The 60948-nt window shown below is 52.4% G+C and overlaps 1 protein-coding gene across 1 annotated transcript; it reads right to left on the reverse strand.

Annotated features, from left to right (window-relative positions):
• Nucleotides 1-38614: 38614 nt before the first annotated feature.
• On the reverse strand, nt 38615-60468 carry LOC142365218 (protein maelstrom homolog). Its single transcript, XM_075445853.1, has 12 exons — nt 60385-60468; nt 50973-51059; nt 48720-48822; nt 46582-46737; nt 46003-46044; nt 45004-45131; nt 44090-44144; nt 42188-42329; nt 40894-40956; nt 39886-40018; nt 39543-39621; nt 38615-38730 (listed from the first exon to the last, which is right to left on the reverse strand). The coding sequence occupies exons 1-12, from the start codon at nt 60466-60468 to the stop codon at nt 38615-38617; spliced, it is 1188 nt and encodes a 395-aa protein (XP_075301968.1).
• Between the last annotated feature and the right edge of the window lie 480 nt (nt 60469-60948).

Genomic DNA, 60948 nt, shown 5'->3' on the forward strand with positions numbered 1-60948 from the left:
AGTCTTTTTTCCTCTGTTTTAAGCACCATACATTCAGGTAGCAGCCCCAGACTCCTCCAAGGCAGCTACCCGAGATGATTTTTCTCTTTTGGAGGACACTTTCTCCTCTGGAATCCACCTGAGACTCCTCCCAGGCATCTCCTGGAGTCTTTTGTCCTCTGTTTTAAACACCACAGATCAGGGGTAGCAGCCCCAGACTCCTCCAAGGCAGCTACCCGAGATTTTTTTTCTATTTTGGAGGACACTTCCCAATCTGGGATCCATTCTATACTCCTCCCAGGTATCTCCTGGAGTATTTTACCCCCTCTTTTAGAGACAGAATGTCCCGGGTAGCAACTCCAGACTCCTCCAGGGCAGCTACCCGAGATGATTTTTCTCTTTTGGCGGACACTTTCTCCTCCACCATGCACCTGAGACTCCTCCAGTGATTTTTCTCTTTTGAAGGGCACTTTCTCCTCTGGAATCCACCCGAGACTCCTCCAAGGCATCTCCTAGAGTCTTTTGTCCTCTGTTTTAAGCACCATACATTCAGGCAGCAGCCCCAGACTCCTTCAGGGCAGCTACCTGAGATTATTTATTTCTTTTGGAGGACACTTTATCCTCCAGCATGCACCTGATACTCCTCCAGTGATTTTTCTCTTTTGAAGGACACTTTCTCCTCCGGAATCCTCCCGAGACTCCTTCCAGGCATCTCCTAGCGTCTATTGTCCTCTGTTTTAAGCACCATACATTCAGGCAGCAGCCCCAGACTCCTCCAGGGCAGCTACCCGAAATGATTTTTCTCTTTTGGAGGACACTTTATCCCCCGGGATCCGCCTAAGGCTCCTCTAAGGCATCTCCTAGAGTCTTTTTTCCTCCGTTTTAAGCACCACAGACCCAGGTACCTGCCCCAGACTCCTCCAAGGCAGCTACCCGACATGATTTTTCTCTTTTGGAAGACAGTTTCTCCTCCAGCACCCACCTGAGACTCATCCCAGGTATCTCCCAGAGTGCTTTTCCTCCAGTTTTAGAGACAGAATATCGCGCGTAGCAACCCCAGACTCCTCCAGGGCAGCTACCCGAGATGATTTTTCTCTTTTGGAGGACAGTTTATCCCCCGGGATCCAACCAAGGCTCCTCCAAGGCATCTCCTAGAGTCTTTTTTCCTCCGTTTTAAGCACCACAGACCCAGGTAGCTGCCCCAGACTCCTCCAGGGGAGCTACCCGAAATGATTTTTCTCTTTTGGAGGACAGTTTATCCCCCAGGATCCACCCAAGGCTCCTCCAAGGCAGCTCCTAGAGTCTTTTTTCCTCTGTTTTAAGCACCATACATTCAGGCAGCAGCCCCAGACTCCTCCAAGAAGGCTACCCGAGATGATGTTTCTCTTTTGGAGGACACTTTCTCATCCAGCACCCACCTGAGACTCATCCCAGGTATCTCCCAGAGTGCTTTTGCTCCAGTTTTAGAGACAGAATATCACGCGTAGCAACCCCAGACTCCTCCACGGCAGCTACCCGAGATCATTTTTCTCTTTTGGATGACAGTTTATCCCAGGGATCCACCCAAGGCTCCTCCAAGGCGTCTCCTAGAGTCTTTTTTCCTCTGTTTTAAGCACCACAGACCCAGGTAGCTGCCCCAGACTCCTCCAAGGCAGCTACCCGAGATGATTTTTCCCTTTTGGAGAACAGTTTCTCCTCTGGAATCCACCCGAGACTTCTCCCAGGCATCTGCTAGAGTCTCTTGTCCTCTGTTTGAAGCACCATACATCCAGGCAGCAGACCCAGACTCCTCCAAGGCAGCTACCCGAGATGATTTTTCTCTTTTGGAGGACACTTTCTCCTCCACCATGCACCTGAGAATCCTCCTAGGCATCTCCTAGAGTCTTTTGTCCTCTGTTTTAGAGACACAATATCCCGGGTAGTAGCCCTAGACTCCTCCAAGGCAGCTACCCGAGATGATTTTTCTCTTTTGGAGAACAGTTTCTCCTCTGGAATCCACCTGAGACTTCTCCCAGGCATCTCCTAGAGTCTTTTGTCCTCTGTTTGAAGCACCATACATCCAGGCAGCAGCCCCAGAATCCTCCAAGGCAGCTACCCGAGATGATTTTTCTCTTTTGGAGGACACTTTCTCCTCTGGAATCCACCTGAGACTCCTCCCAGGCATCTCCTAGAGTCTTTTGTCCTCTGTTTTAAAAACCACAGATCAGGGGTAGCAGCCCCAGACTCCTCCAAGCCAGCTACCCGAGATTTTTTTTCTATTTTGGAGGACACTTCCCAATCTGGGATCCATTCTATACTCCTCCCAGGTATCTCCTGGAGTATTTTACCCCCTCTTTTAGAGACAGAATGTCCCGGGTAGCAACTCCAGACTCCTCCAGGGCAGCTACCCGAGATGATTTTTCTCTTTTGGAGGACACTTTCTCCTCCACCATGCACCTGAGACTCCTCCAGTGATTTTTCTCTTTTGAAGGGCACTTTCTCCTCTGGAATCCACCCGAGACTCCTCCAAGGCATCTCCTAGAGTCTTTTGTCCTCTGTTTTAAGCACCATACATTCAGGCAGCAGCCCCAGACTCCTTCAGGGCAGCTACCTGAGATTATTTATTTCTTTTGGAGGACACTTTATCCTCCAGCATGCACCTGATACTCCTCCAGTGATTTTTCTCTTTTGAAGGACACTTTCTCCTCCGGAATCCTCCCGAGACTCCTTCCAGGCATCTCCTAGCGTCTATTGTCCTCTGTTTTAAGCACCATACATTCAGGCAGCAGCCCCAGACTCCTCCAGGGCAGCTACCCGAAATGATTTTTCTCTTTTGGAGGACACTTTATCCCCCGGGATCCGCCTAAGGCTCCTCTAAGGCATCTCCTAGAGTCTTTTTTCCTCCGTTTTAAGCACCACAGACCCAGGTAGCTGCCCCAGACTCCTCCAAGGCAGCTACCCGACATGATTTTTCTCTTTTGGAAGACAGTTTCTCCTCCAGCACCCACCTGAGACTCATCCCAGGTATCTCCCAGAGTGCTTTTCCTCCAGTTTTAGAGACAGAATATCGCGCGTAGCAACCCCAGACTCCTCCAGGGCAGCTACCCGAGATGATTTTTCTCTTTTGGAGGACAGTTTATCCCCCGGGATCCACCCAAGGCTCCTCCAAGGCAGCTCCTAGAGTCTTTTTTCCTCCGTTTTAAGCACCACAGACCCAGGTAGCAGTCCCCGACTCCTCCAAGGCAGCTACCCGAGATGATTTTTCTCTTTTGGAGAACAGTTTCTCCTCTGGAATCCACCCGAGACTTCTCCCAGGCATCTCCTAGAGTCTTTTGTCCTCTGTTTGAAGCACCATAGTTCCTTGTCGCAACCCCAGACTCCTCCAGGGCAGCTACCCGAGATGATTTTTCTCTTTTGGAAGACATTTTCTCCTCCAGCATCCACCTGAGACTCCTCCCAGGTATCTTCCAGAGTGCTTTTCCTCCAGTTTTAGAGACAGAATATCGCAGGTAGCAGCCCCAGACTCCTCCAGGGCAGCTACCCGACATGATTTTTCTCTTTTACAGGACACTTCCTCCTCCGGGATCCATCCTAGACTCCTCCCAGGTATCTCCTGGAGTATTTTAGACCCCTGTTTTAGAGACAGAATGTCCCAGGTAGCAGCTCCATTCTCCTCCAGGGCAGCTACCCGAGATGATTTTTCTCTTTTAGAGCACACTTCCTAATCCGGGATCCATCCTATACTCCTTCCAGGTATCTCCTGGAGCATTTTACCTATCTAGGAGTCTAGGCATCTCCTAGAGTCTTTTGTCCTCTGTCTTAGAGACTGAATGTCCCGGGTAGCAGCCCCAGACTCCTCCATGGAAGCTACCCGAGATGATTTTTCTCTTTTGGAGGACACTTTCTCCTCCACCATGCACCTGAGACTCCTCCCAGGCATCTCCTAGAGTCTTTTTCCCTCTGTTTTAAGCACCATACATCCAGGCGGCAGCCCCAGACTCCTCTAAGGCAGCTACCCGAGATGATTTTTCTCTTTTGGAGGACACTTTCTCCTCTGGAATCCTCCTGAGACTCCTCCCAGGCATCTCCTAGAGTCTTTTGTCCTCTGTTCTAAACATCACAGGTCCCGGGTAGCAGCCCCAGACTCCTCCAAGGCAGCTACCCGACATGATTTTTCTCTTTTAGAGCACAATTCCTAATCTGGGATCCATCCTATACTGCTGCCAGGTATCTCGTGGAGCATTTTACCCCGCTTTAGAGACAGAATGTCTCGGGCATCAATTTCAGACTCCTCCAATGCAGCTACTCGAGAAGATTTTTCTCTTTTGGAGGACACTTTCTCCTCCACCATGAACCTGAGACTCCTCCCAGGCATCTCCTAGAGTCTTTTGTCCTCTATTTTAGAGACACTTTCTCCTTCAGCATGCACCTGATAATCCTCCAGTGATTTTTCTCTTTTGAGACTTTCTCCTCTGGAATCCTCCCGAGACTCCTTCCAGGCAGAGAGATGTCTCTGTACGAAAAGCACAGGCTACTCGTCTGTATAACAGACCCACAGAGGCAGGGCAAGGTGCGGGGCTCCTGCCCGCACGCAGGTGAGGCCCTCTTTGCAGAGCACAGGCAGAAGGGCGAGACAAGGCAAGGCTGCCAGGAGGCTGCCAGGTACCAGAGCCCCCCTCTCGCAGCTCGGCAGAGGCACCCTGCGGCCAGTCTGACCTGCAGACTCAACTGCATTCATCGGGCAGATGATCAGGCACTGATGATCAGGCCCTTGTCCCCGCGACATCAAGCACCATCCAGGGGAAAAGCAGAGCCTGGGGCCCTGGCAGGATTCTCCACAGGAATCAAGGCTCAGCTAGGACCAAACACGTCCTGCTGCTTAGCACCGTCGGGCTGGTGGCACAGTCAGGGCTTTGGCTCCTAGGACCATAGGACCCTGCCTTGAGGAGCACAAGCAACAAGGACTGCTGGCCCAGGGACAGGGCCTCCTGGACTGAGCGGGCAAGAGAGCCTCTGCTCGCAGGCTGGCTGAACGCGTGAGGAAGGCCTGCAGCCACACGCACCAGCACAGGCTGCTCAGACTCTGCAGGCAGGCTGCGGGGCGCAGCGAGGAGGCGTCCAGGAGACAGCAGCACAGAGCCACAGCACCTCACACACCACGGCTGAAACCAGAATGACCGGGCACCCCCCTCCGCCAGGTGCTGCGTTCTTACCCACACACAGGGAAAAACTCAGCAAGGATGCAAAGGTCAAGGGCACGCTAAGTCATACCAATACCCCTTTAGGAGTAAACCAGTGTGCCGGTCGTACACACGACAGGCACTGGAAGAAAAACTGCCCACATTTATTGGATCGAGGAAAAGGAACGGAGGCAGCTGCCGAGGTATTGGCAGAGATAGGCTTAGACTGAAGGGGACCGGAGGATGCTGTCAAAGTCTCCCCAGCCCATCCTCTGGTTCCCATCAAGCTGGGCAACAAAACGACCGATTTCTTTTTTTTTTTTTTTCTTTTTCATAGACAGCGCAGCAACTCCCACAGTACTTACTGACTGTAAGGGACCTACAAGTAAAATTAAAACTTGTGTAATTGGTGTCACCGGGAAAAGGTCATTTTTAGAACCGATGGGCTGTACTACTAGAAATACTACGGTAACTCATTCACTTCTCAATACGCCAGAGTGTCCCTTGCCACTGCTGGGGCGAGATTGGTTATGTAAACTAAGCGCTGCTCAGCTCCATGTTCCTCCAGAAAAGGCACGGAAAGCTCAGACACGCTTGCTGACTAAGAAGAGTAACGGAGAAGAAGATATTCCAGAAGAACGATCGGATGCTGTCATTCCTTTAGCATGGGCTGCAGGAACACCAGCACAAACAAAAAACGTACAACCCGCAAAAAACATAAATCAAATGGAAATCAGGAGCTCAGCCGGTAAGGAAAAAAACCAGCGTCTCATCAAATTGGAAGCCCGAAAAGGGTTAGAACCCGTAATAAACTCCCTCTTGGAGCACGGACAATTAAGAGACTGTCAGTCAGAATTTAACACTCCAGTTTTACCTGCAAAGAAACCTCACTACCATGAACAACGGTTGGTACAAGATTTAAGAGAAGTTCATGTGAGAACTGCAGACGTGCACCCTGTGCTTCCAAATCCATACACCCTCCTTGTGTCAGTCCCTGACAGTAATGCTTATTTCACAGTTCTAGACTTAAAAGCGCCTTTCTTTTGCGTTCCAGTGGATGAACGGAGTGGGCTCATCTCTGCTTTCGGACAGGAAAGCCCGACCACCGGATGAAAGACTCAACTGTGTTGGACTGTATTGCCGCAAGGATTCAAAAAAACCCCAACCTTATTTGTTAAGGTACTGGGAGAAGAATTAGCGCCATGGCAAGGTAATAACGGACACGTAATGTTGTTGCAATATGTGGATGGTCTGTTAATTGGTTTAAGTAATCGTAGTGAACGTTTAGAAGCTACAATTAGTCTGTTGAATTTGGGATGGCTTGCAGGACATGGCGTCTCCGAAAAGAAAGAAATGGAGCGCAGAGCGGAAGGAGATGATTTGGAGAATGGCTGTGCCCACAACAAAGAACCAGCCGAGAGGATTCCTGGGTATGGCTGGATGGTGTCAGCTGGGGATTCCTGCTTTTGGACTGATCGCTAAACCACTGCACGCTGCCATCAAGGGGCCGGAAGGACCACAGGAGAGGCAACAACTGGCTTTAGGAGTCCCAAGTCAAACGTTAGGAAGCTGGAAGAGACCTGTGGGGTATTTACCACTGTGTTTGTAGCCCACGCTCTGATCTCTCTCCTACGAAACAAAGGACACCGCTGGATTTCTCCTAGCAGACTGCCCAAATACCAGGCTGTTCTGCTGGAGCAGGATGATGTCACCCTTTCGTGCCTGCCGCCTGAAATCCGGAGACTTTGCTGGTGATCTCACAACGAAATGAGCTACCAACAACAATCCAGCAAGTCTACTCCAGACGACCAAATTGCCAGGATACTCACAGAATCACAGAATGTTCGGGGTCGGAAGGGACCTCTGTGGGTCATCTAGTCCAGCCCCCCTGCCGAAGCAGGGTCACCTACAGCAGGCTGCACAGGACCTTGTCCAGGCGGGTCTTGAATATCTCCAGGAAAGGAGACTCTTTCTCCTTCTTTACTTCTCTTTTTTCTCTTTTTACTCCTCTTTCTGATTTTCCTTTAGAGTTATACACAGAGGGAAGTAGTTGCATATCTGGAGGAAAGTGATGTGCTGCATACGCAGTAGTAACCAGAGACCACGGTACAACACCTCAGCCCAAAAAGCGGAATTGATTGCTTACTGCAAAAAGAACAAGCATTTTTCACACATTCCAGATACGCTTTTGGAGTTGCCCATGCTCATGGGGCAATTTGGAAAAAAGAGGACTTCTAAGCACAACAATCCACAAGTCGAAAAGAAAACAATAGGAGAAAGTGTAAAACGAGCAATAACGCCCAGGCACTACCGGCAAATAGATTCTTCACAGTTACCCAGATGTAACCAGCATAAATATTTGTTAGTCCTGGTAAATACTTTCTATGGCTGGCCTGAACCTTTCCCCTGTTGCACCAATACGCAAGAGAGGTAATTAAAGTAACGTTAAAAGCAACAGTCCCCACATTTGGTACTCCAGAAGGAATATCTTACAAGGGACGGAAAACCATATCCTACTCATGCACTCACAACAAAAGAGGAGAGGAAACAGTTAAACAGTGTATAATCTCTCTTGTGCAGATTTTAGCTTCGGCTACATAGGTCCTTCAATCAGAGGACACCGCTGCCCTTGAATACCCCTGTCCAGTCTTTTCTCGTCTACATTTCACCTTGGAAAGAAAGTTACACCGCAGTAAAAGCGGACAGAGTGGACTCCTGGATCCATTACACACTTTCATTAATAACTATAATCATTGTTTCCATCCTGTTTGGATGTCTGAAGAGTTTAATCACTACACAAATAGCTCAGTCTTACGTATAGGTTGCACAAAATCAGGGTCAGACCTGTGGAAACATAGCATTTCAATAAGGCTCAAAGGGGCGAAACGTCACACTGAGGAACGAGCAGAGCAATTCAAATGGGAAACGATGATTGAAATGAACCAGACCATTGCTATACACACTCTGTGTGCATGCTGCCATACTGCACACCACGTAAACAAACCCCAGGCTTGGGGAAAGCAGGTCCACACCTGCAAACCTTGCTGCTGGCCCCCTCACGGGGAACAAAGGTTCCTCGCTTGCTTTCCCCGAGTGCAAGATGCCACCACAAGCACCAGACAGGACACTGTCTTCACCACGGCAGCAAGGGGAAACCCTCCTCCCTGGCAAGTGAATTCACCTTGGGAAGGCAGAGAGCAAGGAACCAAGGAGACTGCCCTTCAGGAACGCAATAAGCCTTGGACGCAAGAGGCTGATCTAACAATAGAGATGAATTTTTGCCTTCAGAATACTCTTTCTTTGCAACTTGAGTCTCTTACCATCAAGCCTGAAAGTCATCCAAGAACGGGACCCTGCGGCGTATCGCTGAGAAGTGACTTGGTGACCAGTCTGCTCGATTCTCCTCATCTCAGCTGCAAGCTCGTCAGAAGATGCTGCAAGAGACAAGCAGCACCATGACGTTACGATACAGAAGAAAACCCAAGCAGCGAGACTCATTGCCCGGCTGCCAGACACCAGAGCGCAGTGAGTTCTGCGAACGGGTACTCAGCAGTGCGCAAGCCAACGCGCTTTAGACGAGACCCTACCAGACTTTCACCAGCATCAGGGCAGGGCGGCCTCTCCGAAAGCCAGTCCCCTCCTCCTCCCACCAGCAGCAGGCGTGCAACAGCAACAGGCACCCACACCACCAGCACAGGCGCATTGGTGACGCTGCTGCCAGAAGAACACTCCACACCGCCTTTCCAGTCCAGCTCTGCACAGCGGGGCAGTGCCAGAACGAAGTCTGCTCGGGCAGCCGCTGCTTGGCCCGGCTGCGATGGCCACGGCCACGGCTATTGCCCAAGCCAGGACCCTGCTCCCCACGCCCACCACCGCTTGGCTGGAGCTCCCCAACCACGGAGCCCTCGGCTGGGTTCTGCCCCCCAGACCCCTCAGCTCTCGGTTAGGAACCTTCTGACCTGCCCCTGCGTCAGCACCAAGGCCATGCCCAGCTCTGCCTTTCCTCACCCGAGGGCCTGGGGCAGACACGCACGGCCACGACACGGCTGTCACGATCGCTGCCGGGTGCAAACAGGCGGCACCTCGGGCCCCAGACTCCGGCTCCCGCGCTCAGCCGCGGAACCGCGGGCACCCCGGGCTCCGAGCGCCCGGCAGACGCCCCGGCTCCCCGGCCCGCAGCGCGCCCGCAGCCGGGGCAGGGCCGGGCTGCCCGCCGCCCGCTCCCCGCACGGAAGGGGCTTCCCCCCGCCTCGCCTCCGCCCCCGCCGCCCTCCCCGACACCGCCCGCTTCTCCGCCGGGCACCGCCGCTCCGCGCCGCTCCGCGCCGCTCCGCCCCGCCCCGCCCCCAGCTCCGCCCCCAGCGCCCCGCGCCGGCCGCTGCCTCCCACGCGCCCGCTCGCCCCGCGCCGGCCGTTGCCGCCCGCAGCTTCCCGAAGCCGCGAGCGCACCCGGCCCCGGGGAGAGCGGAGCGGGGGGGAGCGGGGGGAGCCCCGGGTAAAGGGGGCGCCGACAGCCCCGGCCAGAGGCGAGAGCGGCCCGGCAGAGCCTCCCGCCAGGCAGCGCCGGCCCGCAGCTCCGGCAGGAGCGGGCACCGCGGGCAGAGAGCGGCGCCCGGGGCAGAGCCCGGCCCCGGGACCGGCCCGGGGGCAAAGCCGGGCCGCGCGAGGCAGCACAGGCGAGCCCGGCCCGGCCCCGGCGGACCCTCGGCCCGGCCCCAGCGGCCCCTCGGCCCGGCCCCGGCTCCACCCGAAGCCCCGCCGGGGCCAAGCCCCAGCCCCGCGCTGCTGACCTGCTCCGGCCGCTCCCGGGGAGGGCTCGCCGAGGCGGCTCCGTCCTCCCGCAGCCCCGGGCACGGCCTCCAGGCCGGCTCTCCCGGCACGGGACGGGACGGGCCGGGCCGAGCCTGCCCGGGCCCTGCCTCGCCGCTGCGCGGGCAGCTTCCCCCGAGGGGCTCCGCCGCGTCCCCGTCGCCTTGGCGACCGCCCCAGCCTCTCTCTCCTGCGGCACCGCGCCGCCCCATTGGCCGGCAGCCTCGAGGCCTCTGGGCGCAGCCAATGGCGAGCGCCCTGCCACCATTGCTAGGCCAAAGGGCCCACAGGCCCACCTGGGCCCTGGCCCTCCTGCCCGGCCCGGCCCCTCGCCAGCACCGGGCCAGGCCCGGCCCAGCCGCCCGGCGCTGCCCGGCCCCACACAGCCCCGACGCGGGGGGAGAGGGAGGGCTCGGGGCTGTGGGGAGGGCTGAGCCCCCACACAGCTCGGCGCAGGAGTGGCCAGGCCCGGCCGGTGCCAGGTTCGCTTCCCCCTTGGCTTTTCCCCCCAGAGGAGCCTCTTCCCAGCAACCGGACGGGCACACGAGCCCGGCAGAACACACGGCCGGGGCCTGGCAGAGGGCACCACGTCCACAGAGACCTCCTCGCCCCTGACCGGGGACTCAGCCAGGCCCTGTGACGCTCTGCCACATCGGTCTCAACAACGTCCGTGTTGGCTCCCTGGAGCAAAACCACCAAGGAATAAACTGGGAACAAACTGGGTAAAACTCCCTGCTGGCGTGTGCCCACATCTGCTCTTCCCTTGCTGTCCACACACAGCTTTGGTGCAGCACAGGCAAAGCATCCACCAGTACCCCCAAGTCCTTCTCGGCAGGGCTGCTCTCAATCCCCTCACCCCCCCAGCCGGTATTGATAGCAGGGGTTGCCCCGACCCAGGAGCAGGACATTGCACTTCACCTTGTTGAACCTCACGAGGTTTACAAAGGCCCATTTCTCGGGCTTGTCCAGGTCTCTCTGGATGGCATCCCGCCCTTCTGGCGTGTCTTCTGCACCACTCAGCTTGGGGTTGTCTGCAAGCTTGCTGAGGGTGCGCTTGATCTCGCTAAGTCATTGATCAAAAGATTAAACAGCACCTGCCCCAGTACAGACCCCTGAGGGACATCACTTGTCACCAGCGTCCACCTGGACATTGAGCCATTGACCACTACCCTCTGGCCGCCACCTTCCAAGCCACCGCATAGTCCACCCATCCAATCCATGTTCCTCCAATTTAGAGAGAAGGATGTTGTGAGGGAATGTGTCAAAGACTTTACAGAAGTCCAGACAGATGACATCCATAGCTCTTCCCTTGTCGCTGATCTAGCCATGCCATCATAGAAAGCCACTATGTTGGCCAGACGGGACTTGCCCTTGTCTCCCATAACATCCTCACAGGGGAAGGAAGGGTGGGCTAGATCAGTGGTCAGTGAGGTGGACTGAGAACTGGCTGAATGGCAGAGCTCAGCACGTTGTCCTCAGCGGCGCTGGGTCTAGTTGGAGGCCGGTAACCAGTGGTGTTCCCCAGGGGTCAGTACTCAGCCCAGTCTTGTTTAACTTCTTCATCAATGACCTGCATGAAGAGTTAGAATGTACCCTCAGCAAGTTTGCTGACGACACAAAACTGGGAGGAGTGGTAGATGTCATTGCTGAGCAGCTCTCCATCACCTTTGAAAGACATCCTCTGCGATGCAACGACGCGAGGCAAAGTCATCTCCTGCGGTGCAAGGACGCAAAGAGATCCCCCGCGGTGCAAGGACACAAAGACCTCCTCTGTGGTGCAACAGCGCAGTGCCAAGAAAACCCAGACCACTGTTTCAGGTCAGGAAGAGAAGGCAGAAGGGAGCCGTGAAAGGGCCTTTACCATCTGAAAGATGCTGCCAAGAAACAGCGAATCAGTTCCTCCCTGTGCACCGTATTGTGGACACGGAGGAGTGAGCTTGAAACGAACCAAAGGAAATGCAGCTGAGGTGTTACGGAAGGAGAATGCAGAGGCAGTTGGAAAGACATCTACGCTATCATGAGTTCGAAGGAGAGAAGAGGGAACTACGGTTTGTACCTCATCGTGCAAGGATCAGAGAGCTTTAAATGACATTATTGGTTGGCAGAGCGAAAAGAAACCAAGGGATGTGCTTCTTCACACCTCATGCAGCTGAGCTGCGGAACGGACTGCAGGTGTTGTAGGGGCCAACGGCAGGCGCACATCCTGTCCGTGTAAAAGGCTGGACTGAATCCCGCCTAGCGTGAGTTACAGAATCACTGAAGTCACGAGCTGCCGAGCCCTTCACTTCCCACGCTAATTAAATCCGGCTTGCCTGGCCGGCACATGTGAAAACCTCTCTGAAAGTTGCCCAGAAATGGGCTTGTGACACAAGAGGTTCTTCTCTGGAAGACTTGTGGGCAGCACCCGGAGGCTGAGCTTACCCTGAACTGAGCCCTGCTGCTCTGCTGGGGGACCCCAGGGGCTCCCCGACATTTTCAGACAAATTCAGAAGCACAAGCCGCTTGGAAACAAAGCCCCCAAGATGCCTCAGCCATTTCATATTGGATTTTCAGGAGAAGCTTTCCCAAGCGGGAGAGGGTGCCATTCGGAGCAAATACACCAGTGCGCAATGGAAGCTGCAGAAGATAGAAAGGAGACGGTGGTGACCTCGGGATGGCGTGGAGGAGTAAGCACGTCGTGTCAGTGCACCTCTACGGAATCGTGACACAGGACAAGAAAACTGTCATCTCTGGAAAAGGACAATCTGGTGTGGCTGCACGGGTCAGGCTGACAGTTCTCATGCAAGAACAGGCAATACCTTTCACACACAGTGGATATCGCTTCTCTCGGGCTTCCCTGAGTTTCTCACTGGAGAAAGCGCTTGGCCTTCTTTACGAAAACAAACCAAAGACCTTGTTCAAGAACAGATTAACATTTTCTCCACTGCTTCTTCAGGATTGTCGCCTTTCAGTTTCCACTGTCAGTAAGCACGTTTACAAGCTACAGGGGAGGCCGATGGCTACAACAGAGCTTTATTCTGAGCCTTTGTAAGCACCTAATTTGAAGGGATCTCAGCCAAGCACTTTGTCTCAGCAGTGTGAACTGCTACAGCTCTGTCTCCTCCCGTGCACAACTCCACAAGCCAGCAACCGGCCAACGTCAGGCCAGGAATCCTTGGCCTTACAAGTTCTGTCCCAATGGAGAGACCGGTTTGGCTCCACCTTGGAGAAAGACACAGTGAATCCATCAATTCACTGGAGGTCACAGGGAGGCCAGAAGGGAGAGGACAGAGGTTTATACACATCGGAGGCGGTAAATAAAGAGCTGTATTATTTCTGTGCTCGCAGAATAGGGCAATAACTCCACAGTCCACAGCTGTGAGGAGCTGAGCAAGACATACGGGTAGGGTATCAACTGGCTTTGCTGTGAACCCCGAGAAAGAGAGGGGGAGAGAGAGAGAGCGCAAGCAGCTCTCCTAGCAGGGCACAGAGCAGTTGAAAGAGGGGTGTTATGGTCAGCTGGATGAAACAAGCGGGCAAGGCAGCCTGTCCTTTTTGGGGACTAACAGGAACAAAGCGAAGCCTTTTGCTGGAGGCAGGACAGAGCAGAAGCCCTTGGCCAAGGCCTGGGGGGTTCTCTGGCAACAGAAAAGCAAGAGGCTGCTCTCAGGGGGCTGTGGGTAAACTAGCAACAGAGCAAAAAAAAGATCGAAACCGAAATACCAAGAAGACCGAATACCTAACCCCAAAGGGTGACTGACAGCACGCGTCACAGACCATGCAAAGAGCAAAGAAGAAAGAAAAGGAAAAAAATAAAACAAAAACAAACACAAAGACGAAGGAGCATAAACCCTAGAGACTTTTTCTTACACTCATAGTTTTGAGGTGAAAGTCAGCGCTCGCCAGCCATTCTCAAGGTGGCTGTTGTCCACCTACAATCAGACTGATTTCACACCTCTAGCAGCAACACAAACTCCGGACTCACAAAACGCCATCGAGAAATCTGTCAGATGTCCATGTAAGCACGGGGCTCTTCTTCCTGTATGCAGAATGTAGGCTGTCTACAGAGCAGAGAGATGTCTCTGTACGTAGAGCACACGCTGCTCGTCTGTACAACAGACCCACAGAGGCAGGGCAAGGTGCGGGGCTCCTGCCCGCACGCAGGCGAGGCCCTCTTTGCAGAGCACAGGCAGAAGGGCGAGACAAGGCAAGGCTGCCAGGAGGCTGCCAGGTACCAGAGCCCCCCTCTCGCAGCTCGGCAGAGGCACCCTGCGGCCAGTCTGACCTGCAGTCTCAACTGCATTCATCGGGCAGATGATCAGGCACTGATGATCAGGCCCTCGTCCCCACGACATCAAGCACCATGCAGCGGAAAAGCAGAGCCTGGGGCCCTGGCAGGATTCTCCACAGGAATCAAGGCTCAGCTAGGACCAAACACGTCCTGCTGCTTAGCACCGTCGGGCTGGGGGCACAGTCAGGGCTTTGGCTCCTAGGACCATAGGACCCTGCCTTGAGGAGCACAAGCAACAAGGACTGCTGGCCCAGGGACAGGGCCTCCTTGACTGAGCGGGCAAGAGAGCCTCTGCTCGCAGGCTGGCTGAACGCGTGAGGAAGGCCTGCAGCCACACGCACCAGCACAGGCTGCTCAGACTCTGCAGGCAGGCTGCGGGGCGCAGCGAGGAGGCGTCCAGGAGACAGCAGCACAGAGCCACAGCACCTCACACACCACGGCTGAAACCAGAATGACCGGGCACCCCCCTCCGCCAGGTGCTGCGTTCTTACCCACACACAGGGAAAAACTCAGCAAGGATGCAAAGGTCAAGGGCACGCTAAGTCATACCAATACCCCTTTAGGAGTAAACCAGTGTGCCGGTCGTACACACGACAGGCACTGGAAGAAAAACTGCCCACATTTATTGGATCAAGGAAAAGGAACGGAGGCAGCTGCCGAGGTATTGGCAGAGATAGGCTTAGACTGAAGGGGACCGGAGGATGCTGTCAAAGTCTCCCCAGCCCATCCTCTGGTTCCAATCAAGCTGGGCAACAAAACGACCGATTTCTTTTTTTTTTTTTTTCCTTTTCATAGACAGCGCAGCAACTCCCACAGTACTTACTGACTGTAAGGGACCTACAAGTAAAATTAAAACTTGTGTAATTGGTGTCACCGGGAAAAGGTCATTTTTAGAACCGATGGGCTGTACTACTAGAAATACTACGGTAACTCATTCACTTCTCAATACGCCAGAGTGTCCCTTGCCACTGCTGGGGCGAGATTGGTTATGTAAACTAAACGCTGCTCAGCTCCATGTTCCTCCAGAAAAGGCACGGAAAGCTCAGACACGCTTGCTGACTAAGAAGAGTAACGGAGAAGAAGATATTCCAGAAGAACGATCGGATGCTGTCATTCCTTTAGCATGGGCTGCAGGAACACCAGCACAAACAAAAAACGTACAACCCGCAAAAAACATAAATCAAATGGAAATCAGGAGCTCAGCCGGTAAGGAAAAAAACCAGCGTCTCATCAAATTGGAAGCCCGAAAAGGGTTAGAACCCGTAATAAACTCCCTCTTGGAGCACGGACAATTAAGAGACTGTCAGTCAGAATTTAACACTCCAGTTTTACCTGCAAAGAAACCTCACTACCATGAACAACTGGACTGGAGGGGTTAATCACGAAATTTTTGGAATATGGACTTTTGGCAGAATGCGAGTCAGAATATCACACTCCTATATTACTGTTAAGGAAATCTGGAGGAAAAGAATATCGACTAGTCCAGGATTTAAGAGCTATAACTCCGATAGTTCAAGATATACAACCAGTAGCAGCCAATCCCTATACTTTACTGCCATCTCTGAAAGAGGAACATAACTGCTTTACTGTACTAGATTTAAAGGATGCCTTCTTTGCTTTTGAATGGGAGAGCCCTGCTACAGGACGAAAGACGCAACTGGCACGGACTGTACTTCCACAGGGATTCAAAAATAGCCCCACAATATTTGGGAATCAGTTGGCAAAAGAATTAGAAATATGGAAGAAACAGAACCAGGAGAAGGGAACACTGTTGCAATACGTGGATGATATTCTGATAGCAGCAGAAAGCAAGGAAAAATGTTTTGAAATTACTGTCAGTTTATTGAATTTTCTGGGCCAAGGCGGGTACAGAGTTTCCAGAAATAAGGCCCAGACAGGAAAAGAAGCAGTGATTTATTTGGGATTTGAAATATCCCAAGGGCAAAGACAATTAGGCAGTGAGAGAAAAGAAGCCATTTGTCGCAATCAAGTGGGAAAATTGAAAGAATGAATCAAACAGCAAAAAGACAAACAAGTAAGATTTGTCAAGAAGTATCTTTAAAATGGCCACAAGCTTTACCATTAGCACTCCTGAGAATCAGAAGCCAACCAAGCTCTAAAGGTAGTGTAACTCCATACAAAATCTTGTATGGCAGACCTGATCAAACTCCTCGAATCCCGGGGGATATGGGAACAGCAGGGGAAACTGATTTAAAAATGTATTTGATTTCTTTAAGAAAAACCCTCGAAGCACTCCGAAAATACGTTGTGCTGACCAGGTCGCTTGCTTTGGACACGCCTGTGCATCAATATCCACCAGGTGATTTCGTGTGCATAAGGACTTGGAGCTCTGAACCACTGCAGGAGAAGTGGAAGGGACCTTCCCAGGGACTGTTAACAACTGACACTGCGGTCACAGTAGGAGTGGAACTGTGGATACACCACACTCGAGAGAAGAAGGCACCTTCGTGGAGAATCATCAATAGAGGTCCAGAGACTGCAAAACTGATCCTAAAATATGTCTAAAAAGAGTGGTTGTCACTGTTGAATATGGGGGAAATGGATCTTGATTTGGAAACTGATGATGATGGGAACATTGTCTAAAAAATCAGCAGTGAAAACAAGGAGTGCTGATCCGCTGTCAACAGAAGTGGAGCAATTGATACAGCTCCCAAGGGGAACTCCTGACGAACGGATTGATAAAAGAATTCGCTCATTTGCAGAACGTAACCCAAATAACTGCATGCCTTCCAATCCCCAGAGCAGGAGGGGAATCGGTTCCATGGGGAATTCTGACAACAAATCTGAGCAGCGAAACATCCAACAATAACGGTACTCATTGTGAGCAACTTCCCGTTGTTGAGTGGCAGGAACAAACAGATTATGTTAGAAAGCAATGGAAAGCCCCCGGGAGTAGAGCAAATTGTGAGAAGTGACTGAATTATGTTTTTGTCCAAATAGTCTTCCCCAGTGGAGCTTGGTGTGCTTGTGATGAGCCGGTTAAGAAAAACGTTAGTGGAATAATCATGGCATGGAAATGCAGGAAGTCTAACCAAACTAAACAAGAGATGGCTCTGTGGGATTCAGTATGGTCAATGGCCATTTCACCTCAATTTCAGTACATGGCCAATGCCCCCTGGTGTTTTACCTGGGATGGGATGATTTTTGCCCTGGTGGCACTGTAAAAAGATATATAGTTGTAGTACAGTTAGTGAAGCAGTCCAAAGCGTTCCACCTCTGGCAGCTGCATTAAAATAGGGATGCTGGTGTAGAGGACTTAAAAATAATTTACAATTGACTGATACGTATAAGCCCAAAAGAGGAACAATATTCAGTTGTAGAAAATCTACAATTCCAAGCCCGGGACATTTAGTTTGGGCAATGAGTGATGGAACCTGGTCCACTCATCTACCCGTGGATGGGAAGGTAAAACAAATTACTTTGGGAATGCCGACATCGTGTCCCATTTGGAAAAAGACTCCCTTTAAGGGAAACTCTGAGAATCTGAAATTATTACGAGTAAAGAGATCAGAAGTTAATGAAGATGAAAATTGCAATGAACCATCAACAGGGGTAAGAATTGGATGGTATTTGGAATCCTTATTGACTCCCTTATCAATTTATAGCAATAGGCCCTGGGTATACAAACTAATTGGTCAGGCAGAAAAATTAGCAAACGTGACAAGGAAAGGATTCAAACAGTTAAACCTGCAGTTACAAGCAACTTCAGGAATGACCTTGCAAAACAGAATGGCCTCAGACATGCTCCTGTTAAAGGACCATGGGGTATGCGGATAGCTAAAAGACAGGGTAGACCACTGCTGTATACATATCCCCAGCGTTACTCACGATGTTGAACACGACTTAAATTTATTAGAACAGCTAGAAAAAGAAACTCAGGAGATCCAACCATAAACACGAACAGCGCTGCTGTGTTCCTGGTACAGCCCGACCCACCTGGGCAGTAGGACGGAGGGTCTATTCTCTAGGTCACCATTAATGCCAACCAAAGTAAGTCACTGTGTTTTTGTCAAGGGAACCGATGGAGTGGGACACAGCTGCAGCAGGCACGCGAGGAATCCACTCACACAGCAACTCCCTGCAACATATGCAAGATGCCACCACAAGCACCAGACAGGACACTGTCTTCACCACGGCAGCAAGGGGAAACCCTCCTCCCTGGCAAGTGAATTCACCTTGGGAAGGCAGAGAGCAAGGAACCAAGGAGACTGCCCTTCAGGAACACAATAAGCCTTGGTCGGAACAGGCTGATCTAACAATAGAGATGAATTTTTGCCTTCAGAATACTCTTTCTTTGCAACTTGAGTCTCTTACCATCAAGCCTGAAAGTCATCCAAGAACGGGACCCTGCGGCGTATCGCTGAGAAGTGACTTGGTGACCAGTCTGCTCGATTCTCCTCATCTCAGCTGCAAGCTCGTCAGAAGATGCTGCAAGAGACAAGCAGCACCATGACGTTACGATACAGAAGAAAACCCAAGCAGCGAGACTCATTGCCCGGCTGCCAGACACCAGAGCGCAGCGAGTTCTGCGAACGGGTACTCAGCAGTGCGCAAGCCAACGCGCTTTAGACGAGACCCTACCAGACTTTCACCAGCATCAGGGCAGGGCGGCCTCTCCGAAAGCCAGTCCCCTCCTCCTCCCACCAGCAGCCGGTGTGCAACAGCAACAGGCACCCACACCACCAGCACAGGCGCATTGGTGACGCTGCTGCCAGAAGAACACTCCACACCGCCTTTCCAGTCCAGCTCTGCACAGCGGGGCAGTGCCAGAACGAAGTCTGCTCGGGCAGCCGCTGCTTGGCCCGGCTGCGATGGCCACGGCCACGGCTATTGCCCAAGCCAGGACCCTGCTCCCCACGCCCACCACCGCTTGGCTGGAGCTCCCCAACCACGGAGCCCTCGGCTGGGTTCTGCCCCCCAGACCCCTCAGCTCTCGGTTAGGAACCTTCTGACCTGCCCCTGCGTCAGCACCAAGGCCATGCCCAGCTCTGCCTTTCCTCACCCGAGGGCCTGGGGCAGACACGCACGGCCACGACACGGCTGTCACGATCGCTGCCGGGTGCAAACAGGCGGCACCTCGGGCCCCAGACTCCGGCTCCCGCGCTCAGCCGCGGAACCGCGGGCACCCCGGGCTCCGAGCGCCCGGCAGACGCCCCGGCTCCCCGGCCCGCAGCGCGCCCGCAGCCGGGGCAGGGCCGGGCTGCCCGCCGCCCGCTCCCCGCACGGAAGCGGCTTCCCCCCGCCCCTCGCCGGCGCCTCGGCCCCCGCCGCCCCCCCCCGACACCGCCGGCTTCTCCGCCGGGCACCGCCGCTCCGCGCCGCTCCGCGCCGCACCGCCCCGCCCCGCCCCCAGCTCCGCCCCCAGCGCCGCGCGCCGGCCGTTGCCTCACACGCGCCCGCTCGCCCCGCGCCGGCCGTTGCTGCCCGCAGCTTCCCGAAGCCGCGCGCGCATCCGGCCCCGGGGAGAGCGGAGCGGGGGGGAACGGGGGGAGCCCCGGGTAAAGGGGGCGCCGACAGCCCCGGCCAGAGGCGAGAGCGGCCCGGCAGAGCCTCCCGCCAGGCAGCGCCGGCCCGCAGCTCCGGCAGGAGCGGGCACCGCAGGCAGAGAGCGGCGCCCGGGGAAGAGCCCGGCCCCGGGACCGGCCCGGGGGCAAAGCCGGGCCGCGCAGGAAAGCACAGGCGAGCCCGGCCTGGCCCCGACGGCCCCTCGGCCCGGCCCCGGCGGCCCCTCGGCCCGGCCCCGGCTCCACCCGAAGCCCCGCCGGGGCCAAGCCCCAGCCCCGCGCTGCTGACCTGCTCCGGCCGCTCCCGGGGAGGGCTCGCCGAGGCGGCTCCGTCCTCCCGCAGCCCCGGGCACGGCCTCCAGGCCGGCTCTCCCGGCACGGGCCGGGCCGGGCCGAGCCTGCCCGGGCCCTGCCTCGCCGCTGCGCGGGCAGCTTCCCCCGAGGGGCTCCGCCGCGTCCCCCGTCGCCTTGGCGACCGCCCCAGCCTCTCTCTCCTGCGGCACCGCGCCGCCCCATTGGCCGGCAGCCTCGAGGCCTCTGGGCGCAGCCAATGGCGGGCGCCCTGCCACCATTGCTAGGCCAAAGGGCCCACAGGCCCACCTGGGCCCTGGCCCTCCTGCCCGGCCCGGCCCCTCGCCAGCACCGGGCCAGCCCGGCCCAGCCGCCCGGCGCTGCCCGGCCCCACACAGCCCCGACGCGGGGGGAGAGGGAGGGCTCGGGGCTGCGGGGAGGGCTGAGCCCCCGCACAGCTCGGCGCAGGAGTGGCCAGGCCCGGCCGGTGCCAGGTTCGCTTCCCCCTTGGCTTTTCCCCCCAGAGGAGCCTCTTCCCAGCAACCGGACGGGCACACGAGCCCGGCAGAACACACGGCCGGGGCCTGGCAGAGGGCACCACGTCCACAGAGACCTCCTTGCCCCTGACCGGGTATGGGCCAAACCCTGTGACGCTCTGCCACATCGGTCTCAACAACGTCCGTGTTGGCTCCCTGGAGCAAAACCACCAAGGAATAAACTGGGAACAAACTGGGTAAAACTCCCTGCTGGCGTGTGCCCACATCTGCTCTTCCCTTGCTGTCCACACACAGCTTTGGTGCAGCACAGGCAAAGCATCCACCAGTACCCCCAAGTCCTTCTCGGCAGGGCTGCTCTCAGTCCCCTCACCCCCCCAGCCGGTATTGATAGCAGGGGTTGCCCCGACCCAGGAGCAGGACATTGCACTTCACCTTGTTGAACCTCACGAGGTTTACAAAGGCCCATTTCTCGGGCTTGTCCAGGTCTCTCTGGATGGCATCCCGCCCTTCTGGCGTGTCTTCTGCACCACTCAGCTTGGGGTTGTCTGCAAGCTTGCTGAGGGTGCGCTTGATCTCGCTAAGTCATTGATCAAAAGATTAAACAGCACCTGCCCCAGTACAGACCCCTGAGGGACATCACTTGTCACCAGCGTCCACCTGGACATTGAGCCATTGACCACTACCCTCTGGCCGCCACCTTCCAAGCCACCGCATAGTCCACCCATCCAATCCATGTTCCTCCAATTTAGAGAGAAGGATGTTGTGAGGGAATGTGTCAAAGACTTTACAGAAGTCCAGACAGATGACATCCATAGCTCTTCCCTTGTCGCTGATCTAGCCACACCACCATAGAAAGCCACTATGTTGGCCAGACAGGACTTGCCCTTGTCTCCCATAACATCCTCACAGGGGAAGGAAGGGTGGGCTAGATCAGTGGTCAGTGTGGTGGACTGAGAACTGGCTGAATGGCAGAGCTCAGCACGTTGTCCTTAGCGGCGCTGGGTCTAGTTGGAGGCCGGTAACCAGTGGTGTTCCCCAGGGGTCAGTACTCAGCCCAGTCTTGTTTAACTTCTTCATCAATGACCTGCATGAAGAGTTAGAATGTACCCTCAGCAAGTTTGCTGACGACACAAAACTGGGAGGAGTGGTAGATGTCATTGCTGAGCAGCTCTCCATCACCTTTGAAAGACATCCTCTGCGATGCAACGACGCGAGGCAAAGTCATCTCCTGCGGTGCAAGGACGCAAAGAGATCCCTCGCAGTGCAAGGACACAAAGACCTCCTCTGTGGTGCAACAGTGCAGCGCCAAGAAAACCCAGACCACTGTTTCAGGTCAGGAAGAGAAGGCAGAAGGGAGCTGTGAAAGGGCCTTTACCCATCTGAAAGATGCTGCCAAGAAACAGCGAATCAGTTCCTCCCTGTGCACCGTATTGTGGACACGGAGGAGTGAGCTTGAAACGAACCAAAGGAAATGCAGCTGAGGTGTTACGGAAGGAGAATGCAGAGGCAGTTGGAAAGACATCTACGCTATCATGAGTTCGAAGGAGAGAAGAGGGAACTACGGTTTGTACCTCATCGTGCAAGGATCAGAGAGCTTTAAATGACATTATTGGTTGGCAGAGCGAAAAGAAACCAAGGGATGTGCTTCTTCACACCTCATGCAGCTGAGCTGCGGAACGGACTGCAGGTGTTGTAGGGGCCAACGGCAGGCGCACATCCTGTCCGTGTAAAAGGCTGGACTGAATCCCGCCTAGCGTGAGTTACAGAATCACTGAAGTCACGAGCTGCCGAGCCCTTCACTTCCCACGCTAATTAAATCCGGCTTGCCTGGCCGGCACATGTGAAAACCTCTCTGAAAGTTGCCCAGAAATGGGCTTGTGACACAAGAGGTTCTTCTCTGGAAGACTTGTGGGCAGCACCCGGAGGCTGAGCTTACCCTGAACTGAGCCCTGCTGCTCTGCTGGGGGACCCCAGGGGCTCCCCGACATTTTCAGACAAATTCAGAAGCACAAGCCGCTTGGAAACAAAGCCCCCAAGATGCCTCAGCCATTTCATATTGGATTTTCAGGAGAAGCTTTCCCAAGCGGGAGAGGGTGCCATTCGGAGCAAATACACCAGTGCGCAATGGAAGCTGCAGAAGATAGAAAGGAGACGGTGGTGACCTCGGGATGGCGTGGAGGAGTAAGCACGTCGTGTCAGTGCACCTCTACGGAATCGTGACACAGGACAAGAAAACTGTCATCTCTGGAAAAGGACAATCTGGTGTGGCTGCACGGGTCAGGCTGACAGTTCTCATGCAAGAACAGGCAATACCTTTCACACACAGTGGATATCGCTTCTCTCGGGCTTCCCTGAGTTTCCCACTGGAGAAAGCGCTTGGCCTTCTTTACGAAAACAAACCAAAGACCTTGTTCAAGAACAGATTAACATTTTCTCCACTGCTTCTTCAGGATTGTCGCCTTTCAGTTTCCACTGTCAGTAAGCACGTTTACAAGCTACAGGGGAGGCCGATGGCTACAACGGAGCTTTATTCTGAGCCTTTGTAAGCACCTAATTTGAAGGGATCTCAGCCAAGCACTTTGTCTCAGCAGTGTGAACTGCTACAGCTCTGTCTCCTCCCGTGCACAACTCCACAAGCCAGCAACCGGCCAACATCAGGCCAGGAATCCTTGGCCTTACAAGTTCTGTCCCAATGGAGAGACCGGTTTGGCTCCACCTTGGAGAAAGACACAGTGAATCCATCAATTCACTGGAGGTCACAGGGAGGCCAGAAGGGAGAGGACAGAGGTTTATACACATCGGAGGCGGTAAATAAAGAGCTGTATTATTTCTGTGCTCGCAGAATAGGGCAATAACTCCACAGTCCACAGCTGTGAGGAGCTGAGCAAGACATACGGGTAGGGTATCAACTGGCTTTGCTGTGAACCCCGAGAAAGAGAGGGGGAGAGAGAGAGAGCGCAAGCAGCTCTCCTAGCAGGGCACAGAGCAGTTGAAAGAGGGGTGTTATGGTCAGCTGGATGAAACAAGCGGGCAAGGCAGCCTGTCCTTTTTGGGGACTAACAGGAACAAAGCGAAGCCTTTTGCTGGAGGCAGGACAGAGCAGAAGCCCTTGGCCAAGGCCTGGGGGGTTCTCTGGCAACAGAAAAGCAAGAGGCTGCTCTCAGGGGGCTGTGGGTAAACTAGCAACAGAGCAAAAAAAAGATCGAAACCGAAATACCAAGAAGACCGAATACCTAACCCCAAAGGGTGACTGACAGCACGCGTCACAGACCATGCAAAGAGCAAAGAAGAAAGAAAAGGAAAAAAATAAAACAAAAACAAACACAAAGACGAAGGAGCATAAACCCTAGAGACTTTTTCTTACACTCATAGTTTTGAGGTGAAAGTCAGCGCTCGCCAGCCATTCTCAAGGTGGCTGTTGTCCACCTACAATCAGACCGATTTCACACCTCTAGCAGCAACACAAACTCCGGACTCACGAAACGCCATCGAGAAATCTGTCAGATGTCCATGTAAGCACGGGGCTCTTCTGCCTGTATGCAGAATGTAGGCTGTCTACAGAGCAGAGAGATGTCTCTGTACGTAGAGCACACGCTGCTCGTCTGTACAACAGACCCACAGAGGCAGGGCAAGGTGCGGGGCTCCTGCCCGCACGCAGGCGAGGCCCTCTTTGCAGAGCACAGGCAGAAGGGCGAGACAAGGCAAGGCTGCCAGGAGGCTGCCAGGTACCAGAGCCCCCCTCTCGCAGCTCGGCAGAGGCACCCTGCGGCCAGTCTGACCTGCAGACTCAACTGCATTCATCGGGCAGATGATCAGGCACTGATGATCAGGCCCTCGTCCCCACGACATCAAGCACCATGCAGGGGAAAAGCAGAGCCTGGGGCCCTGGCAGGATTCTCCACAGGAATCAAGGCTCAGCTAGGACCAAACACGTCCTGCTGCTTAGCACCGTCGGGCTGGGGGCACAGTCAGGGCTTTGGCTCCTAGGACCATAGGACCCTGCCTTGAGGAGCACAAGCAACAAGGACTGCTGGCCCAGGGACAGGGCCTCCTGGACTGAGCGGGCCAGAGAGCCTCTGCTCGCAGGCTGGCTGAACGCGTGAGGAAGGCCTGCAGCCACACGCACCAGCACAGGCTGCTCAGACTCTGCAGGCAGGCTGCGGGGCGCAGCGAGGAGGCGTCCAGGAGACAGCAGCACAGAGCCACAGCACCTCACACACCACGGCTGAAACCAGAATGACCGGGCACCCCCCTCCGCCAGGTGCTGCGTTCTTACCCACACACAGGGAAAAACTCAGCAAGGATGCAAAGGTCAAGGGCACGCTAAGTCATACCAATACCCCTTTAGGAGTAAACCAGTGTGCCGGTCGTACACACGACAGGCACTGGAAGAAAAACTGCCCACATTTATTGGATCAAGGAAAAGGAACGGAGGCAGCTGCCGAGGTATTGGCAGAGATAGGCTTAGACTGAAGGGGACCGGAGGATGCTGTCAAAGTCTCCCCAGCCCATCCTCTGGTTCCAATCAAGCTGGGCAACAAAACGACCGATTTCTTTTTTTTTTTTCTTCTTTTTCATAGACAGCGCAGCAACTCCCACAGTACTTACTGACTGTAAGGGACCTACAAGTAAAATTAAAACTTGTGTAATTGGTGTCACCGGGAAAAGGTCATTTTTAGAACCGATGGGCTGTACTACTAGAAATACTACGGTAACTCATTCACTTCTCAATATGCCAGAGTGTCCCTTGCCACTGGTGGGGCGAGATTGGTTATGTAAACTAAACGCTGCTCAGCTCCATGTTCCTCCAGAAAAGGCACGGAAAGCTCAGACACGCTTGCTGACTAAGAAGAGTAACGGAGAAGAAGATATTCCAGAAGAACGATCGGATGCTGTCATTCCTTTAGCGTGGGCTGCAGGAACACCAGCACAAACAAAAAACATACAACCCGCAAAAAACATAAATCAAATGGAAATCAGGAGCTCAGCCGGTAAGGAAAAAAACCAGCGTCTCATCAAATTGGAAGCCCGAAAAGGGTTAGAACCCGTAATAAACTCCCTCTTGGAGCACGGACAATTAAGAGACTGTCAGTCAGAATTTAACACTCCAGTTTTACCTGCAAAGAAACCTCACTACCATGAACAACTGGACTGGAGGGGTTAATCACGAAATTTTTGGAATATGGACTTTTGGCAGAATGCGAGTCAGAATACAACACTCCTATATTACTGTTAAGGAAATCTGGAGGAAAAGAATATCGACTAGTCCAGGATTTAAGAGCTATAGCTCCGATAGTTCAAGATATACAACCAGTAGCAGCCAATCCCTATACTTTACTGCCATCTCTGAAAGAGGAACATAACTGCTTTACTGTACTAGATTTAAAGGATGCCTTCTTTGCTTTTGAATGGGAGAGCCCTGCTACAGGACGAAAGACGCAACTGGCACGGACTGTACTTCCACAAGGATTCAAAAATAGCCCCACAATATTTGGGAATCAGTTGGCAAAAGAATTAGAAATATGGAAGAAACGGAACCAGGAGAAGGGAACACTGTTGCAATACGTGGATGATATTCTGATAGCAGCAGAAAGCAAGGAAAAATGTTTTGAAATTACTGTCAGTTTATTGAATTTTCTGGGCCAAGGCGGGTACAGAGTTTCCAGAAATAAGGCCCAGACAGGAAAAGAAGCAGTGATTTATTTGGGATTTGAAATATCCCAAGGGCAAAGACAATTAGGCAGTGAGAGAAAAGAAGCCATTTGTCGCAATCAAGTGGGAAAATTGAAAGAATGAACCAAACAGCAAAAAGACAAACAAGTAAGATTTGTCAAGAAGTATCTTTAAAATGGCCACAAGCTTTACCATTAGCACTCCTGAGAATCAGAAGCCAACCAAGCTCTAAAGGTAGTGTAACTCCATACAAAATCTTGTATGGCAGACCTGATCAAACTCCTCGAATCCCGGGGGATATGGGAACAGCAGGGGAAACTGATTTAAAAATGTATTTGATTTCTTTAAGAAAAACCCTCGAAGCACTCCGAAAATACGTTGTGCTGACCAGGTCGCTTGCTTTGGACACGCCTGTGCATCAATATCCACCAGGTGATTTCGTGTGCATAAGGACTTGGAGCTCTGAACCACTGCAGGAGAAGTGGAAGGGACCTTCCCAGGGACTGTTAACAACTGACACTGCGGTCACAGTAGGAGTGGAACTGTGGATACACCACACTCAAGAGAAGAAGGCACCTTCGTGGAGAATCATCAATAGAGGTCCAGAGACTGCAAAACTGATCCTAAAATATGTCTAAAAAGAGTGGTTGTCACTGTTGAATATGGGGGAAATGGATCTTGATTTGGAAACTGATGATGATGGGAACATTGTCTAAAATATCAGCAGTGAAAACAAGGAGTGCTGATCCGCTGTCAACAGAAGTGGAGCAATTGATACAGCTCCCAAGGGGAACTCCTGACGAACGGATTGATAAAAGAATTCGCTCATTTGCAGAACGTAACCCAAATAACTGCATGCCTTCCAATCCCCAGAGCAGGAGGGGAATCGGTTCCATGGGGAATTCTGACAACAAATCTGAGCAGCGAAACATCCAACAATAACGGTACTCATTGTGAGCAACTTCCCGTTGTTGAGTGGCAGGAACAAACAGATTATGTTAGAAAGCAATGGAAAGCCCCCGGGAGTAGAGCAAATTGTGAGAAGTGACTGAATTATGTTTTTGTCCAAATAGTCTTCCCCAGTGGAGCTTGGTGTGCTTATGATGAGCCGGTTAAGAAAAACGTTAGTGGAATAATCATGGCATGGAAATGCAGGAAGTCTAACCAAACTAAACAAGAGATGGCTCTGTGGGATTCAGTATGGTCAATGGCCATTTCACCTCAATTTCAGTACATGGCCAATGCCCCCTGGTGTTTTACCTGGGATGGGATGATTTTTGCCCTGGTGGCACTGTAAAAAGATATATAGTTGTAGTACAGTTAGTGAAGCAGTCCAAAGCGTTCCACCTCTGGCAGCTGCATTAAAATAGGGATGCTGGTGTAGAGGACTTAAAAATAATTTACAATTGACTGATACGTATAAGCCCAAAAGAGGAACAATATTCAGTTGTAGAAAATCTACAATTCCAAGCCCGGGACATTTAGTTTGGGCAATGAGTGATGGAACCTGGTCCACTCATCTACCCGTGGATGGGAAGGTAAAACAAATTACTTTGGGAATGCCGACATCGTGTCCCATTTGGAAAAAGACTCCCTTTAAGGGAAACTCTGAGAATCTGAAATTATTACGAGTAAAGAGATCAGAAGTTAATGAAGATGAAAATTGCAATGAACCATCAACAGGGGTAAGAATTGGATGGTATTTGGAATCCTTATTGACTCCCTTATCAATTTATAGCAATAGGCCCTGGGTATACAAACTAATTGGTCAGGCAGAAAAATTAGCAAACGTGACAAGGAAAGGATTCAAACAGTTAAACCTGCAGTTACAAGCAACTTCAGGAATGACCTTGCAAAACAGAATGGCCTCAGACATGCTCCTGTTAAAGGACCATGGGGTATGCGGATAGCTAAAAGACAGGGTAGACCACTGCTGTATACATATCCCCAGCGTTACTCACGATGTTGAACACGACTTAAATTTATTAGAACAGCTAGAAAAAGAAACTCAGGAGATCCAACCATAAACACGAACAGCGCTGCTGTGTTCCTGGTACAGCCCGACCCACCTGGGCAGTAGGACGGAGGGTCTATTCTCTAGGTCACCATTAATGCCAACCAAAGTAAGTCACTGTGTTTTTGTCAAGGGAACCGATGGAGTGGGACACAGCTGCAGCAGGCACGCGAGGAATCCACTCACACAGCAACTCCCTGCAACATATGCAAGATGCCACCACAAGCACCAGACAGGACACTGTCTTCACCACGGCAGCAAGGGGAAACCCTCCTCCCTGGCAAGTGAATTCACCTTGGGAAGGCAGAGAGCAAGGAACCAAGGAGACTGCCCTTCAGGAACACAATAAGCCTTGGTCGGAACAGGCTGATCTAACAATAGAGATGAATTTTTGCCTTCAGAATACTCTTTCTTTGCAACTTGAGTCTCTTACCATCAAGCCTGAAAGTCATCCAAGAACGGGACCCTGCGGCGTATCGCTGAGAAGTGACTTGGTGACCAGTCTGCTCGATTCTCCTCATCTCAGCTGCAAGCTCGTCAGAAGATGCTGCAAGAGACAAGCAGCACCATGACGTTACGATACAGAAGAAAACCCAAGCAGCGAGACTCATTGCCCGGCTGCCAGACACCAGAGCGCAGCGAGTTCTGCGAACGGGTACTCAGCAGTGCGCAAGCCAACGCGCTTTAGACGAGACCCTACCAGACTTTCACCAGCATCAGGGCAGGGCGGCCTCTCCGAAAGCCAGTCCCCTCCTCCTCCCACCAGCAGCCGGTGTGCAACAGCAACAGGCACCCACACCACCAGCACAGGCGCATTGGTGACGCTGCTGCCAGAAGAACACTCCACACCGCCTTTCCAGTCCAGCTCTGCACAGCGGGGCAGTGCCAGAACGAAGTCTGCTCGGGCAGCCGCTGCTTGGCCCGGCTGCGATGGCCACGGCCACGGCTATTGCCCAAGCCAGGACCCTGCTCCCCACGCCCACCACCGCTTGGCTGGAGCTCCCCAACCACGGAGCCCTCGGCTGGGTTCTGCCCCCCAGACCCCTCAGCTCTCGGTTAGGAACCTTCTGACCTGCCCCTGCGTCAGCACCAAGGCCATGCCCAGCTCTGCCTTTCCTCACCCGAGGGCCTGGGGCAGACACGCACGGCCACGACACGGCTGTCACGATCGCTGCCGGGTGCAAACAGGCGGCACCTCGGGCCCCAGACTCCGGCTCCCGCGCTCAGCCGCGGAACCGCGGGCACCCCGGGCTCCGAGCGCCCGGCAGACGCCCCGGCTCCCCGGCCCGCAGCGCGCCCGCAGCCGGGGCAGGGCCGGGCTGCCCGCCGCCCGCTCCCCGCACGGAAGGGGCTTCCCCCCGCCCCTCGCCGGCGCCTCGGCCCCCGCCGCCCCCCCCCGACACCGCCCGCTTCTCCGCCGGGCACCGCCGCTCCGCCCCGCTCCGCCCCGCCCCGCCCCCAGCTCCGCCCCCAGCGCCGCGCGCCGGCCGTTGCCTCGCACGCGCCCGCTCGCCCCGCGCCGGCCGTTGCTGCCCGCAGCTTCCCGAAGCCGCGCGCGCATCCGGCCCCGGGGAGAGCGGAGCGGGGGGGAACGGGGGGAGCCCCGGGTAAAGGGGGCGCCGACAGCCCCGGCCAGAGGCGAGAGCGGCCCGGCAGAGCCTCCCGCCAGGCAGCGCCGGCCCGCAGCTCCGGCAGGAGCGGGCACCGCAGGCAGAGAGCGGCGCCCGGGGAAGAGCCCGGCCCCGGGACCGGCCCGGGGTAAAGCCGGGCCGCGCAGGAAAGCACAGGCGAGCCCGGCCTGGCCCCGACGGCCCCTCGGCCCGGCCCCGGCTCCACCCGAAGCCCCGCCGGGGCCAAGCCCCAGCCCCGCGCTGCTGACCTGCTCCGGCCGCTCCCGGGGAGGGCTCGCCGAGGCGGCTCCGTCCTCCCGCAGCCCCGGGCACGGCCTCCAGGCCGGCTCTCCCGGCACGGGACGGGACGGGCTGAGCCTGCCCGGGCCCTGCCTCGCCGCTGCGCGGGCAGCTTCCCCCGAGGGGCTCCGCCGCGTCCCCGTCGCCTTGGCGACCGCCCCAGCCTCTCTCTCCTGCGGCACCGCGCCGCCCCATTGGCCGGCAGCCTCGAGGCCTCTGGGCGCAGCCAATGGCGGGCGCCCTGCCACCATTGCTAGGCCAAAGGGCCCACAGGCCCAGCTGGGCCCTGGCCCTCCTGCCCGGCCCGGCCCCTCGCCAGCACCGGGCCAGCCCGGCCCAGCCGCCCGGCGCTGCCCGGCCCCACACAGCCCCGACGCGGGGGGAGAGGGAGGGCTCGGGGCTGCGGGGAGGGCTGAGCCCCCGCACAGCTCGGCGCAGGAGTGGCCAGGCCCGGCCGGTGCCAGGTTCGCTTCCCCCTTGGCTTTTCCCCCCAGAGGAGCCTCTTCCCAGCAACCGGACGGGCACACGAGCCCGGCAGAACACACGGCCGGGGCCTGGCAGAGGGCACCACGTCCACAGAGACCTCCTTGCCCCTGACCGGGTATGGGCCAAACCCTGTGACGCTCGGCCACATCGGTCTCAACAACGTCCGTGTTGGCTCCCTGGAGCAAAACCACCAAGGAATAAACTGGGAACAAACTGGGTAAAACTCCCTGCTGGCGTGTGCCCACATCTGCTCTTCCCTTGCTGTCCACACACAGCTTTGGTGCAGCACAGGCAAAGCATCCACCAGTACCCCCAAGTCCTTCTCGGCAGGGCTGCTCTCAGTCCCCTCACCCCCCCAGCCGGTATTGATAGCAGGGGTTGCCCCGACCCAGGAGCAGGACATTGCACTTCACCTTGTTGAACCTCACGAGGTTTACAAAGGCCCATTTCTCGGGCTTGTCCAGGTCTCTCTGGATGGCATCCCGCCCTTCTGGCGTGTCTTCTGCACCACTCAGCTTGGGGTTGTCTGCAAGCTTGCTGAGGGTGCGCTTGATCTCGCTAAGTCATTGATGAAAAGATTAAACAGCACCTGCCCCAGTACAGACCCCTGAGGGACATCACTTGTCACCAGCGTCCACCTGGACATTGAGCCATTGACCACTACCCTCTGGCCGCCACCTTCCAAGCCACCGCATAGTCCACCCATCCAATCCATGTTCCTCCAATTTAGAGAGAAGGATGTTGTGAGGGAATGTGTCAAAGACTTTACAGAAGTCCAGACAGATGACATCCATAGCTCTTCCCTTGTCGCTGATCTAGCCACACCACCATAGAAAGCCACTATGTTGGCCAGACAGGACTTGCCCTTGTCTCCCATAACATCCTCACAGGGGAAGGAAGGGTGGGCTAGATCAGTGGTCAGTGTGGTGGACTGAGAACTGGCTGAATGGCAGAGCTCAGCACGTTGTCCTTAGCGGCGCTGGGTCTAGTTGGAGGCCGGTAACCAGTGGTGTTCCCCAGGGGTCAGTACTCAGCCCAGTCTTGTTTAACTTCTTCATCAATGACCTGCATGAAGAGTTAGAATGTACCCTCAGCAAGTTTGCTGACGACACAAAACTGGGAGGAGTGGTAGATGTCATTGCTGAGCAGCTCTCCATCACCTTTGAAAGACATCCTCTGCGATGCAACGACGCGAGGCAAAGTCATCTCCTGCGGTGCAAGGACGCAAAGAGATCCCTCGCAGTGCAAGGACACAAAGACCTCCTCTGTGGTGCAACAGTGCAGCGCCAAGAAAACCCAGACCACTGTTTCAGGTCAGGAAGAGAAGGCAGAAGGGAGCTGTGAAAGGGCCTTTACCCATCTGAAAGATGCTGCCAAGAAACAGCGAATCAGTTCCTCCCTGTGCACCGTATTGTGGACACGGAGGAGTGAGCTTGAAACGAACCAAAGGAAATGCAGCTGAGGTGTTACGGAAGGAGAATGCAGAGGCAGTTGGAAAGACATCTACGCTATCATGAGTTCGAAGGAGAGAAGAGGGAACTACGGTTTGTACCTCATCGTGCAAGGATCAGAGAGCTTTAAATGACATTATTGGTTGGCAGAGCGAAAAGAAACCAAGGGATGTGCTTCTTCACACCTCATGCAGCTGAGCTGCGGAACGGACTGCAGGTGTTGTAGGGGCCAACGGCAGGCGCACATCCTGTCCGTGTAAAAGGCTGGACTGAATCCCGCCTAGCGTGAGTTACAGAATCACTGAAGTCACGAGCTGCCGAGCCCTTCACTTCCCACGCTAATTAAATCCGGCTTGCCTGGCCGGCACATGTGAAAACCTCTCTGAAAGTTGCCCAGAAATGGGCTTGTGACACAAGAGGTTCTTCTCTGGAAGACTTGTGGGCAGCACCCGGAGGCTGAGCTTACCCTGAACTGAGCCCTGCTGCTCTGCTGGGGGACCCCAGGGGCTCCCCGACATTTTCAGACAAATTCAGAAGCACAAGCCGCTTGGAAACAAAGCCCCCAAGATGCCTCAGCCATTTCATATTGGATTTTCAGGAGAAGCTTTCCCAAGCGGGAGAGGGTGCCATTCGGAGCAAATACACCAGTGCGCAATGGAAGCTGCAGAAGATAGAAAGGAGACGGTGGTGACCTCGGGATGGCGTGGAGGAGTAAGCACGTCGTGTCAGTGCACCTCTACGGAATCGTGACACAGGACAAGAAAACTGTCATCTCTGGAAAAGGACAATCTGGTGTGCCTGCACGGGTCAGGCTGACAGTTCTCATGCAAGAACAGGCAATACCTTTCACACACAGTGGATATCGCTTCTCTCGGGCTTCCCTGAGTTTCCCACTGGAGAAAGCGCTTGGCCTTCTTTACGAAAACAAACCAAAGACCTTGTTCAAGAACAGATTAACATTTTCTCCACTGCTTCTTCAGGATTGTCGCCTTTCAGTTTCCACTGTCAGTAAGCACGTTTACAAGCTACAGGGGAGGCCGATGGCTACAACAGAGCTTTATTCTGAGCCTTTGTAAGCACCTAATTTGAAGGGATCTCAGCCAAGCACTTTGTCTCAGCAGTGTGAACTGCTACAGCTCTGTCTCCTCCCGTGCACAACTCCACAAGCCAGCAACCGGCCAACATCAGGCCAGGAATCCTTGGCCTTACAAGTTCTGTCCCAATGGAGAGACCGGTTTGGCTCCACCTTGGAGAAAGACACAGTGAATCCATCAATTCACTGGAGGTCACAGGGAGGCCAGAAGGGAGAGGACAGAGGTTTATACACATCGGAGGCGGTAAATAAAGAGCTGTATTATTTCTGTGCTCGCAGAATAGGGCAATAACTCCACAGTCCACAGCTGTGAGGAGCTGAGCAAGACATACGGGTAGGGTATCAACTGGCTTTGCTGTGAACCCCGAGAAAGAGAGGGGGAGAGAGAGAGAGCGCAAGCAGCTCTCCTAGCAGGGCACAGAGCAGTTGAAAGAGGGGTGTTATGGTCAGCTGGATGAAACAAGCGGGCAAGGCAGCCTGTCCTTTTTGGGGACTAACAGGAACAAAGCGAAGCCTTTTGCTGGAGGCAGGACAGAGCAGAAGCCCTTGGCCAAGGCCTGGGGGGTTCTCTGGCAACAGAAAAGCAAGAGGCTGCTCTCAGGGGGCTGTGGGTAAACTAGCAACAGAGCAAAAAAAAGATCGAAACCGAAATACCAAGAAGACCGAATACCTAACCCCAAAGGGTGACTGACAGCACGCGTCACAGACCATGCAAAGAGCAAAGAAGAAAGAAAAGGAAAAAAATAAAACAGAAACAAACACAAAGACGAAGGAGCATAAACCCTAGAGACTTTTTCTTACACTCATAGTTTTGAGGTGAAAGTCAGCGCTCGCCAGCCATTCTCAAGGTGGCTGTTGTCCACCTACAATCAGACCGATTTCACACCTCTAGCAGCAACACAAACTCCGGACTCACGAAACGCCATCGAGAAATCTGTCAGATGTCCATGTAAGCACGGGGCTCTTCTGCCTGTATGCAGAATGTAGGCTGTCTACAGAGCAGAGAGATGTCCCTGTACGTAGAGCACACGCTGCTCGTCTGTACAACAGACCCACAGAGGCAGGGCAAGGTGCGGGGCTCCTGCCCGCACGCAGGCGAGGCCCTCTTTGCAGAGCACAGGCAGAAGGGCGAGACAAGGCAAGGCTGCCAGGAGGCTGCCAGGTACCAGAGCCCCCCTCTCGCAGCTCGGCAGAGGCACCCTGCGGCCAGTCTGACCTGCAGTCTCCACTGCATTCATCGGGCAGATGATCAGGCACTGATGATCAGGCCCTCGTCCCCACGACATCAAGCACCATGCAGGGGAAAAGCAGAGCCTGGGGCCCTGGCAGGATTCTCCACAGGAATCAAGGCTCAGCTAGGACCAAACACGTCCTGCTGCTTAGCACCGTCGGGCTGGGGGCACAGTCAGGGCTTTGGCTCCTAGGACCATAGGACCCTGCCTTGAGGAGCACAAGCAACAAGGACTGCTGGCCCAGGGACAGGGCCTCCTGGACTGAGCGGGCAAGAGAGCCTCTGCTCGCAGGCTGGCTGAACGCGTGAGGAAGGCCTGCAGCCACACGCACCAGCACAGGCTGCTCAGACTCTGCAGGCAGGCTGCGGGGCGCAGCGAGGAGGCGTCCAGGAGACAGCAGCACAGAGCCACAGCACCTCACACACCACGGCTGAAACCAGAATGACCGGGCACCCCCCTCCGCCAGGTGCTGCGTTCTTACCCACACACAGGGAAAAACTCAGCAAGGATGCAAAGGTCAAGGGCACGCTAAGTCATACCAATACCCCTTTAGGAGTAAACCAGTGTGCCGGTCGTACACACGACAGGCACTGGAAGAAAAACTGCCCACATTTATTGGATCAAGGAAAAGGAACGGAGGCAGCTGCCGAGGTATTGGCAGAGATAGGCTTAGACTGAAGGGGACCGGAGGATGCTGTCAAAGTCTCCCCAGCCCATCCTCTGGTTCCAATCAAGCTGGGCAACAAAACGACCGATTTCTTTTTTTTTTTTCTTCTTTTTCATAGACAGCGCAGCAACTCCCACAGTACTTACTGACTGTAAGGGACCTACAAGTAAAATTAAAACTTGTGTAATTGGTGTCACCGGGAAAAGGTCATTTTTAGAACCGATGGGCTGTACTACTAGAAATACTACGGTAACTCATTCACTTCTCAATACGCCAGAGTGTCCCTTGCCACTGCTGGGGCGAGATTGGTTATGTAAACTAAACGCTGCTCAGCTCCATGTTCCTCCAGAAAAGGCACGGAAAGCTCAGACACGCTTGTTGACTAAGAAGAGTAACGGAGAAGAAGATATTCCAGAAGAACGATCGGATGCTGTCATTCCTTTAGCATGGGCTGCAGGAACACCAGCACAAACAAAAAACGTACAACCCGCAAAACACATAAATCAAATGGAAATCAGGAGCTCAGCCGGTAAGGAAAAAAACCAGCGTCTCATCAAATTGGAAGCCCGAAAAGGGTTAGAACCCGTAATAAACTCCCTCTTGGAGCACGGACAATTAAGAGACTGTCAGTCAGAATTTAACACTCCAGTTTTACCTGCAAAGAAACCTCACTACCATGAACAACGGGACTGGAGGGGTTAATCACGAAATTTTTGGAATATGGACTTTTGGCAGAATGCGAGTCAGAATATCACACTCCTATATTACCAGTAAGGAAATCTGGAGGAAAAGAATATCGACTAGTCCAGGATTTAAGAGCTGTATATCAGATAGTTCAAGATATACACCCAGCAGCAGCTAATCCCTATACTTTACTGACATCTCTGAAAGAGGAACATAACTGCTTTACTGTACTAGATTTAAAGGATGCCTTCTTTGCTTTTGAATGGGAGAGCCCTGCTACAGGACGAAAGACGCAACTGGCACGGACTGTACTTCCACAAGGATTCAAAAATAGCCCCACAATATTTGGGAATCAGTTGGCAAAAGAATTAGAAATATGGAAGAAACAGAACCAGGAAAAGGGAACACTGTTGCAATACGTGGATGATATTCTGATAGCAGCAGAAAGCAAGGAAAAATGTTTTGAAATTACTGTCAGTTTATTGAATTTTCTGGGCCAAGGGGGGTACAGAGTTTCCAGAAATAAGGCCCAGACAGGAAAAGAAGCAGTGATTTATTTGGGATTTGAAATATCCCAAGGGCAAAGACAATTAGGCAGTGAGAGAAAAGAAGCCATTTGTCGCAATCAAGTGGGAAAATTGAAAGAATGAACCAAACATTATAAAGAGAAATAAGTAAAATTTGTCAAGAAGTGTCTTTAAAATGGCCACAAGCCCTACCATTAGCACTCCTGAGAATCAGAATCCAACCAAGGTCTAAAGATGGTGTAAGTCCATACAAAATCTTGTATGGCAGACCTGATCAAACTCCTCGAATCCCGGGGGATATGAAAATAGCAGGGGAAACTGATTTAAAAATGTATTTGATTTCTTTAGGAAGAACCCTCGAAGCACTCCGAAAATACGTTGTGCTGACCAGGTCGCTTGCTTTGGACACGCCTGTGCATCAGTATCCACCAGGTGATTTCGTGTGCATAAGGACTTGGAGCTCTGAACCACTGCAGGAGAGGTGGAAGGGACCTTCCCAGGCACTGTTAACAACTGACACTGCGGTCACAGTAGAAGGGCTGGAACCGTGGGTACACCACACTCGAGTGAAGAAGGCCCCTTCGTGGAAGGTCATCAATAGAGGTCCAGAGACTGCAAAACTAATTTAAAAAGATGTCTAAAAGGGGGGCTATCATTGTAAAATATGGAAAAAATAAATTCTGACATAGAGACTGATGTTGATGGGAGCATTGTTTAAAATATTAAAAGTAAAATCAAAAAATAAAAATCGGCTGTCAATAAAAGCACAACTGTTAATATACTTCCCAAGAACTCTGGAAAAAAATGAGCTTGACAAAATTTTTCAGTGGATTGGGGTGCAATATGAGTTCCTGAGTAAAATCCTTAATTAATACTAGACTACATTTGTTAATCATATTTTTAGTAATATTACTCATTTATTATTGTTTAAAAAAAGAACTCACCAATAGAACAGCCTTCAATCGAATGATTATTTAGACCGTAGCCAAAAAACAAAATTTAAGTGATTCGGTCACGACACTCCCACCATCATATAGTGAATAGTGGATAACTAAATTGTTATAAAATCATTATTGACAGTAAAGTATAAATTAGTGTATAACTAAAATATAATTTAATTTAAGATGGAAGTATTGAAAAGATGATTATTTCAAAACTTCCAAAGGGGGGAAATGTAACCAGGGTGATGGAATCAGCTGACCATAAACACGAACAACGCTGCTGTTCTGTCCCTGGTACAGCCCTGCCCACCTGGACATGAGGGCTGGGGACAGAGGGTCTCGTCTCTAGGTAACCATTAATGTTAAACAATAGTGGGGAGGGGGATTTTTAATAGAAACAGCGTTACCTGATGGCTGCAGGTGCATTTGTGGTACCTGTACACTGTGTGAATGAACTGAAGCAGAGAGTCTGGCATCTCCATCCAAAGGGGTCAGTTTTTGGTAGGGGCTGGGAGTCGCCTGGAACCGGTCAAGACGACCCCGCGGTGTGGATGGGAGCCAGGAGAGAGCTGAGTTTGCGCAGAAACAAAAGTCAATCAGCGAACACTGTGATGAAGAGGAGGAGCCTTCATCTTGGGACCCCCGACGACCACCACTAGGAGGCACTGCGCAAGCGCGGCTGGGAGGAGTCTATGGAAATGACTTCTTGGAACTGATTTTAATATGAAAGGGATAAGTTATGTAACCTAATGAATACGTATATTTTTGATCTGTATAAACTACCTGGAAAAGGTATGGGGTGTGCACGTTGGGTGGAATTATCCCCCGTGCATCCAGCGCTGCCATAAAGAATGCTGCCTGTTAACACCACAGTGCTGTGACGAGGTTTTATTCCCGGATTTTCGGTGACACTCCCAGTGCCCTCAATCCCCATCCCAGTCACCTCGCAGTGCCCCCAACCCCCCCAGTCCCTCCCAATGCCCCCAGCCCCCTCCAAGTCCCTCCCAGTCCCCTCCCAGTGCCCCCAAACCCCCTCCCACAACCCCCCAGTCCCTCCCAGTACCCCCAAACCCCCTCCCACAACCCCCCAGTCCCTCCCAGTACCCCCAAATCCCCTCCCACTTCCTCCCAGTCCATTCCCAGTTCCCCCAAAACCCCTACCACCCCCCTCCCACAACACCCCGAACAACCTCATTTTGAGTTTCAACAAGTTTTTTTTCAATAAACAAGGTTTTCACCTTCTTTAAAGCCACTCAATAGTTTTATCATTCTAACAAGAACTGGAACTGGGAAGGGTTGCACGTAACATGAAAAACCGCAGCCTGGAGAAACTGCTGGTTATCCTCAGGAAACCACAAAAAGCAGAGGTAAACTCTGTGCTGTTCTGGATGGAAGATGAAAGATTTTCAATGACTGAAAGACTTGGGTAGATCAGCTGCACTGTTCAGCCATCGGGGAACTCCTCTTCCTCGCATGGCACTTGTTCCACAAAGGGAAGTCTTCACACCACCTGGAGAATCGCCTGTGAAATTCAATACGGTTTGCAATCAAATCAGCCTTTAAAGCTCGCATAAACAAATGGAATTGTTCTTCATACGTTGCGGAGCTGAAACGACTCAATAGCTCCAATACAAAAAGTCACTGACAGGGGTTGTGTTCTCTATAAACACCCAGCCCAGAAGATCTCACGATTTATAATGGGAACAGTTTCAGAATTTAATCCAACATGTATTTTACATGCAAGAAAAGCAGCTGCAAGCTCAGAATTCTCACAGTGATTTCTCTTGCAGACTTGATTCCGTTCCTCTGAAGATCAGCCGTCAACTGCCCAGATGAACTGAGCTCACGCGCCTTCTACCAAAAAAATTCCGTCTCCAGAAAGATGACTGACAACGAGCAGCCTTTATAACCTGAGTTATCACAGAATACGAGCAACAAGCACCAGCTGAGTCTACACATACCATGACTTCAGAGCAAGGAGAGTATTTTAAAGCTGGCCCTGCCTCAAAGCACCTAAGCATATGAGAACGGACCTCACGTCGCAGAAAAATAAAGGGGTATCAAATCAGAGAGCAACATTTATGAGAAAAACTCAATTCTGAGAGACCTTTCTGACCATAACATTGTGTCCAGTCAGAAAAGGGCAGCTCTTGATGCTTACATCGTCATCTAGTCAGTGAGATCCACCTGCAGGAATAAGCACAGCTCATGCAGAGCTGCTGAAGCTTTATGCCACTGACAGGCAACATCTAAGCCCAGAAATCTGAAAAAGCAGCAGCTGGATGAAGTTTCAACACCTCTTTCCCCTTACAAATGTGAAAGTTTCAAACTCACACTCAGAAGGGACGAACTCTTGATCCCGACCTGGAGAAGCGAAATGTCCATCACATCTCGCACCCTCAGCCTTCATCTTCTGTAGGAAGAAACAGACGTTCAAAATAATGTATGCATCTTCTAAAAGGCAGTGTACACCACCATCCAGGAAACCTAGGAATTACGGTCAAAAATCACAAGAAATGACCCAGCTAGTGGTTTATTTCTTTTTTCTTTCATCCATCTGCCCAATATATGTCTCAAAAGACAGCATCCAAAGAGAAAACAGCTAACCTGCACCTGGCAAGTCTGAACGTTTGAGTTAACTGGAAAGAAAACAGGCGATCGGTTGAAAGAATCTGACCTGGAAACGTCCACAATCCAGCAGCACCATCCTGCTATTTCTGCTTTCACCGTGATCAGAGTCTTCAAGAGGTAGGTGAGCTGCCGTCAGCGAGACTCCATATGCACTGGCTAAATATTTACTGATGCAGTAACTTGACCAAAACAAAGAGAAAAGGTTGGCTAAGATGTCATGCTCATGTACGGAGGCACATCGGTTTTAGCTCTTCAGCTGGCAAACAGAAGCAAGCACAGGCGGAGACGCACAGAGCAAATGACCGAGGACAGAAGGACCTTGTCGCAGCAGCTACACAGTTCCCCTGCACCCTTCCAAGACCGCCAGCCTATTCTGCAACAACACCTGAAATTTAAAAAAATGCTTCCCCACACAATCAAATGCAGCCGCTTAGAAGTGGGAAAAGCAACGCTTTTCTTTGCAAGGCATAGCAGTGCATCACAAGAGTTTTTGGAACGAAATACTATTCGTTATTATCTCTCTCAGAGCACTACTGCTACTGACTGAGACCTTCAATGGCATTTCCTTCTTTCCCAGCCATTTCCTTTCCCTTTCCCCACACCAGAAAGCTCACAGAACCCTATCTATCTACATTACACGTAACGCAGTATAAAAGTTCCCAAAGCAGAGATATACTAGAATATACCAAAAATGTCTCACCAAACAGAGGTACACTAAACCTCGGAAGAAAACCAGAGAATGTTAATGTCATTAACACTTCTCTCAGCTCTCCACTAGGAAGTGGAGGTAGCCAGAGGATCACCACAGACTGATGGACATTACCACCACAGCAATGACATTACATCCAAGTGCTGAGACTGAGAGCATCCCGCTGCGCCATACAAACAATGCAAGCTACAAACACAGCGAAACCTTGGGGGCGGAGGGAATCAATGAAACTCCAGGCCTAGAACTACAGCGCTGCAGGCCGTCAGAGCAGCCAGCGCCGAAACGCTGCCTCTGCAACACAACAGAAAGTCCGCACGCGGCAGCGAACTCCTTAGCAATACTCACGCGATTTTCTTACAGGACGCCAAAGCGCAGCAGAGTATCTCGTTCTCTTCATGCCACTTGCACCTACACGGAATGGAGTTCAGGCTCATTTCAGAAGCATCGACAGCGTTAATCGACATGAACAGTTGCTCTGCTCACAGGGAGCAGGAACAAGCATTCAAGATGCGACCTTTCCGTCTCAGCGACCGTACGGCACCTCTGAAATTTCGCAGAGGACCAGCGTTCAGTAACTCAGCTCCCAGTGCTCTGTGCAGAGTTCAAAGGCACGCTTCACAGGCAACCTGCTTCACGCAGAGGTGGGGGCAGGGAGACAAGAGAATCCTGAGGTTTGGAAAGGGAACTGAAAGGGAACACTCTGAAGTTTCCCACTCATGTGAAATAGGTCCTCTTAGTACAAGCACCCCCGCTTTCCTCTCCACGCCAGTGTTTTAAAATGCATTTTTCCATTCTTGTTAAGGTCTCCCTCTAGTGTGCCGATACTCGTAGAAATGGAAAACCACCTGACCGTAAAAAGATGAAGTGACATTCATTCTCCCAACAGATCTATAAATCCATCCTGTAAGCAGACTTGCAAGAATAATTTTTTTTTTAAAGATCTATTCAAATTTAAGATCAAATTACTGGTTCTTACTTCATACTTTTAACTTTTCCTTTGCTACTCTTTATTTCTCTAAGTTAACTGCGTCATCACTAAACATTCCCTCGCAACACCACCAGCTACACACCACTTTTATACAAACACAGAGGAACCGGAAAGCAGGAAAAGATTTACCATTCAAGACTCATCGGGGGGGCAGGGAGAGAAAAAAATCCATCAGAGTAAATCGGATTCCAGAAGTGTTAGAAAGAACATTCATTCCAGAAGAAAAAAGATAGGATCTTGCTTAACGCTTACGCTCGAGAACTGGATTTGTACCCCTGGGAAACAGACCTTCTCCCTCCTCACAGCAGCAATATGGGGCATCTGGTGGACTGAAACAGCCAGGTCTGATTCAAATTACACGGAGAGAGTCTGAATCTTCCGACTTCTAGGATTTCCAGTTAAATACCACAATGTATTGTTTTCCAATTTTTCACCCCACCCTTTAAATCGGGCCTCAGCGTTAAAAAGCTGAGTGTCTTTATACTTCTTTTGGGGAAGTATTTTTCATTTCTAGCTGTGCTCATGATGTGACCAGAAGCATTTCTTATCACAAGGCTTGCAGAACATTCTAGCTAGCAGCATACAAGCTGTATGTAAAGCACCAAGAACATCAGATTAATACAGATTTCCACAAAGAAGAACCCAACATACTTCGTATTAGAGGAGAAATCCCAATGGAAGACATCCAGTTCTCCACACACCCAACTCCTGGATGGCTCCTTCTGGTATTTCTTCCGGCAGAGTTCTATTACCAGGTCTTCTGCAGCAAGAAGCTCCAGATGGCTCTCAGTGCCTAGAGCTCAGAGAAAATCCACGTCAGGAGAACAAGTCAGTCACTATTCTGCTGAGCTCAGTTCTCACTCACTCCCTGTTCACTGCCCAGCCTCGCACCGGAGCGTCAACGCTCTTGTAAACCTTCCCAAGTTCTTCCAACAGCGGTTTCAAGAAAACCTGGCTTCCTAGCAAAGCAGGTCCCACACTCCCAGCATTTCAGTCCTTTAAAGAAGTTGAGTAAGACTGGGCCAAGTACTGACCCCTGGGGAACACCACTGGTTACCAGCCTCCAACCAGACTCAGCGCCGCTGATGTCACCCTCTGAGCTCTGCCATTCAGCCAGTTCTCAATCCACCTCTCTGTCTGCTCCTCCAGCCCACCCTTCCTGAGCTTCCCTACCAGGATGTGATGGGAGACAGTGTCCAAAGCCTTGCTGAAGTCGAGCTAGGCAACACCACAGCTCTCTCCTCATCTACCCAGCCAACCATGCCACCATAGAAAGCTATGATCTTGCTCAAGCATGATTTCCCCTTGGTCAATCCATGCTGACTACTCCTGATAACCTTCTTTTCCTCCACTTGCTTGATGATGACAGCCAGAATGAGCTGCTCCACCACTCTTCCAGGGATGGAGGCCAGACTGACTGGCCTGTAGTTCCCCAGGCCCTCCTTCTCGCCCTTTTGGAAGACTGGAGTGACACTGGCCTTCCTCCAGTCCTCGGGCACCTCTCCTGTCCTCCAGGACCTCTCAAAGACCATGGAGAGGGGCTCAGCAATGACATCCGCCAGCTCCCTCAGCACTCGTGGGTGCATTCCATCGGGGCTCATGGATTTGTGGCTGTCCAGTTTGCTTCAACCATCTCTAACCCAATCCTCCTTGACACAGGCAAGCTCTGCCTTTCTCCAGGCCTTCTGTCTTACCTCCAGGGCCTGGGATTCCTAAGGGCCAGCCTTAGCAGTAAAGACTGAAGCAAAGAAGGCATGCAGTAACTCTGCCTTCTCCATGCCCTCCGTCACCAGGGCACCCACCTCATACAGCAGCAGGCCCACATTGTCCCTAGTCACCTGTTTGCGCTACTGATGTACTCGAAGAAGCCCTTCTTCTTGTCTTTGACATCCCTTGCCAGATGGCATTCCAGATGGGCCTTAGCCCCCCTTCTTGCCCCCCTGCATGCTCTGACAACCTTCCTCTATTCCTCCCAAGTGCTCTCTCCCTCCTTCCACATTCCATAGACATTTCTTTTCCATCCAAATTTTGCTAGAAGCTCCTTGCTCATCCACGCACGTCTCCTGCCTCCTTTGCTTCATTTCTTACCTATGGGGATGCACCCATCTTGAGCAGGGAGCAAGTGATGCTTGAATAGCGACCAGCTCTCTCGGACCTCCCCCTGCCTTCCACAGCCCTAACCCAGGTGTTTCCTCCAAGGTCCTTCAACAGGCCAAAGTCAGCTCTCCTCAAGTCCAAGGCTGTGATCCTACCTACTGCCCTGCTCCTTCCACGCACGATCCTGAACTCACACCACCTCATGACCACGGCAGCCAAGGCTGCCCCCAACCTTCACACCCTCAACCAGTCCTTCTCTGTCTGATCACGCTCTTTTGCTCTCACCGATGGGGAGCAAAACAAGAGGGAGAAGCATGCAAAGTAGTTCTAGCTATCAGGACCAGCTTTTAGGAAACCTTTCAGACCCAAAGCTTTTCAGACAAATACAGCTGTCCATGACTACATAACCCCTCTCTCAGGGAAAAAAGAAAAGGCCAAAAATGATCCTTTTCTCACCTGTTACGCTAGCCATTCGATTGAGACACCACTTAATTCGGAATCTGTCACCAGACTAGAGGAAAGAAAATTTCAGTCACTTTGAAGAAGTACAGTATATAACTCTGACATCTGCCAGACTTCTGACTCAAAAAGTCACCTCCAAAACAAAGGCCAACGTTTGTGGGATTCAATGGACGCTCTTCCTGACAATTATCTTGAAGAGGAACCAAATGCCACGGAGCCTCTCCAACCAAACTCCAGGCGAAATACTGGACTCGTGTTTGGGGGCACTTTAAAGGCTAACCCATGCTACTGGCGTCTCCATTGAGCTCTGGATCGCTTTCACCTGTATTTCTTCAGAGCCCTATATTGATGGATGGAGACCAACATCTTCACCCTCCCTGCCTTTTGAAGAACTAACATTAGGCTCCAATGGAATCAAAACCTAATATAGCTGTCACGAAGCTTAAACGCCTCTGAAGCCCAGCAGTTTGTTTTGCTCATTGGCAAATGAAACTTGAGCACAAATTAAGATGTACAGTGTTCTCACGGGGAAAGTGCCAGAAAAACATCCCTTAGAAAAGCAGAACTGTGCAACTATTGTTCAGCACAATCAATTGCAGTCAATCTTCAAAGCTCTGAACCTAAGTTAAAACAAAGTCAGAGACCAAGTGAAATGTTCACCAGCAGACTACAGCCAGAAGCGCAGGCTGAAACTAAGGTGGCAGAAAATTAGGTCTCTGCTTTATAAAAAGGCCAGCTTCTAGGGGCCATTTCTTCCTGCACGGAACTGGGATACCTTAGCAAACAGCGCCTGTGCCCACTCCTTTGCACACCAATTAGGTTTGAGAGTGAAGCATCTCCTTTGGCATCCAACAGAAGTGAAACGAAAGGTTTTGATTGAGAGCATCTTACTTTGACCTGGACCATACCCTGCAGTAGATGTGAGGCGAAACACCCCTGGCTGGCTGGACAAACTCCAGAAGCTCCCGCAAGACAACGGCGTAAGAAGTACGGGAAAGACCAAATCCAGACAGAGGGATCTTATGAGTGGCATCACCTAATGGGGGGGTGTCAGAAAAAAAACAAAACACCAAGTTATAAGAAGTCCTGTTTCCTGAAATGATACAGTTCCCCCCTCCTTTCTATCTTTTTATATCCATATACATACACACACACCCCCCTCTTCTTCTCTACAGGCACTGTGTCTGTGCTTAAGCCATCAAAACCCTGCTTTTGCCAGCAGCAGACTGGCAGGGCTGGGCTGCGAGCACACACACACCACTTTTAAAAGGCAATTATCTGAGTATTTGACCTAGGAAACATTGGCCAAGTTTGTTCCCTCTCTACACCAGGGGAGGAAGTGTCCTAATAGAAACCAACTGGAATCTGCAAACACTACTCAAGAGTCACAAAGGGAGCACGGCAGGCCAAGCCAGGCACAACAACAGCAGAAATACTTTAACTTTGGTGACAGATGTGAAGCTGCCAAGCACAACTTTGAAACACAAACTAGTATCTTTGAGCTACCCTATCATGAGTTAGCAGTTCATGCTGAAGATACACTCCAGGACTATCAAGGGAACGACGCTCGGCTCAGGTGGGCTTGAAAGCATTTAAAGCCAAACAAAGTTGTCCCATTTAAGAAAAACCTACTGCAGTTATTATGGAAGTAAAATAGGAAGATGGAACACAAATAATTCTCCCACTGACAAAACCACTTTGGGTCAAGTGCTCTGCCATTTGTGGGTACAAGAAACATGCAAAAGGCGACTGCACCAAGCTGCTCTGTCACTCCTTTTTCTTCAAAACTCCACCAGTTCCCAGAAGCAGAAACTGCAGACTTCCAGAACGTTCTGACACAAATCAGATAAGCTGAGTCTAAAACCACACACCTCTGCACACCCCTCCTCTTCTCCACTGATACTCACTAGCAGTCTGGCAGCGGTACCGAAAACCAAGTGGTGGTGCTTCTGCAGAAGAGCAGGGGAGACGGGAGAAAAAGAACAATCGTTACCCACCATCCACAATGACAGATCCTTAACTCTCAGCCATGCACCAGTCTCACGTACAGAAAGGAACAGCTTCATCTTCCACTGGGGCAAGTACAACTGCCACAACTATTTTCGAAAAAGTTCTTTTCAGTCATACGCATTTTAAAAAACAAAAAGTCTATGATACAGCGTGTGTGTGTGTGTGTGTGTGTGCGTGTGTGTGTTTAGGTCCAACCAAGACAAACATTCATTGGCATGAACTACAAAGCACAAACATCTGAAGGTCCTTCTGCATTTGTTCTACCCTCTTTCAAGCGTCATGCAGTTCCCACGCTTCAGTCCGTCTCTCCAGAAACAACCAGCACTGCTCCAATATTTGAAGAAGGCCAACCACTTACAGTCAAAGAAATAAACCTATCTTCATCTCATCCGGGCAGCAGTAAGTGACAGCAGAACGCCTCCCTCTCACCCCAAAGCAGGATGAACTACTTCTCCTCTCCCTTCCTTGGAATTCACCTGCATCGATGAAATGATGCAAATCGGCTATTACGCCGTCCTTTAGGGAGTACTTCACACACCCGATCTCACAAGGAAGGAAGCGCTGTTCACAGCTGGATGGCAGCTTGCCATGGCTGTAAATGTCCAGGAAGTAGAAGATGTCTGAAACCACGGCTGAAAGGAAACAAAACCCACACACATTTTCAGAAGAGCCAACAGAGGTTACCTCAAGCCATCCTGGCCTCATCTCATCCAGCGTAAGCTTCAGCGCGCTTTATCATATGAGTGACGTAGGGTAATGACCAAGTAAAACACAGCTCTTTCTCTGTGTCACAGATGACCAGGGAGTTAACACTTCTGCAAGAGTCAGGCACATTAGTGATCCCGGTACATCTCCCATAGCTGCTACTGTGTGTAGAGATCAGGGCAAAAAGAGGGAAGAAAAAAATAAATCAACCCCCAAGCCCATACAAATGTTAAGAGGCCTGGAATCAACAACAGGACCTACTATTCCTTTTTATGATAGGTCTCTTCACCCTCTAGGAAAAAAAGGTTAGAAAAAACACCAGTCTGAGGCAGCAAAACAGCCTCACCACCTCAGTTCAGTGACTTACACAAGTTACAGGAGCTAAATAATCTTCTGCAGCAAGAGGAGGCAACAAGTCTGCTCGTTAAAAGGATTGCTTCTCCACTGCTCTATGAGCTCCCAAAGAAGTCGGCAAGCACACCCAAAGCAAATGTGAAGAAATAAATTTACCATTTACTAATTCAAAAAGTACCCAATGACGAAAAATGTTTCAGAGTACACCTTAATCCTTCTCTTCATGAATGTCACATAACATTCTCACTGAAGCTTTAGGTACCTATTTCATCTTTACCCTTAGGTTACGCCCCTCATCAAAAAAATCCTACTTGTTCTCCTAAACAACGGAGCTGTAGAACTGCTTTTGCAGACAAATACTGCTCTAGGCCAGATTTTAAGGCATTTAACACCACTTGTCCGAAGCTTGAATGCTGGTGCTCTCTCACATTGGCTATCAACCTCTACAAGCTGCGGAGTCAGGAAAGACACCTCTGACCCGCTTTCCTTACCAAAAAAATGGATACAGCTACAGGGAACCGTGCAGCACTTGGACCGAGACAGAAAGGAGCAGCAGCATCAAATGCGTCTCAGTTATCCCTCATCATTACCCCCTCCTTCAGTTTAAAGACAAATTGTGTCAGCTCAAGCCACCACCACCAACCCCATCAAATTTGCATCACGGTGACAGAGGAGCACAACCTCTGCCAGGGAGGACACTAAGATGTATCACGCTTTTTATGGAGCTGCTCTTTCCTGCCCCTCCATGACCATGGCAACAGGAAAAGACTTCAGGAGACCTGTGACGCAAAAGGCTTCAGCTGAAACTTAGCCACACAGCAGATGCAGCTCACATCAACTGGCTGCGTGACTTCTCTTGTAAGCACTGCCACTTCTCATTTTTCAGAATAACGTCATATTCATGGGGAAATGATTACAGATGTGTTCACTACTCCATTCCAATCAAAACATCCATTTGAAGAAGGGGGCACCGATAAAACAGGTTTCGTTTTGCCAAGAGATTTCACCAAGGAAGCAAGCCAGGATGTGACAAAAGCACTGACAAAGCACATATCCCCTCTTTTATTCTCCCAAGGAGGCCAGGTCACTGTTTGCTTTAACACCTCTACCACACAAAATTTTTGAACTTTGATATCTAACAACTCTTCACCCTTTCACATTAGTACAAGCATTATTTTATGCTGAACTTGGGTTAGACCCTGTAAACCACAAATCGTAGGAGTTCAACACTTTCCTTTTTCTTCAAAGCCTTGAAATAATTGTAAAGAAACCATTAGTGGCTACATTTCCCTCCAGCTAAAGAACAGAGGACAAGGATTTTGGGGGAGGGGGGGTAGGGAAGGCGGCATGGCAGCACAAGACACATCTGCACTGACTTCCCGCTGTCCTACAGAAGACCTTTTCCCAGCAGCAGACCCTTGGTTTAACACAAAGAAACAGCTGACACAGACGGCCATTAGCAAAATGGAAGCAGCCTTTGTACAGGTACCCTTGAGAATATCTGCAAAGGGCAAGCTTCTGTCTACCAGGATCAACTGCTGTAAGATTACCCTACCCTGATCGTTCTCCCAGGACACAGCAGAGGCCTTTGGAAGAGAAGTGACACCGGGCATCTTGGTGGTCAGACAAGCAGGAACCGGATGAGCCACATTAGACATCTGCAAGAGAAGAGAAGAGAAAGTTAAAAAAAAAAATCAAAACAGTCTACTAACACCCAACAAAGTCCTTCACCTCCTCCTCTCAGAGGAACACAGGATGGCCACTAACAGTGACGGTCAGGCGGAACAAGGCTGCAGTTTCTATACACGTGCCCATGGACTTGCAGACCCGAAAGGCAGGATTTCTCTTCTAACAAAAACAGAGCTGGGTATCTTAGCACCCTGCTCAACTCACTGCAACTACAAAGAGCTACAGCTAAAAATCACAACATGCAATTCAAAAAAAAAATTGTTTTCGGGAGCTTTTCAAGTTGGAATTTCCAATTTTTTTCCATAAACTTTATGGAAAAGTTTGGCACATGCGTTAGTTGCCTTGGACTAGGAAGGAAAGTGATGAAAAGCTGACAAAGCCTCAGGGAAGCCATCAGGCTGCTCTGGCACAGAGCAAGTAAGAAAGGCACCGGCGTCCATTCAGCGCTGCAAATTCACACAGGAGCAGGAAGCTTTTCAGAGGACAGGAAGAGAAACCCGGCAGGCTTACAGAACTCAATCATTCAGGACCCAAACTGGGAATAACACCCACATCTAGGTGCACTCATTCCAGATGACCATCTTAGCCAAAGTTTGTGGATTATCAGTTTCAACTACTGCAAATAAACCGAGGAATCGGTCCCATTCACCTAAGCTTCAGTCATCTCCAAAAGATGACCAAGACCTTTCACTACACAAAGTCAGCGTGGTTGTCTGTGTGATTAATCAATGGAGATCACACATAACCTTACACATACACACTTCCCTATTTCCACTGACAGCCAAGAAGGATGATGATCTTTATTTTGCTAAAGCAATTATTGCTTTCCCTGATTACAGCTTTCTAAAATGCCACCACTCCTGGAAGGAAATACACAAGCCTCTGCTTCTGACTTTGCTGTCATTTCAGGCAGCTCTCCATTACACCTGAAAACGGAGCTCCACTGATTACATACCCCTAGCCTGCTACATAACACAATGATGATCAGATTTTAAACAGCTCTTTTCCATATAAGCAAGCCCCCAAAATCAGAAAACATTGCCTAACATCTCCCTACTAGTCTGGACTGACCAAATTAACTGCTCCAGCTTTACCCGTGACTCCACACTATGATCATCCTGGCATTCCCTCTGGAAGTGTTTCATAGTCCTCACCACTAATTCATAGTTCATACTCAGTATCTAGTCATACAGGATGAAGAAATAAATGTGGTATTATCCATTCGCTCGACCAGGCTCTCTGCTGTGACACACAAGTTTTCACGCTGCCAACCAAGACTGCAATAAAATAAGCTTTCCCACACCTCGCACAAGTCAAACTCTGAAGCAAACTATGCTTCAGGGAACTGCTGGGAGAGGGAGACAGACATAAGGGACAAAAAAATAGGGGAGGTGGAGGGACAGACACATGAGACACACACCTTTTCAAGACACTAAATAGTACAAGGGATCCTGTTAGCACTGTTTTTGACTACAACCACATTCAGCTTCACCTAACTGCTTACTTTTACATTGAGGGACTTTGTCCTCCACCAGAGCATTACTGTTCTCTCCATAACCAAACCAATCTACAAACAACGGCAAGGTACAATTCTTCTTTCTGTGCACAGGTTCCAACATTTCACTGACCTGCTCCACCACACAGCCGCTCAACAATGCCCCAGCAGCTGCCTTTAAGATGTGGCTTCAGGCCATCCGCCAAGAACCACCTAAATTAAGGACACCCACAAAGCAAGAGCAACATGAACCTAGCACCAAAAGCCACACCAATTTACAATATTACAAAGAAAAAAAAAATGGCAAAGCCAGTCACTGCAAAATGTTGTTAAACATCAAACTAAGTTGTTAGAGAACGACATTTTACTTGGGAAAAGAGCCCAAAGGAACAAGCTGTGCTGGTTTAAAACAGGATAGAGTATTTTCACCTTTAATTGAAACCAGAACAATTTCCCGCTTAACCTTCGTCACGGTACGGACTGCCCCAGCAGCCGTAACCTCCACAGGCTGGAGGCTCTGGAGAGCAGGTCCTCCTCCATGGCACCACAGCTGACCAAACCCAACACCACTCCCTCCGCCTCTGGTTCAGCTACTCTGGAAGCTCTTCCTTTCTCAGCATTTACCTCTTGCACCATCTTCTCCGAGCGTTTCTTTTCATTCCACTTACGAGCCTTCTCTGCATATCCCATCTTTTCTTCCTTACTCAGCAACTAAAGGAAAGGGAATGGGAAAACAAAGTTTTACTGCTTCCTCCTAGCAGCCCCACAAAGCAAGAAACTCCATGTAAGAAATTAATTGTGCATTTCCAAAGGACCTTCTCAATGCTTGCCAAGAGCTGCCAACTGCTAGCACTGACTCCAAACATTTCCTGCAGCCTTCTCCCTAACGGACCCCCAACCTTTGATTCCAAACGCCTGGCAAGCACACGCTTCTGAAGCATCTTTGGGCGAGAGCAAACTAGCACTGCCCCACCACAAACCAGAGGTCTTCTGAAACCCCTCGGGCCAGCCGGGGATGCCACTACCCATAGAATCCTAGAGTTTGGGTTGGAAGGGAGGTTCTCCTTCCCCTCTGCTCTGCCCTAGTGAGGCCCCTTCTGGAGTACTGGGTCCAGTGCTGGGCTCCCCAGTTCAAGAAAGATGAGGAGCTACTGAAGAGAGTCCAGCGGAGGGCTACTAGGATGAGGAGCTACCGGAGCATCTCTCCTACGAGGAGAGGCTGAGGGAGCTGGGCTTGTTCAGCCTGGAGAAGAGCAGGCTGAGAGGGGACCTTAGAAATGTCGATCAGTATCTGCAGGGGGGGGGGGGTCAGGAGGACGGGGCCAGACTCTGTCCAGTGGTGCCCAGCAACAGGACAAGGGGCAACGGGCACAAACTGGAGCAGAGGAAGCTCCAGCTGAACCCGAGGAAGAACTTCTTCCCTCTGAGGGTGACGGAGCCCTGGCCCAGGCTGCCCAGGGAGGCTGTGGAGTCTCCTTCTCTGGAGATATTCAAGACCCACCTGGACAGGGTCCTGTGCAGCCTGCTCTGGGTGACCCTGCTTCGGCAGGGGGTTGGGCTGGGTGACCCACAGAGATCCCTTCCAACCCCTACTGTTCTGTGATTCTGTGATTCTATGATGGAATCAGTTGACCATAAACATGAACAATGCTGCCGTGTCCCTGGTACAGCCCTGCCCACCTGGACATTAGGGCTGGGAACAGAGGGTTTAGTCCCTAGGTAATCATTAATGTTAAACAATAGTGGTAGAGGGGGATTTTTAATAAAAATAGCGTTACCTAATGGTTGCAGGTGAATCTGTGGTGTCTCTCTGTTGTGTAAGTGAACTGAAGCAGAGAGTCATACATCTCCCCCCAAAGAAGTCAGTTTTAATTAAAACCAGGAGTTGCCTAGAACCGGTCAAGACGACCTGGCCGCAGGGACAAGAGCCAGGAGAGGGCTGAGCTTGCGCGGAAACAGGGGTCAACCAGCGGACACTGTGATGAAGAGGATGAGCCTTCATCTTGCGACCCCCGATGACCACCACTGGGAGGCACTGCGCAAGCGGAGCTGGGAGGAGTCTATGGAAATGGGCTGATTTGACTGTGAAAGGAAGGGTTTATGTAATCAGATGAATATGTATATTTTGATCTATATAAACTGCACGGAAGGGGCATGGGGTGTGCACGTTGGGTGGAATTATCCCCCGTGCATCCAGCGCTGCCATAAAGAATGCTGCCTGTTAACACCACAGTGCTGTGACGAGGTTTTATGCCCGGATTTTCGGTGACACCATCCCACTTCATTCCAGTCCATCCCAGTGCCCCCCAACCCCCTCCTAGTCCCTCCCACTGTCCCCCAGTACATCCCATTCCTCTCCCAGCGCCCCCAGATGCCCTCGCAGTGTCCCCCAGTACCTCCCAGTTCATCCCAGTACATCCCGGTGCCCCCAGATCCCCCTCCAGTCTCTCCCAGTCCCTCCCACTGCCCCCAATCCCCCTCCCAGTCCCCTCCCAGTGTATCCCACTGCCCCTAAACCCCCTCCCAGTCCCTCCCAGTCCCATCACAGTACCCCCAAATCCCCTCCCAGTCTCTCCCAGTCCCAACCCAGTGCCCCCAACTCCCCTCAGTCCCTCTCAATGCTCCCAGAACCCCACCCAGTCCCTCCCTGTGCCTCCAAACTCCCTCCCAGTCCCTCCCAGTGTCCCCAAATCCCCCCCAGCTTCTGACCAGTGACAGAGACACCAATTACTTGGTCAGTATTAGAAAAGCCTGACATCAAAGTACCTTCCGTTATCCTAGAAGCCTAGGCCAACTGCAGCTTTTCAGTACAGAAACAAAGCACTATATGTTTTCTTATCAATAAGAAATAATATTTCTTACCATTCTGGTAAGAATAAATATTGCAAGGTGAAAAAAAATGTATACTTCCCTCACTCACGCACAGGGAAAAACACCCAGCTTTTGTCTGTCAGAAATTTCATACAGGACTAATTTACACTCAGGCTTTGAGGTCCCAAGTAAGGTCATAAAATTACTGCCTTCTCCCCAGACTAGCTCAGGAACTGAGAGTAAGCACACTCCCTCACATCCAGGCAAAAGGCATCGTCATTTAAAATACTCCTACTGCAAAACATTCACAATTTAACACTGAGCTTCAGGAGTCCCTGCTATTCTGCTCTGGTAAATTTAAGTTACAAGCCACGTTTGATCTGCATTTGTCCTTGCTGTGTTCCCCTAAGACACAAAAAACTCTCCCGTGGTAGGTACTCGTAGTGGTATTCCCACATTTACCATCAAGACAGACAACGACTGCCCACGTCCCACAATTATTTTCATTGTCTTCTGCCGAGTTTATTCTTGCCAAAGTTCAGAGGGGGAGAGAACAAATAATTACCTGTTTGCTAGCGCTACAGCGTCCCTGCTCAGCTACTGGCTGAGAGCCAGCTCTACCACACATCGCCTCAAGAGAACCTACATCACCTGTATAATCCCCGAACCACAAAACACTTCCAGCCTATCTTGCTTGGAAAGCCCACAGGCGTACCTTTCACAGAAGCTTTCAGTAACTCCATCTTCTCCATCAGGCCTGCAGTCCTTCCATTCACATCTGCGCCCTCTAACTGCGAATCGCTTCTAGCAGCACCCCAGAAACAGGCTTCCTGCTCAGAGAAAAAACACAAAAGTCATCTAGTTGCCAAGCAGGTGTATTTATTTTATAAAGCCTTCTCACAACTGCCCTGCTGCACAGCCCTTCCACCACAAAATCCTTGCTGGGAGATCCAGTACCATTACACAGAGCAATACACAGACCCAGCGGACAGAAGAATGGCTGAAGCCTCTGCTGTCTTCACTCCTTCCATGCTCTGCTCTGCTCAAGACACTTGGAACTTACAGAAATACGGAGGCTACGTCCTAACAGCAAGACCCCAGCCAGCTACAGACAGCCACGCTGCCTCTAACACCGACAACCGAGCGCGCTGTCCCGCTGGCACCTCCGCTCCCAGGACGAGCCCAGGCAGTTTTCAAAGGCCACGGCTGCCTCACGCAGACTCTGCGGTATAAATCCAGGGCTGCCAGCACCTGCCTGCACAGCTATGCAGGACCTTGGTTTATGTTCCCACGGAGGAACATTTGCACTAGGACACTTCTGCTCACGGGCCACTCTTTGGCAGCTTCCAGCAGTACGGTCCCCAGCCCACACACGGGATCCAGCACAAAGGCACCCACCTGCACAAACAAAGGGGTTACGGCGTCCCACGCCAGACAGACTCCTCTCCCGGGACACAGCCTCCTCAGGGACGCACAGGTCACCTACCAACTCCCACTGAATCCAGCCTAGGTAACAACCACCACTGGTTTACCGGGCCCAACCTGCCCATGAGAGAGCAGAGCAGAAAGCATCGACAGTTTCGCCAAAGCCGGTGCATCAGTGCCTCTAGCCTGGAGGTGACGTTTAGGGAAACGAATTACGAGCGGACTGCAGACAGGTATTGGCTCCAAATTCATCTGTGGAAAACGTCACACTTGCTTCTGTTCTCTTTTGGGAGAACAACCCCAAACAAGGTTTGAAGCCCGCACAGTGAAAAACTCTTGCCATTCAGACATACACACCCATACAAGGATACATGGATCCTGAGGAGGACCCGGGAACACAGCAGATATCTGGCTGAACAGCAGCTGACAGCGCGCTCTGACCACAGGTAAGGCAAACCCTGCCCACAGCCATCAGAGCGCGGGGCATTCAAATCACCACACTTCTCCCAAGCTTCCAGCACCAGCCCTGACAAGCAGCAACCCCCTCCTTCATTCAGGGCTCCACATCTTTGCCACGAGCACCCACTGACACCCATTTCAGCCAGAGATGCCATGGCCCACGCAGCTGTGGACCGCAGCCCTGCCGGTTTGATATACTCTGTGTTTGCCAGCAGAAGCCTGCAGACAGCAAAAAATCACGGGAAGGTAACGGCACAACCACCCAGAAAAGCCCCTGTAATAAGAACGACCAAATGAACTGGACAGGTCTGCAGACAGACAGACAGAAACCACAGTCTGCCTTTAGCCATAACTCCCTGCAAAGTCTGGCCTGCGTGCTCAGCTCAGCTCCAGACAGACCACAAGACTGGTGTGACAGTCCAGTGAATATTAAACCAGAAGACAAACACTCACAGCAAGAGCATTTAGAAATTATGCCCGTTCTGACACTGCCTAGGCAAACCCGGTGAGGAGAACGCCTACCTGAAAAGAGGAATCCCCACCACAGAGTGAATGTCGTTAAGAGGTACAAAGATCTGAAAGAGGAAAAAAATTACATTAGAAACCCTCAACCTGAAACAGCAAGAGCTTTAACTCATTTAAACCAGACACAGAAGATGTTTCTACAAACTTCTGATCCTACTTTTTAAGAACAAAAATGCACACTTTCGACAATTGTGATTAGCTGGAAGAAATCACACTAGGTAACCTGAAGGCCACTTTAAAGAGGATTTAACATCCAAGCAAGCAGGGAGGGGAATTTTGTCAGCCAGGAATCCATCAGCAAGCACTTGAATCTAAGGGAGCCGAGTTTTGTAACACTGAATGGGTATTTTTAATTATAAAACCACTCACTCTAAGCAGGAGAAGATTCTTCACAGAATGCTAGCTACTAGCACTGAGCTGTTCACACATACACCCCCTTTTCAAAAAAACACACAAAACCCCAACACAAACCCCCATCAAAAAATGAGTGCCACCAAGCCATATTTCAGATGGAAGGCAGGTGTGGGTCATCCTTCCAGAAGTACAGGCACCTCAAAGAAATTGTCCTCCTGTGCCGTTCAGAGCATCCCAAAAGCAGACTGAGCTCCCCAACAGGTCTTGCCTGACCGCAGTCCCTCCCCGGGAAGCCCACAGAGAAACACGACGCTTTTGAAATGTCCCAGTCCTCAGCACCTGAACGGTTTCAGAGCAGAAACGTGGACAAGACCAAGAGCCCCACTTGAGGCTCAACAAAGCCGTCTTTGATGCAGAGCCTGGGAAAACCGGAGCCAGTGGATGAACTCGGAGCTTTCACAGGCGGCCTCAGCATCAGTGCTGAGAGCAGCTTCCACACGCCAAGCACAGGCATGGAGAAACAGCTTGTCACGAGCAGCCAGTCCTCTCCGAGGTCTCCAGACAGCTTGGCACCAGGGAGGGTTCCTTAAGCAAGCTCCTTGTCGGGGAGAGGGTCTAGGAGGAGGCTCTCCCGCCATGGGCATTCTCAAGTCCAGCTCCTCGAGAACATGGCCTTGCTGCCCGCTCTCTTCCCCTACAGAGGCTGAACCAGCTGCCCAGTGGCTCGGGCCATCTCCGTTTCCAGCGGAGCCCAGCACTCCGTAAGCATCCCAAGACAGCGCCTGTGTGGATCCTGCCCCTCGTGCAGGCCCACGCTGGCCGGGCTGGTGTTTGAGGGCTCTGCACGGCACGCACACAGCGCCTACCAAAAAGCTCTGCTCAGCGCTACCAGATCATTTCTAGCTCAACTCAGCGGCACAAAGACAAACAGGGAGAGGCCACGGCCCCACGTGCAAAGGGAGCAGAACACACAGCAAAAGATGTCAGGGGCAGCTCTGGAAGCAGCCACAGGCCGTCCACCACGACCCCCAGATCGGGGTCCCGCAGCTCAGCCCGCCACCCACACTGCTTCGAGAGCGCTGCGCCAGCGGCTCTTCCCATCTCCTGCGAGGGGAGAGAACAGGCACAGGCAGCAGAAATAACGGGGTCAAGAGAACTACAGATCACAGCCTTGCCTGCACCATCCTCACAAACACCTGGGGAGAGAAAGGGTCTCTTTTATCCCTACAAGAACATTGGTACAAAGACCAGAAGAGGCACCCCAGGTCACAGCCAGCGAGCCAGGGGCAGAGCAGAGGCACGGCAGGACAAAACGACTGTCCCTCAGCTCCAGCGCAGGAGGCCGATGTTCAAGTCCTGCCCAAGCTACAACAAAAGCTGTCATCGTTTTAGAATTGTGCATCGTGCACAAAATATTTCTGGCGGCTGTAACCCAGATAACCTAAGAGCAAACTTGTGAAGGCACAACTGCAGCTCACAATTTTAATGCTGTTAGGGCATCCAGAAAGCTCTGAACACCTTCAGAGCAGGAGAGCTCACACGCACAGCACAAACTGAAGCAAACATTCCTGCTGGCAGGCTGATGCGTCCCACCTTCCCAAGGCACCAGCTTTAGCAGCAAAGAAAGAAAGATCTCGCTAAACGACTGTTATCTTCCAGTAAGAGAAATCTGCATAAATTGCAGCTACACAGGGTTTCTTTTCGATTTTTTTTTATTTTCCTCACAGTAGAAAGATACCGTAGATGGGTGAAGTGCTGCATGGAAAGGGCCCCTGGAGGTGTCTGTGCCACCACCCTCTCCCAGCCATCTGCCCCCCAGGACACCTCCCAGGGCTGCACCACCCTCCTGGGGAACAAGTTCTCCCCAGCACCCACCCAGAGCACAGCCAAGCTGCACATTCTGCCTTTTGCCCCATCTTCTCCACTGTCTGCCACAATGGAGAGCAGTCTGGCTCCATTGTCCTCGCAATGGCCCTTTAAGCACCTGCAAACCACCATCAGATCACTCCTCAGGCTCCAGGAGCCCGGCCACCCCAATCTCTTGCCTTTACTTGTCCACAATAACAGCCATTGATTGGAAAAAAATGTGCCCACAAATTAACAACAGCCCTTGGATTTCTACTTGTTTAAGGTAAATGCAGGTTAAGGGCTTTTCTGAGAAAATGCAGAAAAAGCTTCAATCCGTTTGCTGCTCTAAAACAGACAACACACAGCTGAAATGACAAATGAACTACACATCTCTCTTCCCCTTCGCTACCTTCTTCTAACACGCAGACACTTCAGCATAGAGCGTACCTGTGAAGGAAGTATTCTGGCAATCGCTCCGCGACAGCCACGAGAAACTCTACAACTGCAGCCAAGCTGCTCATTCGCAGCAGGTTTCTCCCCCTGCTTCTGGGAGGGTCTCCTAAGGAAGCCTGGCTTGCAGCCCGGCAGCGCTGAGGGCTCTTTCTCTCCGGTCCCACACACCTCTCTCCAGCTTCCACTCGACCCTCCTCAGGCACGGGCTCTCTCACTTGTTCCGTTTGCTGCCTTTTCGCTGCAGGATTTGTCTCTTCTGCCGATTTCCTCTTCAGAGGCAAGCGGTCTTCTGGAGAGACGCTGTCTTTCTTCCCCTCACACTCGTGAAGGTTTCTCCAGGTGGAGAGAACATCCAGCCAATGCTTTTAGCTCCTCAGTGACAAGGCTTTGAACCTCATGCAGCATTTTCCCTGGAAGAAAAAGCAGCTTCAGGTTCAGTAGTTCAGGCTCAGCATTTGGTTTTCCTGCAGACCGAGAACAGCTGTTAGCAGAGACCGTGTTCAGATTTCATTGCTGTGTGAGCCCAGGAACCGCAGCAGCAGCCATCACAGGCACAGCTGAGCTCTCAGCGCCCACCTACCCCCCAGCAGAGACCCAGGCCTCCCTCTGGTTACGAGCTCTGCGGAACCAAGAGTAAATCGTGCAGGGGTCGAATTCTGCACAAGAATTCAGCAGCCCTAGAAACCAGCCCAGCCCGGAGAGTCACTCCCAGGGACGGAGGACCAGCCTAACGCACCATCCTCCCCGAAAGCCCTTGGTCCAGGATGAGAGATGTGGGGCACTTTCCAGGGCTGAAACACAGACACGAACGGGAATCGCACTGATCCAGCCGGGGCCTCCCGCGCCCGCCCTGCCCGCAGCCCGGGGGGGGCCGGGCCGCGCCTCCGCTCCCGGCCCCCGCCCGCGGGGCCGGCCCCGCAGCAGCGGAACAGCCGCTCCCCGCACCCGGGTCTCCGCCGCTCCCCCCGCCGCCCCGCGCTGGACAAGACCTTTCCCGGCCGCAGCCCGCCCCGGAGAGCCGCACACCCAGCCCCGCCGCCGAGGCGTTTCGGGCGGGCCCCTCCCGCAGCCCCGCAGCCCGCGGGGAGGGGGGCGGCGCGGCCCCGCGGCTCGGCCGAGCGGAGATGGCGCGGCCCTGGGGGGCCCTTCCCGCCCCGGCCCCGGCCGCGGCCCCGGCCCGACCCGCGGGACCCCCGCAGGCGGCGGCACCGCCCGCGCCGCGCCCGCCCGGCTCCGGGGCGCCCGGCGAACGGGGCCGCGCTCCCCGCCGCTCCGCTCCGCACCGCACCGGGCCGGGCGGGCCCCGGCGCCCGCGGCCCCCGCGCCGGGAAAGGCTCCGGCCCCCCCCCGCCGCCATCTCGGCCCCCCCGCCGGGACCGGGCCTTGACGGGCGGCAGCGGCCCCGGGGCGCGGAGGCGGTGTCCGCACCCAGGCGGCGGGGGAGGGCGATCCGCAGGCACCCCCCCCCCCCCCCCGGGAGCGGGTCAGCAGCCGCGGCCCGGGGGAAGCGCCGGGAGGGCGGGGGGGCCGTCAGCTGCCCCCCACGGGCGACCTTCTGTGGCCCCGCAGGCACCTGCGGGGGTTTGACCGGGGGCAGGCGGGGGCTGGAAACCCGACGGGACAGCCGCTGGGACAGAGAAGGGGGGGACGGGCCGGCGGGGCGAGCACCGGCACAGCCGGCAGCAGCAGCTGAGCCCCGCGAGCGGCAGCAGGAGCAGCCTCCTGTACGGGGGGGGGGGGGAAGCCCCCATCCCTGGGGCCAAACCCCTCCGGCTGCTGCGGCAGAGCGGCCGAGGAACAAATTCAGCTCCCTCGGCCATCGGGGAGATGGGGGGAGGGGGCGCGCTGGCTCGCTCCTCCTCTCCTGTCCTTAGTGCACAAATTTCACTCCCTTCCCTGCACCCGGCTCCGCCTGAACTTCACCAGAGCTCTGTCACAGCAGTTAAATATCTCGTTATCCAAGCACGCATCTTCAGGAACTTTTCTTCCCCAGACTGCTCTGTTGCACGGGGCAATGTTCTCCTCCTCCTCCCCACTCGGTCACAGGGCACAGAGCCAGAATGTGCAGTCACACAGGTGTCACGAGTCACGGGTAGTCCAGTCCTTCTGTGGGCCCAAAAGGAAATGCTCCCACAGCAGGAAAAGAGAAATTCTGTCTCACCTGCCACAGCTCATGCACCTCTGGATTAATTAAAAAACTGTAGCGGTCCTTTGGCTTGAGAAAAGCATCTGTGCTCCAGACCATGCTGGTCTCCAAGAAGCGCTCGAAATCCAGAGACAGACAGAGAGAGAACAGATTTCAGTAGAAAATTCACACTTCAAGCTACTTGTGGTCTTGGTTCCCTTCCCTCAGTCAGCTGGGGATCACAGGATCACGGAATGGTGGGCATTGGCAGGGACCTCTGTGGGTCACCCAGTGCCACCCCCTGCCCAAGCAGGGTCACCCAGAGCAGGCTGCACAGCACCGCGGCCAGGCGGGGCTGGAATATCTCCAGAGAAGGAGACTCCACAGCCTCCCTGGGCAGCCTGGGCCAGGGCTCCGTCACCCTCAGAGGGAAGAAGTTCTTCCTCGTGTTCAGCTGGAGCTTCCTCTGCTCCAGTTTGTGCCCGTTGCCCCTTGTCCTGTCACTGGGCACCACTGGACAGAGCCTGGCCCCGTCCCCCTGACACCCACCCTGCAGATATTTGTAAAGATTTATTAGGTCCCCTCTCAGACTTCTCTTCT

The sequence above is a fragment of the Opisthocomus hoazin genome, chromosome 33 (genome assembly GCF_030867145.1).
Source record: "Opisthocomus hoazin isolate bOpiHoa1 chromosome 33, bOpiHoa1.hap1, whole genome shotgun sequence".
In the NCBI taxonomy this organism is placed as follows: domain Eukaryota; kingdom Metazoa; phylum Chordata; class Aves; order Opisthocomiformes; family Opisthocomidae; genus Opisthocomus; species Opisthocomus hoazin.

What these genes read in the sequence shown, in the direction of transcription:
- LOC142365218 (XM_075445853.1), bottom strand. Translation starts at nt 60,468, where the DNA reads ATGGTCTGGAGCACAGATGCTTTTCTCAAGCCAAAGGACCGCTACAGT. An exon ending in GCATCATTTCATCGATGCAG is followed by an intron (nt 46,045 to 46,581) that starts GTGAATTCCAAG and finishes GCTCTTCTGCAG; the next exon opens with AAGCACCACCACTTGGTTTT. An exon ending in GTACCGCTGCCAGACTGCTA is followed by an intron (nt 45,132 to 46,002) that starts GTGAGTATCAGT and finishes CCCCCCCATTAG; the next exon opens with GTGATGCCACTCATAAGATC.